Source organism: Centrocercus urophasianus, unplaced genomic scaffold, assembly GCF_019232065.1.
Source record: "Centrocercus urophasianus isolate 14NV4802_14NV808 unplaced genomic scaffold, USGS_Curo_1.0 seq_14, whole genome shotgun sequence".
In the NCBI taxonomy this organism is placed as follows: domain Eukaryota; kingdom Metazoa; phylum Chordata; class Aves; order Galliformes; family Phasianidae; genus Centrocercus; species Centrocercus urophasianus.
Window position 1 is genome coordinate 32,401,063 of NW_024884586.1, and position 67,002 is coordinate 32,468,064.

Consider the following 67,002-nt stretch of genomic DNA (forward strand, 5'->3'; position numbering starts at 1 on the left):
GAGGTCAGGGCTGACACAGCAGGCCAAGTTCAGGCAGGGCACTCAAGCTTGGCACTTCTTAATCTGCCTTCTCTAGGCAAGGTCCAGCCAACAGCTGTCCTTTTAATCTGGAGATTGTTTGCCTTCACAGAATTTGAGCATCCTGAACAAAATGGGGGAGAGAAAAATGGAATGGGCTCAGCATTGCATCACATCTGGATTCCAAGGTATATCCTGCATCCAAAATGCTCAGCACTTTCACTGCTCTTCAAAACTGTGAGCCAGCATGCTGCACCACTGGAGCCCTAGTTTCTCCTCAACCAGGCTGGGAGACACAGTGGTCTTCTTGCTCAGAGTCCCTTGTCCAGTACTACTAGCTCTTTAAGGTCTTGGAGGAAAAATGCTCTCCACAGTGTAGTTCCACTGCTGTGCATGGAAGAGGAAAATCCCAGGGCCATCCTCTATGATGCCACAGTTGATTCACCCTGAAGTATGAGGGCTGACACCACTTCTGCTTTCCACTCAGCTGCTCCTGAAGTAGTGCCTTTTGCTTTGAAATTCTATCAACCTATATATTGGTATTCTTTTGTCTAAAGAAATCTGATGGCAAACTCCCACAGAATTTGGCATGTAGCAGAGTCTTTCTTTACTTTTTGTTTCTTCCAAACTTTCCTCCATATTCTAGAATGGCTGGTGCATCTTCACTTCTGGATAGTGAACTTTTCTACTTTTTCTCTTCCTACTCTCACATATCTCCACATTGTGCTCCTAGGACCTCATCTGCATTGCCTGAAACAGCTGGGTCCCAGGAAGCTTAGGGAAAACTAAAGACTCATGTAACTATGTTACTGTAGGATTTATGTTCTTTCTAGATCCTGTCCTGTACTGCACCTTTTTCATCCTCTTCTCAGAGTTAAAATGTCCTTGTTCATAATTCACAGTTTAAAAAGTCTCTGAGGTTCCTTTCAAATGATCTTCCAATGCCTTACTCCAGTATACCACCTCTCTTGGCAGCACTAGAACAGATTCTGCAGCACACTGCTGGACGCTACTGTGTGGGAGATGAGGTAAGTACCAGAGTTACATATTGAGCAATGTGTCCCAGCATGTTCCATTAACTGGGAAAGGGAATTAGTTGTAGAGACACAGCACAACTATATCCTGTGCCTTGTACTACATGCAGTGTCTATACTATAAGAAAAATAGCTGTACCCTACTTAAGCCATTACTGACTTACAAATAGCTATTCAGATGTTTACTTATCCCTGCCTAGGAACTGCTGATAGCCAGATATTGCACTCCTGTCTAAAGTCTGTGAACTGGCTGCCACTAAACAATGTGGGAAAAGGCTAAGTACTTTTCTTGTCCACACATGTAGAGATAGGATGAGGAATGCCAAGGCATGGATGGAGCTGAACTTGGCGAGGGATGTGAAAAATAACAAGGGGTTCTATAGGCAGGAGGAGACAGATCAAGGAGAGTGTTTCCCCTCTAATAAATGAGAACAGAGAACTGGCTTCCTGAGACATGGAAAAAGCTGAGGTACTCAATAAGTGCTTTGCCTCAGTTTTCACTGGTGTCAGGCTCCCCATGTTTGCCAGGACCCTGAATCTCCAAGTGTGGGTGAGGGGGTGGATTCCATATCACTGTAACAATGGAACAAGTCTGAAACTTCCTCATGAAACTGAATGTATATAAGTCCATGGGGCCAGATGATATGCATCCCAGGGTGCTGAGATGGCTGATGAGGCTGCTGAGCCACTCTCTTCTTGGTGTCCTGGGGATATTGAGGCCTTCCAGTATTTGAAGGGAGCGTACAAACAGGAGGGGGAACAGCTGTTTACGAGAGTGAATAGTGATAGGACAAGGGGGAACTGTCTTAAACTGAGACAGGGGAGATTTAGGCTAGGTATTAGGAGGAAGTTTTTCACTCAGAGTGGTGATGCTCTGGAACAGGTTGCCCAGAGAGATTGTGGATGCCCCATTCCTGGAGGCCTTCAAGGTCAGGCTGGATGTGGCTCTGGCAGCCTGGCCTAGAGGTTGGTGACCCTGTCCACCGTGTGATGGATGAAACTCCTCAAAGATGATCTTTGAGGTCCTTTCTCAACCCAGGCCATTCTATGATGATTCTTTTCACTCTTAGTAGATTTAGTGTCCCATCTGAGGGGCAAAGCATGGCTCAAGAAATGCAAATTCTGCTCTTAACTCTGTCCTGTGTAAACTTTAACCAAGTTATGTCATTTTGCTGCTCTGTTTCTCCAATTTTAATATGGGCAGACTGCAGGAAGACATTGCATACAGGTTGTTCTGACCCTTTCCAAGCTAGAGGCAACTCAGACCTGTTCCATTTAGCAGTCCTGTTTGGCAAACAGTGAGATCCTGCCTATAAAAGGTGGGAAAATATTAGTAATGAGGTCTCATGCTGGAAAGTAACGTGTGCTCTGAAAGGTGCCTACAGTTTCGTGATCTGGGTAATAGGGTGGAAACAGTTGCCTTTTGTGCAGTTAAGCAGCTACCTGTATTATATATAAGGAGTGTTCTTTTCAGGTTGGAAGTCCTTGAGCCTGCATACAAAGGTCCTGTGTCCTGTCATTCAGCAGTTCCTGACCTTGGTGGAGCTCTGATGCTTCTGCAATGCAAACAAGCAAAATTTATACATCCTTTCCCAGCCAGGCAACACCTATACCCATCCCCCCAGCTTCTCCCTCTGCAACTTGCCAGCACTTGTTTACTTACTGGCAGTTGCTTTAGAAGCACTGCGGGTTTGAGGACACTATGATCAGCTGATAATTAGAAAGCTCCCTAGGGGCTGATAGCTTTTGTGCTATTGACTTCTGTAAGGATCCTTTCCTATCACTGTTGTGGCATTATTAGTGCTCACTTAAATAATGGGATTGTTGTGACAACTCTTTTGTTTGTCCTAATCCTATCTGTGAAATGATATCAGATACCACCAGCTGAAAAAGTAATACTCTGGCCTCTTTTCTGTGCTCCATTTGCAGGTATCCATGGCTGATCTGTGCTTGGTGCCTCAAGTTGGCAATGCTGAAAGGTAATTAAGGCTAAGCTTGAGGTGTTCTTCAAGAGCACCTACTCCTTATGCCAGACTGACAAAACTTAACTTCTGCTTCTCCTTTTGTTAGGGAAGATCCACATCCTGCCCTATCCATTTATACATGCTTCTCTGCATGAGTTTGTCATAAGTTCTTTGTCTCTTAGAGGCTTTTGGAAATGAGGAGCTAGTTTTTCTTCCCAGAGGCCCCTAGAGAAAGCTTGATCCGTGTCCTAATAGAAAAGCTAAGATTGCCTGCACCCTACATCCTCTCTCCCTCTTTGCCCCATATCTACATTGCACAAGGCAGAGAAAAGAGTAATCTGACTGTATTTGTAAACCTGCTCAAGTAGTGACTGCAAGATTCCCAAGAAAGCTGTACTGCCTTCTTACCATAAGCTAAAAGCTATATAAACACCTAATGAAAATGGAAGAACAAGGTAGCTTTTCCATTAGCACGTATTTTTAAACCTGAAAGAACTTCTCTTAGTGCAGATTTGAGATGTGCTGACACTGGGCAGGCACAGAACACTGCTCTGTCCTTCTGCTCACTGGCTGTCTGACTGTACCTCACAAATCCTTTTCTTTTTGCAGATATGGTGTGAACCTGGGTCCATATCCTACAATAACTAGAATAAACAAAGCTCTCCTGGAGTTAGAGGCATTCAAAGTAAGCCACCCATCCCGGCAGCCAGACACTCCTGCAGAGCTGCGATCTTGAGGCCCTTCTACCCATTAAATCAAGTAGCTGGAGTGGCAAGGACTTGAGTGCCAGCAGGAAGCCCTGTACTAACATCTCACTACGTGGGACAGCTGATTTGACTTCTTCCCTATGTCCAGCAGCAATCTTGCAGAATTAATAAAAATCTGTTCAGAGCAAAGCTATAATCAGAAATACATAACCAGCTCACTCCCATATGCTGAAAATTACGGCAATCTCTTCCTTCTCCCATTCACAGACAATGCCCTGTGCATTTTCCTAGTCCTCAGCTGCAAACTATTTGCTAAAGGAATAAATCTCACTTAACATGCCCTCCTTCTATGTCTGAATCATGTTGGTACTTTGACTTTGAGGAACTTTCAAGCTGCAGCAGCAAATCCCATTCTGCTCATCTGAAAAGAAACCAAACACCTGAGTCATGTTCAGAGCATCCCAGAAATTCCAGCTCTGTAGGTCAAAAAGGGAAATCTGTAGGTCAAGAAAGGAAACAAGAAGCCTGTAGTAACTGTGTTCTTGTGCAGATTTATCTCAGATCCCACTGAAAGTTCTGGCACCCAAGCCAGGGATACGATATGGGATTTCTCCCATTCTGATGCTGTGTATCAACTGCCCTAAAAGGGCAATACCCACAGCATACAGAAAGACACTGCAAGTCAGTGATGTCTTGTGCTAAGGTAGCATTCGCTTGCCACATTGCTGGGACTCATTTATTACTGGGACTCATTATTAACCCTCTTTAAGCTGGCAAAGAGGGGACAGACTCATTCTGGTTATCCTGCATTATCCTAGGTCCAGTTGGATCTTCTTTGTGCTGTTGTAAAAGGCCCCTGCACAGTTGGAGCCCCCAAAGACCAGCACCGTATGCAGGTTATGCTTATTCTTTTTCTCTTTGTCCACATCCATCATGGGAGTCAGATCAAGCAACGTGTGGCCAGCTCGTGGCACAGAGCAGAGGTCATGGTGGATCACTGTGCTCCATGAAAGAGTATCTAAAGTAGAAATGGGTTATAAATAATGGAGGGAAAAACAAACAAACAAACAAACAAACAAACCCACCTATGTTCCTAATGCAAGGAGTGAAACAAACACACAAGACTACACATTCAGAAACACCACTGCAGTTCACTGTCACCAAAAGCTATGGAAATAGGGAGGGAGATTCACTCACCTAGGTTAAAAACAAAGGCATCCTGCAGGGCTCCCTTGGCATTGCAGCCTCCACTGATCAGAACTTTCCAGTCCGACACAGCCAGAGCTGCATGAAAACTGAGACCAGAGCAAAGGTGGGGTTGCGTCAGCCAGCAATGGGCAGAGGTGAGCAGACTTTCAGGAGCAGACTGGGGGCTTAAGCTGGGGAATAGAAGTTAACTTCTCTTCTGCCCTGACCTGCTGAATGACCCTGGAAGAACTGTTAGTTTCTCTCTGCAGGTCATGTCATAAATCAAGCCTGAAAAGCACCTCATTACCTCAAGAGTTAGCAAAACTTCTGTGTTTTGCGATATGGAATAAGATAGCAAGGACTTAAGTCACCTCTCTAATGGGAGATAGCATCCATTTCAGATTTCCACTTAGTGATCTGTACTCCCCACAACTTATGAAGACCAGGCATGGGAATTTCTGGTCCCACAGCAGAGGGGCCACCCACAGTGTTTGGCTAGTGAGACAAAGGTATGCAACTGGGTCTGATCACGAGCACCTTTTAAACCTGACTTCACAGAGAATAATAGAGGAAGAAAATGCTTCTAGATCTGCAACAAGATCTTACCAACGTGCAGAAGGCTGTCCTGCACAGAGTGCAACTGGTGTATATTCCATGAAACCTGACAGGCAGGAGAAAGGTTGATTAAATGTCCAAAAAGCTCTGCTAACAGTATTTCTCTACTTTATAATCAGACAAAAACTTTGAAACACTGTCACATCGGCTACCCGTACTTTCTGTTGCCCAGCTTCTTCCAGAAAAAGGATGTCTTGTTTTTCCCATTACCCGCCCCCTTACACCCCCACTAAACCAGAGTTTTCCATTTCCATTGCTAGTCAGGATTTTTAGTGTTAATTCTGCCTTTCCATTCTGCAGGCCTTATTTCACAGTCCTTGCCTTAAAACAGACCTCCAAAGATGGTACGGACTTTCTCACCCAGATCCAAGATGTGCATGTCACTGAGGTAGAGACAAGACCTCTGACCCCCAAAGATCAGCAGCTTGTTCTTCAGTAGAGTAGCTGAATGCCTGAGAAGAGAAACAGCAAATGAGCAAAGCATCTTCAGCACTCTCCCCAGTGTGTTAGCCTTTGTTCAGCCTGCCTTGGCTTCTGTTAATGGGTTGCAATAGCTTCTGTCTGCACCCCTCTCTATCCTCAGCCACTGCAGCCCAAGGACAGAGCCCTGACAGAATATTACTCAAAACACAGCCTTATCTTAATGGAGGAAACTGTGGAGAAAGTCATCTAATATTTAGGAATCTCACTGAGGTGGGAGGGAAGGTGAGGTTTCCTGCTCTATTTTGGAGCTCCAGAGCAAGAGCCTCTCACCCAAGCCTAGGCAGAGGCTTTTCCCCTTCTGAGATGGGCTGGTACCAAATTTCATGTTCTGGATTGAAGATATAGAGCATGTTGCTGCAGGGTCCAACTGCCAGTGATGTTGTTTTAGGGAAAGCTCCTCCAAAAACAAAGAGCTCCTTGCGGTAGATAGTTGCACTGTGGTAGGTCAGCGATGGCATTCTTCCTTTAGCCTAGGAACACAATATCTGCTATAAGAAGTTTGTAATTTGCTGCATGACCCATAAGAAAGGGGTTCCACATCATGCCATGAGTTCATCAAGTCTCAATTTTCATTTTACTGGCTCCCCTATCAGATCTTTGCCATTCAAGCAGACAGTAAATCCTTTCCATACTCTGCACCACTAGAATGCTCTGATGAGAGTAGGAAGTTAACCTCCCACTCCAGCTGTCTCAAAAAAAGACAGGGAACAGAAAGATCTCATCCCAGTATTATTCTATAACAGCAATCTTCTGCTTTAGCCAGGAAAGAGACAGTCCTTAGCTGACAGGATCTGCTTCAAGAACAGGACGCGCAATCCAAAGAGCTAAGAGACCTGCCATGATCAGAGTAGCTCTCTGACTTCAAAAGACCAGTTCCTCAGCATCCAATGTAGCTCTCAATAGCACCATGCAGAATGAGATGCCATTTCCCTTTGCTACTTGCGCAGTACCTCCCACCCACCATCCTGATTAGACACAGCACTCTTGCAGCAGCTGTTTTTTCCACATTGTTTCATTCACTTTAGGCATGCCCTCTTTTCTGCCAAGCTTATGGCCCTTCAGCACAGTTGGGTTTGACAGATACAAGAAAGTTAAGCAGCTCAGGCAACCTGCAGCAACAACAGACCAAGACTTCTGGAGTACAGACATCAGTACATCAATTGCTACATTCAAGCAGGACCTAACACACTTTATGTGCTTTTATTTTAGAAGAGCTGCAGTACTTACAACCACAAGAAGCCATTTCCAGGTGACTGTGTCCAGAATGTAGGTGCCGCTGTAGTCTTTGTCCTCCCTAATACCCCCAAAAATGTAGATACGCTTGGTGTCTGGGTCATAGGTAGCTGTGTGACCACGTAAGCATGACGGCATAGCATTTTGTTGCTGGAGACTCACTGGAAACCAAAAATCGCTGTCTGTAGGAGCAACACCAGGCAGATGGTAGGTAAGTGAGTTTAAAATGGGGACATCATTATGCCATAAGCACAGATGTTAACACAGGTTCTTTGTTCCCTTTCTCCTGTCTGCTTTTCCAGAGCAACATAATCTCTTTAACAAAGTGCAAGTTTCCTGACAGGCAGAGCACAGCAGCAGGCAGCATGAAAATTCTGTTGTGCATCCTGCAGTTACCTTCCCAGCACACTGGGAAATTGCCTGGAGTGACATCACCATCAGCCACTACCTAGAACTCACAGTGACTGTGTTAGGAGTTGTGACCCCTGTGCTGTTCCCTCCCCAAGTGCAGACCCCAAAGGACACTCTCCCACCATTCATCCTTTATTCCCACCCACCCCATTGCCTTTGACAGCCTTAAACTCCTCACCAATTTCCAACTTCCAAAGAGCATCCTTGCAGGCCTGCTGATCAGCCCCTTCTCCACCAACCAGAACAACCGTTCCCTGATCGCTGAGGCACATGGCATGGCACCACCGCGGGCTGGGGCTGCCTGGGGAGGAGAGAGCAGAGTGCTGGGAGCAGTCAGAAGACACTCCTCAGTTCCCTTAACTGGAGAGAATAAGGCAACTGAGGGCTCAGAGGGAGGGAAATAGGAAAGCAAAGACTGCAGGTCTCTTATCATTGGAGTGGCAAAGAACACAGCTCCATGTGCATGATTTTCTGTTGGGTTTGGGGGAAAAGAATTGTACTAAGAGTGTCATCATGAGAAGGAGTCAGCAGAGAGGACTCTGGCTGGATGTAGGACGCATACAGCTGCCACTTCAGAGACAGGCAGGCAGAGGCAAGCTTGGATCCCACTGAGCACCTATTCCCAGAAAGAAATCCCACTTGTGTTCTCTGCTTGCATTACTTACTTGGGGAATGGCTACCAATAAGAGCTTATCGATGCTTAAGACATACCAACCCAAAACCTGGAGCTGCTTCCAGCGATATTCCTCCTACTGCTCTGTTCCTCCCCTTTTCCCATCCCAACCCCTGCATTTGGCTGAGCAAGCTAAAAAATCCTTTTTATCAAATCTTGTTCCACATCTTATTCTTTGCCTCAAATGGTTACACACCCAGAAGTGTCCCTGAGATTCGAAGGGGTTACAGAAGCACACTTAGAGAGCCTGACAGTACTAAAGCACCTACACAATTGCATGCAATATATACAGACAACAGTGCTTGCTATTCCTGATTGCTGGGGAGATAAAGGATCAAACACAAGCAGCCTGTGATGTCAAAGGGAATAGCATCGTCAGCTGGATGAAAAGACAAACCAGGGTCTAGAAACCAGATCTTCACCTTGCAACTCCTCCATTGCCAGATCTGCAGAAGAAACACAGAGATAGCTCCATAAAGAAAGCAGCCAGCAGACATACCCTGGGAAATGCTCAGCTCTGCGGTGTAAGAACCCCCTGGCCTTCTTTCCTCAGTCCCCCAGCCCAAAGCTACCTGATAGCAACCAGTTGCAAGACCAAGAATCATGAAGAAAGTCTCATCAGACGCGATGGAGAAGACAGATAAGAGCAAGGCACACCTCCTCTGATGGCTATCATGCTGTTGCATTTTACATTGCTGATGAAAACCTCATTCTCCCCCCCTAAATTTATCTTTGTGAGAAGCAAGTCCCAGTAAACGATTTCACACAGTGACCACTGAGCTACTGTCAAATATTTACACACGCTCTTGGTCACACCTGGGAGCTGACTTGAAATTCACACTCCAGAAGCTAAAGGTTTAATTCCTAAAACCCTTGGCAGCTACCTCCTCACTACCGAAAATTCAGTGTAATTATACTACTTATATATACTTCTTCTTTTATCCTCCATACTTTAAAAATAAACAATGTCTTTCTATGGACCAAGTGGTATGCTGATGGTAGGGGAACAGACAGCCTAATGGAGAGATTGCAGAACATAGTAGTAGGTTACTTTTTTCTGCCTCTGTTTACTCTTTCGTAAGACAAGGCTAATGGTACATGCCCTCATTTACAACACTTTTACTCATATGAAGTGATAAAGCATATAATGTTACAGTACAGAATATTGGCACTAAAGAATACATCGTGTTCTATATCCTTTTCCCAATGGACAAAAACTGCTCAAGCAGTTTATCCAGGTGGAAGGAGCAGTTCTCAGTACTTTGCCAGGCACAGACAAGCCCAACCCTATCTTGGAGGCACACCAAGAAACGAACTGAAATCTATTGCCATCAGCAGTGAGATACAGCGCAGATAAGACCCATAAATACACCCAGAAGCTGACAGTTACCTTCTACATCAAGCTCTCTCTCAGATGCTCTGGGTTCAAATAAAGTTTTCCTGGGCTCCTTGGGGCAGACAGGACTCTCCCTCCAGGCATCACTGGGTTCTATCCCATGAGGTGGTTGCTTCAGGGCGCAGGGTACCACTAGGCTCCTTAGTGATGTGTGGAAGTCCTTCCTAGCAGGCCAGGAAGCTCTTGCAGTCATCTTGGAGCTCTGACCCTTAACCTGTGACAAGAGCTCTAGTCAAAGCAGTTATGAAGAGAAAAACTTGAGGCTACTGCAAATTTATCTGTATCAGGGACAGAGACAAGTTTGATGCAGTGGCTGTTTTCAGGCTTTCCTATTTAATTTTCAGGGTCAGCATGCCAACAACATCAGCTGCCAAACGCATACCAAGCCACACAGACACCCACTGCCATGTGCCCAGCCAGTGGCCTGCTTTCAGCTACTGGCTGCCACAGGCAAGCTCGTACAGAGGCGACCAGAGAGGCAGAGGGGCATCGGTGCCAGTAACCACGTGGATTAGTGATCCCATCAGTGCTGTTAAATTCAACCCCTTTAGAGATATTATCCAACTTCTGCAGCACAAATGAACCTTTGACTCCAAAACCTGCTTAGTCAGGTACTTTCTATGAGAAAGGCAGCATGTGCTGCTGCTACATTCAAGCTGAGCAGTTTCAGTTGACAGAGCACATACCAAGGAGGAGTGAACTGATGAGAGGAAGGACCCAGTGCACACTTACAGCAGAAGGATCCTCCAGGTCCTGATCAAGGGGCCCATCATCAGCAGGAAGCACTGGGGACTGGGTGGTCTCTGGGACCAGAAATGAGTGTGCAGGTGTACTGCTGGAGACTCCATGGAGCAGCTGGGACAGGAGCAACAATGTATGGTGTTAGAACAAAAGTCCATGCAAACTATCAGCCACAGAAGATGAGCAAAAATATGTACTGCAAGGGACAGGTTCCCTTTCCCAGCAAGGAAATAGCCCAAATCTTTCTGGGATAATCCAACAAAATTTAAAAAAAAAAAAAAAAAAAAAAAAAAAAAGCCAGACAGTGAAAAATTCTAAATCCAAGGACATTAGCACACTGTAAAGCAGTCATTCGTCTACCACAAATCCAGGAAAGTAGGATTAGAAGTGAGCCATTCTCTGCTGCATATCTGCTGCAATACGTGAGGTGTTTTAGCAAAGTTGTGTTTAGTGAGTAGGACTGGATTACTGAGGAAGGCTGAGGTTCAGACCAGATATGTTAACAGATCTATGCAATGTGGCCCTGCCTTGAAGTAGCAAAGAGAAGAAACACAACAGAATGAGAAAGGAAGTTTAAAGTTCAGAGCTGGCAGAGATGATGTGGTTTGGAATCCAGGACAGGGAGAGGGGTTATTGTTTCTTTCACCTGTCCATGGACAGTCAGGACAAGCTTCACAGGGTTGCCATCATGCGTTTCTTTCAATGAGGCCATGAAAACATCCGTCCGCCAGTCTCCTTCCCACACCAGAGACCTGCACAGAGCATCATGGGTTTTCAGCCCACAGCTAGCACCAACCTTTGAGGAATTCTTGCTCCTAAACTTGCTGGAAGCACCTCAAAGCCAAAAAATAAGAACTATGAAAGCGGCAGAGACATCACAGGAAGCTCTAGGGATTAGCTTTTGTTTGGGTGTACAAATGTAACCTCATGAAACAGAGCAGGACAGGGGCTGACTCTGATTCTCTTTCACACTATGGCCAATGACATGCGAGACAGCTCTGGAGAACTAACACAATCTCTAAGAGGTAAAGGGGTATTCTTATCCAAATAACCATCATACTAGACAGTTAAGACTTCCTATTCTAAACAGATTCTTCCACAGGATCTGTGATAGTTTTAGTGCAAACAACGTGCCTGTGGCTTTTGGTTATGCCTCTGTTATATTCAGTCTTCCCAGAGCCATCCCGGAAGGCTCTGGTCTACTTCATATAAAGCCTTGAAAGAAAGGGAAAAGGAGGGCCAAGCACAGGGCAGCCCAGCAGCACCCAGCAGCGCCTTGTCACACCGCTACCTGCAGGCAGGCCCCAGCGTGCCGAGCCGCTGAACCCTGACGCCCGGTGCCACCAACACGTCCACTGTGATGCAGGTGTCTGGGGAGTAGCAGCTCCAGTCCCCCAGGCTGAACACTACCAGCTGCCTAGGCAGTGGCAGGGGCAGCCAGGCCTGGTAACCCATCTTGCTGGACTGGCTGGGAGGGAGAGCAAACAACAAAACATACAATCAGAGAAGAACCAGGAACGCTCAAAAATATACCAAGGAAGCATAGAAAGAGAGGGCTCCTTTTACTCAAGAGCGTTTTGCACGGGGATGCGACGAAGGAAAGCGCTGTCCTCAGAAGGCCACCCGCCTAAGGCCGCAGCACGTCCGGCCGGCCCGGCGCCGCCCCCCTCTCTCCGCCCGGGGCTGCCGCCGCCCGCGGAACGGCAGCGCCGGGCCGGGCCGCACCTGCTCAGCCGCCGCGGCGGCTCCCGCAGCGCCCATAGCACGTAGAAGGCGAGGTCGTTGTCCCAGGCGGCACCGCCCGCTCCCAGCTCGCCCCGGGCAGCGGGGCCGCGGCAGGCTGGCAGCATGGCTGGGGAGAGAGAAAAAAAAAGCGGCCGTGCCTGGCCACTAGAGAGGTGCCGGAGGGCGGCGCAGCTGTGGGCGGCCGCCGGGCATCAACCGCCCCTACCACATCCTCGCCGCGAGGAGCCGAGAGGATCGCGTGGCCCGTACGCGGAGGGAGCGGCCGAGGCGACCCCGCCGCCCCTACATGCGACACTGACGCCAGTGACAGCACTTCAGCGGCTAAGGGAATCGTGCTCCATAAGCGCAACTGGAAAGCGTCCTCCTGCGCGGGGCCAGCACAGCTCGCTGCCAAAGAGCTGGTCCATCCCTATGCAGCTCAACCAACCACTAAAGTTACAGAAAGACTGCGAAATAACGTTGTGAAATGTCACATCGCTTCCCTGCATCCCCGAAGTTGTTTAATTGTGCTCTTGGCCCCATGCCTGAGCCAGGACAGATGACAGAGATCATAGCGAGCTAATGGCAGTCAAATACTGAAGAGCTGCCTCTTTTCCATACTCCTAAAAAGAGACAGTATCTTTAACTTGGCAGAGTTATGGATCCCTTTGATCAACTTCTCTGTGTGATCACTGCTGCCCATCCATTATTTTGTACAAATGCTCCAGGCAAACACAAGATGAGAAGAGAGACATCTGAACTCATGCAGCATCTGCCCTACTGGGTTTTGAAACAATACATGAGAAAGTATCCACAGCTTCAGCCACCCTAGGTCTCATTTTGACCAATAACCACTCTCTGAAGATGCTTCCTCTAGGCCACACAAATTCAGACTTCATAGCGAGATGAAGTTGATGGTCAAGCAGCTATGAGGAAATTGCTAAAGACAAACACCTTGTTGTAGATAATTTCATCAGTAGCTGGTAGCTGAAAATATGTTTTTAATCTTTCAGATTGAAAGCTTTAGTAACAGAATACTTAGCTAAAAGTGATCTCTGTAAACTGAGCCAGTATGAAGCAAAGAATGATAGGCCATTCAAATTCTTTCTGAGTCAGTTCTACGAGACTGGCTACTTGCTTGTTCCTCTCCAGGTCTTCAAATACTCAGTACAAATGCAAACGCTGCAGATGATTTGAAGAGTTAAAATAAATAAATAAATAAATAAATAATCAATCACCACAAGTCATTTTAACATAGAATGTCCTAGCTGGAGCAGTGATCACTAGCTGACAGCACATTTTCCTATGCGTTTGCAACTGAAGTGTCCACTACAGTGCAAAGTACACTTGGAATAGTTGCTATTTTGTTGCTTATAAATCAGTTTCATTGTATTCATGTTTCTTTTGGTAAGTCTGTATTTCACTTTCTTTTGTTAATACATTCTCTTTAAACAGAAGACAAACATTGTGATTGCATAGTGAAAAGTTTATTTAAAGGGAATAACTTTCAATATAATATTACAAATCAGCCACAACACATTGAATATAAACAATACAAACCAAGCCTAGAAGGAAAGCAAACACACTATAAATATTCACATGTGCTCTTCAGCAAGAGATTTGGTGCCACATCTTGTTGAAGTAACCTCCCTTTAAAACTAATTTCTTCAGAGGAGATGAAAAGCAATGGGTTGGTACAGACAAATGAATTTCAACGTTCTGGGACAACAAATATATTCATGTCACATAAATAAAGACTTAGAGACAGCTGTCACAGTTTACAAGAATATATGTCTGGAAAAAAAAGATATGACCACCTACAAGATACTCTCCACTGAAAGACTATGCTAGCAGATTGGAGCAGGGACTTGAGAGCAGATTGCTCCACTCTGAGGAGAGCAGTTAGTCACTCAGGCATTCAGGAAGTTACAGGGAGATCGTCTCCAACTATTTAGTTTCCAAGAACAGCTTCTAAACTTAAAAGTCAAGTAAAGCCTCTTTAGCTCTAATGGTTAGCATTCAGCTTCATGCCTAAGAGACTTCACTCACCAGTCCAGATGGGCTTAAACCAGATAATCCTTACTGTCAAACCACAGATCCATCCATTCAGCCTGATGTTCTGTCTTCAGCTGCATTAGCACGAGTGTTTCAGAATAAAATGCCAGAGACTCTTTGGAGGCAAATGCGGAATAATTGCACAGGAAATTCTTGGCCTAGCAAGATGTGTTTGAACTCCAACATTTGATGTTCACTCTAAAACTTTAGTTAGTGTGCCAGGAAACTAACAATTTTACTACTCATCTTACAGCAACAAGGCAGACTAATGAACAACTTAAATCCCTAGGACAGCCAACCAGGACTCTCTTATTACATGATCTTAGTGCCTCAACCCTACTCAAATAGGCAGAGAAACAAGAAGAAAACCCCTGGATTAATGACATCTGTGGCTCATACTTCAGACATGCTCCTTGCTCCTAAGGCACCTTGTGATAAATCCTCTGCAAAGCATACTAGCAAGTAGTGAGACAAGAAGGAAGGGTACAAGCAGTGGGGACAAAGTGAACTCATTTAGAGATTAATTCTCTACCCCCAGTTTCCAGCTCACAAGAACAAGTACCTCTTTCAGCAATTAGACACGTGACAAGGGTCACCTCCAGTCTACCCTATCAAGTCCAGCAGCACAACTGGCCCCACTGCAGGCAATACACGACTATATGCACACAACTACAAGGAGACAGTTCACAGGATAGGAACAAAAAGAAAGGAATCTGGCAACCTTTCAGACTGTTGCATAGTAACTCAAATTTTGTCTTAGTACCTCAAATCAGTTAGTTAAGCTCCTTCTCTCCTTAAGCACACACTTTCATCTTACTGTTCATGTAAGTGGCTTAGTGGTAGTATTAATGTAGATAACTACTAAATGAGTCCCAAATATTACTTTGGGAATAGCCTATATCTGACACCAATACCTTTAATGTGGGCCTCCAGAGTTGGTTAGCAAATTAAAACAGTACAAGGGGTGCCTGACTTAAGCAATTTTAACTCTCAGTCCTCAGTGAAACACGTACACTTTCAACTCCTGCTGCTACACTAGTGCTAAGGGAGAAGAGTAAGATAAAACAATGGATAGCTTATTACCTGCTTTGACATTAAAAAATACCCAACAGATGGATTGTTACTATTATTATGGACAATTATACAACCCAATTTTTATGCAAATCCTACGCCACAGGATTGTTTTATGTCTCTAAGTCATATTCAAAACAAACTGGAAAACAATTCTGTGCTTTTACAAAAGCAAAAAAAAAAAAAAAAAACCAAAACAACTTCACAAAATGTAGAAGCAGCTTATTCCTTAATCAAGTTGTGAATCAATGAAGTGAAAATGCCTTCTAAATTCATTTTTCTTTCTAAACCCAACATTTAGCTCCACAAGTTCGCAATTAGAGCAAAAATGGCTTCCATCACTGCTTCAGCAGACAGCGGGATCAGATACAAGTCCAGGATACACAGATAACAGAAAAAAGGACACAAGAAATAAGGAGATTACTTCTTTGAACAACTATGAGTTCAATTCCGAATGCAAGTGGCCACTGTTGATCACTAGCCTTGCATCCAAGCTAGGAGATTTACCAGAGAACGAATAAAGACTACAGATCCTTCCTAAAAGGAGTCGTCACTTAGATAATGAATGATACTTTAAGACCTGAGAAACACTTAAGTGATGTAAAAGTTAAAGAATACACCAAGGGTAATTATCCTGTGCAACTGTAAAGCTTCTGTTTCCTGCATATGAAACATTCTATACCAAAAACTGTTTTGTGTTCATAAGAGATACCACATGCTTCTGGAAAGCATAAGCAGTGAAATAATACACACTACTAGATGTGTGATACTAGATACTTTTAGTTCCAAGTCTGTTTAAGGGCGTAATGTTTTTGCAGGACAGGCACATACAGATTGGGATAACATGCCTGATTCAATGCTTCTGTTAAGCTGAAGTCAATGAGACTAAGAGATGGGGACAGTTCCAAACAAATGACCTGAGCCTTATTAAAAGGTTGGTCCACATTTCAGAAAGCTAGAACTGAGCAATAGGATCATCACCTACAAGACACTCTGTCTTCACTAAAACCACTAACAAGTTACCTTGATACCTTGCACATACTATTTGCTTCAGTAAGCGACCAGAACTGGTAGTCAGGCAGGTCCTTTTCTCATCTTACAAGATTAAAATATGTATTTTGAATGAGGATATGATCAAAATACAGACAATGAGAGGGGAAGTGGCTGTGAATTAGCAATAGGAAGGCCACATTATAGGAGAAACATTTATATAGTGGCAATAACAGTATCCCACAGAACGCTGTGAAACTGAGGATCAGGATAAATTTTCTACAATTGCTGTGCATAGGTCAAAATTCCCTTTATCATAAATAAATCCTAATTAGAAATTGGATCAGGTGCCACAGTGTCTCATACATTAGCCAACAAGTGCACGTAGGGCCCTGCAGGTTACATCAGAAAGGACCAAAGGCAGTAATTGCATTGGGCAGCACTGACATTTTTGGTCAATTAAAGGTTACCTTCTTATTGTCAAAGAACTTCAAGGGCAAAGGGTTAAAAAAAAAAAAAAAAAAAAAAAAAAAAGGGGGAGGGAGTGGGGGAAGCCCTATGCAAGTGGCTCAGGCCTGATTCAAACGCTGTACATACACCACAAGATGGTTCTGCATCTCCCCAGGAGGGGGAAAAAGGAAGAAACAACATTCCCCAAGATGCTAAACTAAAAATCACTTTACTATGACAGATACCAAGTCTTACTGTTCTACCTCCCCCTAAGGCTGCCCTTTCCCTCTGCTTGAGGGACAGCTTTGCAGTTCTCCTGTGGCCAGGTCCTCTCTCTCCTTTGAGAAAGGCTTCCAACTCAAGGCCCAGAATAGCACCAGCTTGCTCCTTACCCTGGCCAGCTCTGGTTCCTGTCTGCTCACCCATGGAGCAACCAGTTTTCTGGTTTTCCTTCTTCCTGCTCCAAGCTTGGGCTGCTCCATTATAAACATCTCTCTCTCACACACATCTTTTTGACCTATTAAGTGCTCTGGGGCAGCGAATAAGTAATCACAGCTAGAAGAAGAGCTTGAACATAAAGAAAGTTCCACAGCATTACAATATAGCCATAAGAGGAAATATACAGCCTTCCTAGTACAGTGAAATCTTTGGTCTTAACTACCCCAAAATCATTTTCTTCATCAATCCCCCTCAATAAAGGGAATGGACCAAATAGAGGTGCCTTACCTGGAGGATTTAAAAATTAAAACTCAGAATTCTACTAGCATCACCATGCAAAAAGCCATTCTGTGTCTGCAAAGAGGTAACAAAGCGTAAACACATTACTATTCTTAAAAAGAGCATGATTTTAAGTATTAAAATAAACAACAGTTGCTGATAAATGTGATTTAAAACTCATCTCTGAAGGATTAACATAATCCTTGTTCAACTCTGCCAATACTCAAGCAGGAAGTGCTATCATAGCCACTAAAACATGTCAAGGAACTCTATCCTTCACCACATGATCAGGGCTAGCACTGGACTTGCTCATTCTGGTTTACAGAAAGGACTGGGAAAATCCCACCCCTTTTGAGTTTCTGCTCTTTTGCAACAACACCTCTGTAACAGCAATAGCAGCTGAGAAACTATGCTTCCCTGGGGAGCATCTTCCTTCCTATATATGCTATTATTCAGCTGGCAGCAATGCCAGTGAATCAACATGCTGCTACAAAGAAACACTTCTTATATATTTCTTGGTCGTATCCCGACCTTTTCATATTTATTCAATACAGCAGTAAACCATTTCTTCTGTTTTTACATCTGGATTACAGGAAAAAAAAAAAAGCAAAAAAACTTTGTGGTCACTGGAGATTTAATCATAATTTTTATATCTCTATAATCTACAGATGCAATATCTAATTCTTGATCCACAGGAAAATCTTCCTATGAACTTCTATTTGTGCACTCCCCTCCCCAGCCCCACACACTTTGCTCTAACACATGGGTACCATAGGTTGGAGCTGGCTATTGTAGCATGGCCACGCTGCATCCCCACATATAGGAACAAAGGAAGTGCTGGCAGCTGGTGACACATAGTGGCAGTAAGTGATAAGTTTATCAGTGGTTTGGTGACAAGCCAGACATGTTTTTGCCTCTCTGCAGCTGATAGCTGCCCTCTAGTGATCCAGATACAGCAGAAGAGCCTGAAGATTTACAGAACAGCAACAGATGAAGAACACTTTGACTTCATTTTGTACCACTGCAACGGAAAGAAACCAAGACCAGCTGCACCTGGCCTCTGGGCATTTACTGGCTATGATGAAGGCCCAACACTATACCTACAGAGAGCAGGACTCCCAAAGTTTCATACAAATAACAGCTGCCTGTGAACAACCAGTCACAACCACTCTTCTCCACCAGGATAGCTGGAAAGGAGGGCGTGGGGAGAAACCAAGTTGTGTCTGAAGAGTCGCTAGCAGAGTTGTGCCTTTGCTCTGTCACACAGAAGTGCTCATCATGGAGTATCAGGGCTGGGTGGCAGCCTGCTATGCTCACCACCTCCTGTCTGCCATCCCTGCCCCTTCCCACCCCTTCAGCTAGTGTAAAAGACATGAAAGAACAGAGTCTTATTGCGGAGGAGAGAGTACGAGTTATCAAATTTCAGCAGGTAGATGCCCTCGCCCGGGTAGTCATGGCTGCCTGCCTGCACCTCCCGATGGCTGTCCCTTCGATACACAGGCATGATTTCTCCATAGCGGTTCCGCAGAGAGCTTTTGGAGCCCCTTTCCACATCACCAACAGGGGCAAGTCCTAAATGGGAAAGAGGAGGAAAGCATGATAGCATCAGTTAAGCTACTAGATGGCTCATAAAAAGCTAAATAAGACCAGAATACAGAGGAATGTAAACATTTTCATCTCGAGGGCTACCTATGATAGCATTACATTAGTGTCTGCCCTGACCTCTGCTAATACTACCCACAAAGCTCAACTTTTCTTACTGCAAGAAAAAGGACACATTGAGGATCAGTTCTCTTCGCAATACTAATGAAACAGTACATACTTGTCTGCCAGCCTGGCCTATTCTCCCTGGACTTAACTTCACTTAAGACAGTTCACTCCTCTTATATATGCCACAACCAGGTCTCCTTAAGGAGGCCCAGTGCTACTGACATGGAGCAAGGAAAAGGTGGAAAAGGTCTTCACTATAGCTTCACTGTGTTTGTACATCCTCAATTCACTCCAAGAATAAATTTCTCAAATATGAACCTATACATTTTGGAGAACTTGCAAGATTGATTTCAGACACCAAAACCCCCAGATGCACTGGTCATAAAGATACTGAAACCACAGAATAGGTAATATGAGTTTCACAGGTACAGAGACAGTCAGCACAAGTTAATGATACACCGGGACAACATGAAAACAAAAAAGAACCTTTTGGTTATCACCTACTACCAAAAACTTCTCTGCTAGAAAAGCTTGTTATCAGCTGGAAGAGTGATTTCTCCTTAATTTTTCAGTGTATTAGGTTTCAAAAAATGCTCTTGGAGGAGGACAGACGTTGATAAGTGCTGAAGCAGGAAGGGCTAACCACTCTGCCATTTTAGCCTAACCAAACCCCAATGGGCTGTAGAGATAATAAGTGGACTGGGTAAGCAAAGTAGATGGAAATTACAGCATCTGACAAACATTCTTAGCAGCATGGCAACAAGCACCACAAAATAACTCTTAAAGTGTGCACCAACCTTCAATTTCCTCTTCCTCCTCTTCATCCTCCTCATCACTGGATTCGCTGACCTGAACAGTAATGGCAGTGCTAGTAACAGTGGTCCAGTCAAAATAGACTCCAAATCCAATGTCATAATCATCTGTCGCAAACTCCCAGCAGACACGTTTCCCATCAGGATGGGTTGGCACACGGACTGTCACCACTTCGCCTCGTTTCACCACCATCCTAGCACTCTTCTCTTTTTCCATCTTGGCTTTGAATTCCTTCACCTTCCCTGTGGTCCATGTAGTAGGTGGAGCCAGAGGGGGAGGCTGAGCTGAAGCAAGAGGAAAAGATCATCAGCTCATATTACTACTGGCCAAATTACTGTAAATAGCTTCACTGTTTTCAGTAAGGCTCTTGTATTCTAGAGTCAGATATGAAGTTTTCTCACAACACTAGCAAGGAGCCCACAGGCCAGTGGGAACCAGCAGTGAACAGGAACCAGCAGTGCCTCTAAGACAGTTCTCTGGCCAAGGCAGGCACTGGCACTTAAAAAAATGGCCACAGAGTAATTAGCAAGTTAGGTCCTTTCATGCCTCACCTTTTCTCTGCTCTCCAAGGAGGTCTGCAGTTTCCAGCTCAGCTGAAAGGATATCCACAGCACCAGTGTGATCTGACTGAATCATGACTATATCCCCTGCTCCTTGATGTATGTGGTACTTGGTCATTCGAACAAGAGCTTCCTGCACAAAGTGCATACATCCAGTCACAAAGATTATAATGTAATAAAGTCCTCAGATGGATTTACAACAACTCAGTAGTAATTAACGCTGAAGTCAAGTCAGATCCTGCAGAAGCTTTTGTTAGAACTAGAAAGAAGCATCTTGGTCTGAGGCACCTCGCTGCATTACTTTCCCCACTGCACCACACACTCTGCAGTCACACACTGCATTCATGTCACAAATCACACATGCCTTAGCCTCCCCAGGAGTCTCTGGGCAGGCACGTTTGCATCTTTCTGAGATTTAACTGCCATCCTTCAGCAAAGAAATAGCCTCGCAGATGCAGCTGACTGCTCCCAGGAAGCACTCCCAAAGTGCTGCTTCTCTAGGGAGAGCCTTTCAGCTCTGTCTGCATCAGTACTGCAGCACAATCATACTGACATCAACTGCATCCTGGGTAAAGGTCCATCTGGCTCACTGGGGCCAGCCCTCTTTCCATATATGAAAATACACAGCTCCTGAGCTGTGTGACACTTGCACAAGTTTTCCCAGCTGTATTTGTAATACAAGCAAATTGGCTGCTCAAAAAAAGAGACAAAAGATGGCAGATTGCCTTCCACTTCTATTCCATAAACATGCATGAAGGGAATCCCTAGAAGACCCAGAGAAGAGGCAGAAGGTGAGAACCCTGAAACCCTGGCACACCAGAAACTGCAAGGAAGTAAGGACTACAGTAGTACACAAGAGAGATTTTGCAAAGTCAGTCAGAACTTCTACCTCTAACATATAGAGGACTATAAGGGTTTTGTTAAGATGAAAGTTGATTCACTTAAAGCCTGTCCCACAGTCATTAAGCACAGCAGTAGGGTGGAAGAAATGCTGCTGCACCTCCTTCCTTTCTTGTAGATGTCAGAAACAACCACCTACCTCTTTAGTGGACTGGATTTGGTCAGGCAGCTTCTCTTCTGCTTCAGCCACTTTCTGGTCCTCCAAAGTGCAACTGTCTTCCTTTGAATCTTCTATCACGTCTGCACTCACAGATGACCCTATCTGCAACCTCTCAGAGGAAGAAAGTACCACAATTCAGTACTTATACTCAGGTCACAAGCAGCAGAGCTCAGCTGTGAGAAGGATCACTCCAAGGCAGCCAGAATTCAGAGGGACAGAGACACTGAGCATCCTGCCCAACGCCTTTGCAGAGAGCCCTTTGCACCCGAGTTCTGCCCTTGTCTTCTCATGAAAATCTTCCACACCAGACAGAAGGAGTAACTTCAAAGACACATTCCATATTTAACGTCCTTTAGACAGCAGCTAATTCACTGCATAAGCTCAGTGCAGTGTTTGTGAGCATAGAAATTAGCAGCAACTTTCTGCTCAAAATACCTTCTGTTATACCAACTACTACATGACATCAGAGGCCAACTAGCACAGTGAAAGGATTCAGAACAGTTTTGAGAGCCAGCCTGAAAACGCCCTACCACAACCTTCCCCATCAGAAATCCCAAGAAATACAGAGAACACACAGGTCTCTCTGCCATATTCAGACATGCTGCACAGACAAGAGAGCTGTACACCACACAACAGCAGGACAGCAACAGTAAAGAGGTCCAAGATCTGCACTGCGACGAGTGGGACATTCCAGAACAAAAAGAAAGGTTCAAACAAGGAAAAGAATGAGCAAGAAAGGAAACATTCCTGGCATTCTATCTCTGCTGAAGATTTTTTTTCTAAATTACTGTCAACAACAACAAAAAAAATCCTTTCACATGGGAGAAATAGTCTCATTAGCAACGGATCAGACTATTAATCTAGTGTGGAATAGCTTAAAAAAGATTGCAGCTCCACTCAGAACATATTCCATACTGAGTGTATACAGAAGACTAGAACAGGGCAAACACGGCTCATGCCACCATGAGCAAGCTTTTCAAGCAGATCTACAGCATTCAGCAATTCCTCATCAAGCAGCCTTCTTGGATCATCCTTTTTGGACCCCTTCCCTTCAAAGGAGATTCCACATACACAAATTCATCAGGTAACACCCATGAATACCCAGCAACTACTTTGGCCATTCCGCTCACAGCCTATATTCATTCCTTGAATAAGACCGGATAGAATAATAAAGAGTGATATAAAAAACGCTTGGACTCAAGAAGGCTGATATCAGTGTGATCCACATCAAACTATGATGACATCAAACAGCTGTTTTACTGAGTCGCTTGCTGTTGTCTTTTCTTTTTTAAATGAGACTGATGTTTAACAAATAGTGTGATCTACTTTTTGACAAACTGAGCTTGCAGATTTCTGAAACTGTGTCCCAAGCAACACACGTACTCTAACAAAGTAAAACTCCACACACCCAGCTGCAACGACAGGCCTATCAGCATCTGATAAAGTGGCCAGGCAGCAGCATTAGGGGAAGGCTGATGCAGAAGACAAAAGTTGAAGAACAAAAACGTTGTCAAGAAAACAGCGTAAGGAATATGTTTGCTCAGCCTCCACACAGTGCAAGTGCTTAAGTACTGAACCGCCCTGAACATCTCCCGAAAGCTCATTAGTTCTTACCACAAACTACAAAACCTTCTGGAGTTGACTGCAACCTGATCGATTCTGCAGCATGAACAGGTGAGCCATGAGCTACACTGTGTCATTTCATAGGCTTTAAAACGTAAGCCCACAGGGACAGCTGCTCCTATACCGAATCCAGCACACACTGCCCGAAAGCAGACAGCTCGGTCCGTAGCCCCTTCTCTCCATCAGCACAGGGGCCGCTCCCGCACAGGTCAAAGCAGACCCGCTTACGCCCGCGGGGCACAGAACACACGAACGCTTTCCTACCCGCACGGCGAGGCGCTGCGCTCCGAGCCATCACCCCGTTGCTCTTCGGGCTCCGTCCTCTGGGCTGCGGCTTCATTTTCTAACAATCAGAAGGCAGGGAAAGAAGTCACTTTCCATCGGGAAAGCACGCGGACAGGAGGCGCGCAGGCAGCGCTCAAACGAGGACCCCCGCGCTCCCCGCCTGCCGCCCGCCCCGCGGAGCCCGACGGCAGCCCAAGCCGCATCTCCACGCCGCCCCCCGCCCGCCGCAGTCCGGCACGTACCCGAGGAGAGTTCGGCGCCGCCGAAGCCGCCCGGCGCCCCGGCAGTCGGGGGCTCGAACCGGGAGCCGGCAGCGACGGCCAGCACGTCCGACATGGGCAGGGCAGGGCAGGGCCGGCGGGCGCGGGGCCCGGGGCGGCAGCCCGCCTCGGCGGAAACACCCGAGCGAAGCCGAAGCTCTGCGCCCGCCGCCGGCGGAAACACCCGAGCGGAGAGAGAGGCGGAAAGAGCCGAGCGGCGTGCGTGCGGGAAGGGGGCGGTGCGGGGTACCGCGGCTTTTGTGTCCCTCCCCAACAACGGAGCCAATCGAGAACGGGTTCCGCAGAGCCGCCGGCGCGCTGCCAGCGGGGGGCGGGGGGCCGGCGGAAGGGAAAGCGGGGTGCGCTGCAGGAAGTGGCGGTTACCGAGGCAATAGGGAGTGGGGGGACGCGCATCCGCCGATGGGGCCGAGCCCGAGGTTGGGGCTCGCCCGCCCAGTCCTGGCCTGGGGAACCGCCGAGGTGGCGGAGTGGGTGTCGGGGCTCGGCTTCCCTCAGTACCAGGTGCGGGGCTGCCGCTTCCTGGGTCGGAGGCCCTGGACACCGTGATGGAACAAAGGGGAATGGGTTTAACGGAACAGAGGGGAGTCTTTGGTTAGATGTTGGGGAAATTCTTTACTCAGAGGGAGGTGAGGCGCTGGTGCTGCCACCCAGAGAAGCTGTGGTGCCCCATCCCTAGAGACACTGAAGGCCAGGCTGGATGGGGCCCTGGGCAGCCTTGCACATGGCAGGGGCTGGGTGGGCTTTGAGGTCCCTTCCAACCCAAGCCTTTCTGTGATTTTATGATTCTACAACACTGGCAGGGGATGGCCGAGGGCTATGGACCTGCCGTCACCTTCCCTTCTGCTTCTCTGCCCAGGAGTGCTTCAGAGCCAATGGCATCACTGGCCGCCGCCTCATCCTGGTGAACTGCTCCAACCTGCCAGCCCTGGGCATCACAGACTTCGGACACATGCAGGTGCACGTGTGCTGCGGTGCTGCGGCTGCCTCGGTCTGTCAGAGTCCAGCTCCAGCCTCTCCTGCTCACCAGGGTGCAGGGCTGTCACTCATCTGTCCAGACAGATTTTGTGTGAGCAGTGAGCCTGAAAACAGGCAACTGGTTTTGCTCAACCCAATGACTGTGTTATTCAGGTCTTCAGATGTAACTCTGTAGCTGACTGGGAGCTGCAGGCTGCCATTCCAGGACAACATCATCCCATCAGAAATGCCTTGTCTTTCTTTTAGCCTGTGTTACTCCTCTGACCCTAGAAAATTGCTTTGTAAGATGCAAATGTCTTTCATAGGCACTCCCTCAGAATTTCCTTTCAGTAATTTTCCACTTACTGATCTCTTTGATTTAATTTGTAGAACATCTGCAAATCTGGGCAGCTTTAACCTGCAACAGTCAAACCACAGTTCTCAAGCAGCAGGAGGGCAACTCATTATTACTTCCTTGTTTATACTCTGCTGAACACAAATGTCTCTGCTTCTTCCCCATTTTGTGAACATGTAATTTTCTGGTTATTTTCCTCTCAAGACCTTGTTTCTTTAAAACCACCAACAGATAAGCTAAGGTTAAGGCTGTGGCTTGCCCTTCCAAAGATTCCTGAAGGTGCAGAGATGCAGCATTTCATACTTACACTATATGTAGGTAATTTTTGTATCCTTTTAAATTCATTTAGTTTTCACTAGGACCATGATGAAAAAGAGCGTCTTGATCTTTCGTTTACTCCTCATTTTATTTTCTTATCCCTCGTTTAGGGATGGCAATAGGAAACACAAGAAACCTCACCTAAACATGTTGCATAAGTAGGTCAGTATTTGAAACACACTCAGGTTTACTCTTCATTAAATCACACTTCTTTTCTATATACTGTAGTTCTATTGAAACCAGCAGCTGTATAGTGGTGTGAGATACCAGAGACACTGGCTGTAAATTTTGGATTAACATCAAAATAGTAAAGGATCCACTAATCCTTACTGCTTTTTGGTTTACTTTCCAATATATCACTAACACTCAGCCAACGCAGGGTTTAGCCAAAGGAAATCTGGATTTTTAAAAGAGATTTTACACATCACTCTGTACATACACTGCGGAAGCAGCACAGATGTTCCCAATGTTTTATAAAGTGTAAAGTAGAGGAATTCATAGTGATTTAGCTTTATCTTGCCTGGGACGTGTGGTTTGACTGCTGCGGCTTACAGTTACCCGTCACCTTAAAATCAGCATCAAAAAGAAAACTACTGAATATAAGTGCTGAGATACCCAACAGTATGTACCCAGTGCAACAGTAGTCATAGCTAGAGAAGCATGAGCTTAGATTTGTTTGAATAGTTCCAAGAGATATTTCAATCAGGAATGGATCTGCTGTCTGAATCACGGTCATCCACTACTGACTGTGATTTCAGTTGTAATCACGTGCTTTCCCCTAAACGCATCCTCCCTTTTGACAATCAAATCCGGTCTCTTGCAAAGTCAAACTTTTGTATCTTGAATACAAACAAAAGGTAATAAAGACCTTTGCCATAGAAGAAACATATTTATGTACTAAAAAGAGCCTTAAAATAACACGTAGGAGGAAACCTAGATAAAACTGCTTTCCACTGATATAAGCTACTGCTGTAAGAAACCACATCAGAGACACAGCTAATGCAGAAGGAACAGAAGGAGGTCTGATTTGGGATCAAAAGGTACTAGGTTTTTACACAACCCGCAGTTCAAAGCAGGTACATGTATACCTAGTGATCAGAGCCTTCTGAGCCTACAAAGCATAGATGTGCAGAGACCTGGCACAAGAAGCCAGAGGACAGCAGAGTTCAGACTGGAACAACAGAGTTGAGTGTCAGCGTCCCTATGAGGTCCTTGTAGCAGTATGAAAGGAGCAGAGAGGAAAACACCAGCTCAAAGTCAGGTAGTGGATCTAAGACAAGCCTAGGAACAAAACAGGTTTTGATTTAGTTGTGAACTACCTTTAGTTCAGTTCAGTTCAGTTTAGTTTAGTTCAGGCTTTAGTTACTGGCCTGCTTTTTCTTCCTATTTTCATTATGTGGCTAAGAAATTGAGACCGACCACACAAATAATCCTTAAAGGGAAATGTAACAGAAAATTGAACTGATAAAACACATCCAAAATGCTTGCAGCTCTTTCTTAGGAGAGCAAAGCTCTTCAGGGAATAAGGACAAGACTCTTTTGGATCACAGATGGGAAAAGTCATCTGGTTTTAAAGGAAGGTGATACCTAGTTGCAGTTATTCTCAGAAGTTAGATGGGATAATTTACCCAGTTGTAGTACTGCTAGAATTGATTCATTGATTCTTTTTGTTATCAGAGCAAGTTGACTTAAATTTCATTTCCTCTTTCCTCTCCATAATGGAAACAGGGATTTGAGGCTGCACTTACTGAGCCAAGCCAATTGCTTCACGTTTGATTTACAGTCGCTTTCCGAGGGCACAAAGTGGAAGTTCAAATAACCAGGGAGAGAGAAAATCTTTGTGCTCCAGTGAATAGCATATGAACACTGCTTTTTTACTCTAGAGTACCAAAAAGCAATTTCACCTCTAAGCTTCCCTCTGGCTGAGCAATCTTAACTGTTTGTTTGAAATTGAATATGCCGCCAAAAATATTTATTAGTACCATGAGTTTTAATGTTGATTCCAGAGGGGAAGGCTTCACATTGCAGTGCTGGCTTTGTTCATACAGAAACCTCTCAAGAGTATGTCTAGTTGAAGAAGAGACAGCCTCTGCAGTCAGTCATCTGCACTTACCAAAGTTCTTATATGATTTTACCAAGTTCTTTATATGATTTTTAATCCCCAGCTCCTCATTGGGATATAGGGATTTTATATGGTAGTTGTTTAACAGCTAGGGAAAAGCTAAGCCACAGGCTAGAGAAATCAACTGCAAGACCTGCTTTTTCTCTTGTAGAAACTGAAGGAGAAACTAACCAGGCCAGGGTAAGTGTTAGCTGACATACTCCAGCAAGCTTACAAATTAGACCATCTTTTTCCAAAGCTGGTGAGTGAAGATAATCTCAGAGTTCAGCAGAACCTAGATGTTCTTCAAAATCATGCTCCATCCTGCTGCTTGTTTGTGTCTTCTACCTCTACCCTACTTGGGTGGGATTCAGGTTCACAGAGGTCCAAGCTGACTGTGGCCCATCTAGGGACCTCAGTAAGAGTGTACTGGAGCAGGTGCAAAGGTAACACTGTAATGCTGCACACAGGGGCATTCAAGCTTCCCAGCCAGAAATATCAGGAAAAAACTGATAGCAGCCAAAGCCTGATAGTTACTGTAGAAATGAGCATGATAGTATCAGTTCAATGACACAGAAACGTTTTGCAATATAGGAGAAATAGCAGTTTGATAAAGTACTACACATTAAATTTTATGAGAGCTTCTCAGCACGATCAAGTGAAGTTACTGCTGATTTTAATTCCACTGTACTGGTATTTTAAAGTATATCAAAGCCACTGAAAATACCACTCCAGTGTTATTTTGATCACAGATAAAGCAGTGTGCTGCTCTTGAGGCTCAAAGCAAGGCTGGGAGAAGGTTCTGAGGAAATGCTGTGTAAGACCAATAAAACCTTGTGAACTGCGTTTCAGTGCTTCAGTCAAATCAGAAGGTTACATCCTTGCAAGTGACTTCAAGAATAATGGCAAGCCTCTTCACTGACAGTCCCAGCAAGCAGGCTCAGCCAGCCAGTCACCTCTGATTTTCTTAATGAGCAATGTGGCTTACTAGCTTCATTAGTTTTTCCAGCTCTTCTATGTATAGACCTAGTTACTAACAGTATAACTTTGCAAACAGCAATGTTTTTGCATTAGGCAGACTCCAGCTCATTGACCTGTAACTTGTTTGTTCTGCCAGTCCAATCAGGAAAGCCAGGCTGTTTGTGCCACTAAAGAAAGCTGCTGTGAGGCTGTCACCCCCAGTAACTCTGGAAAACATGAAGTCTCCACTCCTTTTACAATATCATACCAGGATCACGCTTTCAGATCCTTCCTGAGTTGCAACTTTAAGTGCGAAAATGTTCCAAAATCCAGAAACTCAGTTTCTTTTTTTGCTACCTTGGTACCAAATGGTATAAGCTGATGTCATGTGAAGTGAGAATTTCTGATATTTTGGTCTGATATATTTGCATTTCAGGAGATTTCACGACATGTGCGGGAGTTGCTGGGGATTGAGGAGCCTGTCTTCAGCAGATCCATTGCCCTCCCATACAGAGACAACATGGGTCTGTTCCTGGAACAAAAGTCTCGATCTGGACAGAAAGCAGATGCCCTCACTTTCTCACAGTTTGTCCAGGAAGCAGGCTTAGAGCCCCGTTCTACATTTCCTCCTTTGCCACAGGGGCAGACTGGGGTAGAAATAGATGCTCTCCTTTTATCACAGAGCACACAGACTCAGGGTTAGAGTCACACTGCAGTTCCATCTGTGTAAGAAGCCCACCTGGGAGAGCAGTATACACCCGTATTAGCTTGCTATTTGTCCAGGGTGGTATAGTTTCACATTTTTCACGTTATATAAAAGGCTCTTGGCATTTTGATGACAGCAAACACGTCCCTGCATTGGCTCTTTTCTGTAAGAATTTTTTGCAATTCATGTGCTTCCAGGAACCAAATGAAGCAAAACATATAAATCAGATGTGACTTTACCACTGACGGTCTGTCTTTCATTTCTGCTTCACAGTTGATTAAGAAGACAAAAAATCAATCCTAGACACATTTTAATTTCCAGTGATTGGCAATAATTTCCCTGCTGCTCAAGTGAGTAAGTTTCTCCCAGGTGTTAGTGTCTGCAGACCGGGAACACTGCTAACCACAAACTTAAGACAAATGGCACACACAGTGTCTGGTGCACATTTGTGTTGCCTGCTGCTATCAGCAGTCTGGAGGTGCCAAGTTACAATGTAAACAACCAGTCCCTGCCCTGATCACAGAACTGATTTTGTGCGAAACAGAACCAAGAAGTGGTTTATCACAACAAACAGTACGGCAACACAAGGCAGGAAGTGTGAAAGAATACTATAAGCTAAAGTTGGGTCCTGAGTGGATTTGGACAAAATACATAGTTAGTTAAATTTTCTTTTTCCCTGAGCGAGGTATCACAGAACCTGTAAGAGCCATGGGACTTGAATTGTACAACCTCGCTGGAACACAAACTGTCACCAGCAAGGAATTGTGAGTTAAGTGTTGGTTAAAGCCTGGTTCAACTGAAAGAGTGCTCCTGACTAAATCTTCATGATTTTGTTTGGTGACAGACTTCCCTGAGATCCTACATGGGAAAGAAAAATGGGCCCCAGGTCTGTTCAGTTCTTTGGGTTAGAGCTGTACCACCACAAGTGAACTGTAATTCAGTTTTCTGTTGGAACTGCAATAGGAACCTGGTGAAGCTGAGTCAGATCACAGGCCAAGATGTCTGTGTGACCAAAGACCAAAACCAGGCAAGATTCCAGCAGGTTTAGAAAGAAACTGGTTTATGAAGAAAGTTTCAAAAGGGGCATGAAACTTGTAAAAGCAAGTATGCACATTCTTGTCTCAAAATGTGAAAAATCAAGAGATCTCCATGCTGATACATTAGAAAGGGGACTGCTTTTATGTTTGGCAAGACTGCGGATGGATGCAAAATGGAGATCCTCAAAGGTGGAAACAGAGTGGAAAGAAAGACAATGTAATTCTATTGTATAATCTTTTACCTACTTCCATCAGTGTTTTGCATTATGACTGAGAAATTGATAAGTAAAGGTTTATTTGCTTTTTGGCATTATTTTTGCAATACAAAGTCCTTACAGTGTGTTCTTCCACTAGACGCTACTGAGATCAGCAATGGAAATGGATGGAAAAGAGTTGTCAACATCTCTGGGTATTCATCCCTTTGGGACGAGATCTCAGCATATCATAGAGTTCATTTCAGTTTATGAGGATGTAGAAACATAGTCAGTAGTTTCCTCTGGAATTCCTGAAAAAACTTTCGAAGAAGTTGTGGACAGTGAGGAGTCTTGAATCAACACCATGTCAGGTTCTGGTATGGCTAATGTAGGAGAAGTCTTGGCGCTGGTCAGCACACACTGCTTTGTGGGCCAGTCTCCAAAAGATGACTGATACAGCAGAGCAAGGTGGTTCTGGACAGACTCACTCTTTTCTAGCAGCTGGCTAAAAGGAGACTCTCTCAGTTGTGCAGTTGTCAGGTCAAACCATGGGAAGGTTCTGAGGAGAGAAAACAATCTTCTGTAGGCAATAACAGTCTTACTAATAATTTAACAAATATCAGTTTTCTTTAGAATCTGAATGCTAGCTTCTTTCTTTGGTTTTGGGAAACAATTATACTCCAAGACCTGAATCTAAAGTTCCAGTCATTATTGCACCATTCAAAGCAAAGCTGAACATAATGATTGCAGGGAGCTCCTGAACCAATAGGGGCATTTTCCCACAAGCAGAATGCCCTAACTTAACATCCTCAATAATCTTGTCTGTGAGCTAAAGTAAGTTAATTACCCATAAAAAATCTTCTCCAAATATTCCCAGGGGATTTTGTTTTCTGCATCTGATAGCCCAGTCCTGACCTGTGGCTTCAGACAATCCTGACCAGTAGACAGACAGGAACTGGGGACCAGGACAAAACAACCCAGTGATGACAGTCCAGGTCTTTTATTTCTAGAACATCTAAAGCAATCTTTCCTGGCAGGTATATTGTCCCTAAGAGCAAAACACATTTCAGCACCTTCCAACCCAGCAAGACAACTCTATGCTCCAGCTGTGGGATATGGCAAGTTCTAGAGTACAGAGAAAGCCTGGGAAAACAGTACCTCAGCATCCAACCCTTTACTTACTCCTCTTGAGTCATTGAAGAGGCAAAACTTTTGCTGACAAAACTCTCGCATGTAAACTGTGGGCAGGAAGCTTTCTGCTCTGCGCAGATATGGCAGTGTCCAGGGAAACAGAGGTCATTGAGCAATGCCAGTGCCTCCTGGTGAGGCAGGCTCTGCCACATGCTGCTGTTCAGGGCTGCATAGAAAATGCCCACCAGCCATTTGCCATTGACTTTTATTTTCGCTGCACAACAAAGAAAATCAAATGTCAGTAACCACTGTGCACACAGGTGTGAAGAGAGATTCTCAGCCCACTCCTGTAAGCAATTGCATTAGCAATGAGAGCAAGCTTATCTGAAATCTGTTCTGGGATCATTTTAGGTGAGGGTGCTAAAATTAATATTCACTATCAAGTTTAACCAAAATGAGAGGTTGTACCTTGGGAGCTGAGGGGGCATGTTGCCTGCACAACAGCAAGGTCTTGCAGTGCTTCTGTGACCGACCCCTTTGTCCCCCACTCCTTTGTAGGCTCCTTGCCAGGGCACTGGTACTGTGGCCTCACGATGGCATTGTAGCAAAGGAGTTGCTTCAACCTGAAAGCAAAGGCAGCCCAAGGAGAGGACGAGGGTGTCTATGCTCACCTTGCTTCAGAGCCCCGTCCCAGTCCTCCAGTGACCAACAGATGGGGAGTGGCTGAGTACGCTGACTAGGTTTGAAGCAACGTTGCAAGAAAATCATGAGATGCTGTAAGAGCTGTGCTCCCATGCCAGCACTATGCTGCATTTGCCCCATGAGCTTCGGGATGAATGGTAGCACGACCAAGTGCGTTTTACCTGGGCAGAGGAACGGCAGTGACGAGGCTGTACACAATGCAGGGCTTCTGGATGGCTGGCTGAACTGCAGAGCAGATGGACAGCATGTGCGATGGCAGGCAGCAGAGGAACAGGACGTCTGCCCAGGCTGCCAGCTGCGCATTGTCGTAGAAGCAGGTGAGCCCTAGTTTCTGCAAGTCTGCTGCAGCAAGGCACACAGGGCTCAGAGCCCGTGGACCCAGCACTGGCAAAAGGCACCCCAGGGCCTAGCAAAGGGCTTGCCCTGCAGTGGTGGGACAAGTAGAGGGACGCTTCTGGTGAGCTGCCTTTGGATGGCCATGTAACAGCCTGGGGTCACAGTCACCCACCCAGCCCCTGACAAATGGTAAGGAGAGCTTCAAAAAGAGCAGTCAAATGAGTGTCTGTGTCTCTGGGGGGAGGAAGGGGGGGGGGGAGGGAAGGCTAAACTAAAGTGGGCCCGAAACTGGCTAGTTTTGAAAGGAACAGGGTGGATGGTCTCCACCACGCTCAGCTGGCACTGCTGAAGAAAAGCAGAAAATTGAACTCATGTTTGTACAGAGGGCTTCCAGCCAAATGAGGATCTTTTCCACAACAGCATGTTCTTCCTCCAAATAAAATTTGAAGTTTCTATACCTCCAATATGTATGGCAGGAAAACTTTCTCTACTGAATTCTTCCTGAAGGGCCATCAGAAGCACAGCAGAAGCCCAACCTGCTGCCTGGTCCAGCTGGGGAGCACTTACACAGGCTCTCAGGGCGCCGGGTAGAAATGCGGACACTGGAGCAAGGAGCCCGACCCACTGCCACCAGTGCTCGGGCCAGGTGATTCCCAAGACGGCCTCCACCAATAATGCCAACCTTCAGGCTGTGGCTGTCTGCTAGAGAAGTCAGCAAGGTCTTCCCAGTGCTGCTCACCCTGGAGAAGCAGAGAAATTTTGTCAGCCCCTTGGAAGCCATGACTTCCCTGTGCCACATGCAGTCCTGCCCTTTCAGGACTTCCCCAGGCCATATATCTACATAGAGCATCCCAGCCCCACCCCCTGCAGCCCACCCTGGTCTCCCACAGTCTCCAGAATGACAGAGGTGATGGCTGCAGCCTGGAGTGTGCAGCAGCCATGGGGCTTGGGGCTGGACGCCAAGGGGCATGGCATCCACACTGCTCATGCTGGGGCTAACTGGCCCTCTGCTGGCCCAACACATCAGGCAACCAAACCCCATGTGCCAGGAGGGAACCCACAAAGTATGTCTGCCTAGGGGAAAGCCACCACTACACTCCCAGGAGGAGGGGGATGAAAAGGGGCCCTGAGGTCAAGGACCAGGCAAGCTGTTGTGATGCCCACGGCACTGATATGAGCTGCTGCAAAGCAGCTCAGCAAATTAAGAGCTGATACCCAGCATATCAAGCCCCATGATGACACCAAGCTCAGGGAGAAGTCAGCATGGGGAGCATGGCCTAGTGTCACAGGACTGCTGTTGAGAAGGGACATGGGACACCATGTGCTAACATAGGACTATTTGCTCATTATAAATCACATATACTGGTGGTGGAAACAAGTCACAAGCATGGAGAACCACCAAATTTCTGGGATGAAAACCCCTTTGGTAGTAGAGGCAATCTTCTTTCCTTGGTTTTCTCAGAGGGAAAACAGCCTAACTAAGGGGAAAATCCCTGAGTATTAAGACTGACTGCGATTTCAGACAAAGCTGGGTGTTGAGTAGCTGACAAGTGTGGGTGTAAATACTGGGTGACTTTTTACCCATCCAGAACCAGATAAAAAGCAATCAAACTATATCATTGCATACACATACCTATATAATCCTTAACTTCACAGAGAGCTGGCATGAGCCTTGCAAGAAGCTCCCTACAGAGCCACTTCCCCAGCCACTTCCCCAGCTCTTCCAGTGACACACTATCCACTATCTGGTGCTATCTGGAACTACCCCAAGATGGGTGGTGGTGTACCTGTGCCACGTCTTAGCTCAGTATTGTGGTTTTATGATTTTTTGTTGCTGGTATTCCACATCACAACATTGTTCGGTGCACTGGGATTTAAAAGAGTTAATGCTCCAGTTCCATTCATTGTCAATATTTCTGGATACCTGGTTCTCAAAAGAGAAGAAGTATATCTCCCAGAAGACTTCCACTGTTCTGTTTTCCATTTAGAGGCAAAGATAAAACTGCACACAAGTCATCACAAGATTGCCCCTTTCTTTTACTGCTCGTCTGCAACTTGTGTTCCCTTCAGTTTTTGTGTGCTGTCTCTCATTTATTTGGATTATTAGCTTCAATCCCAATTAACATGTATTTCTGCTATTATAACTTGTAAATTAACTTTCCTCCTCAGATTGTTGCCTTTTTTTTTTTTTTTTTTTTTTTTGTGTGTGTGTGTGTGTGTGCGTGTGTGTGTGCGTGTGTGTTTTTAATACCCTTCCCTCTTTGCTTCCTTTCAATTCCCCCCCTCCCCTTTTTGGGAGCTGTTGGGCCTGCTGTCCCCGTCATGGACACAGATAGATCTAGAGATAATAACTCCACGACACTCAGTAACAATGCAACAGTTTAGAATGAGCTGGGTGCTGTGAGACCCCCTGATGACCACACCAGCCAGCCCGCATAAGGAGCTCACCTCCACCTTACCTGAAGGCCTGCAGAAGTCTGCAGAAGAAGACAGCATGGGCACACGCACTCACTGCCAGCCCCTTGCAGCGCCTTGTAAGATACAGCAGGGCCTCCTCTCCTTCTACTGCTTCAGCAGCCAAGAAGGACGCAAAAACCTCTTTAATATCCCCCATCTAAGCTCAGGACAGGCAGCAGCAGTGAGGATCTAGGAGGGAAGCATGGCATCCATTTGTGCAGCACTGCAGTGCAACTCAGCACCTGCTGGTTAGGAAAGGGAGACAGAGCACGAACTCCAGCTGCTCTCAGGACTCCTTGCAGACAAGGGACCTGTAAAATTGGTTGGTTCCCAAATGCAGTGCAGCAATTGGGAACAAGTTGTTCCAGTAGGTGTCTGAGCCCACACATGCAGCATCCCATAGAGCCTGCAGCACTGTTCAGTGTACCACAGATCTGCACAGAGATAAAGAACAGACTAAAACCCAAAAACCTTCAGCCAGGGATGAGGATAACACATGCCTATTGTATCACACGTGATTAGAGTCCTGACCTGCACCATCCACCACCCACACCCAGCCACCATTCCACCTCTGCGGGGGATCTGTCCCTCTTTGTGCTCCTGCTGCCATGGTGAGCACCTGGTTACCACTGCCCCATGGGACTCTCAGCCCTTCCTGGGAGCTGGCAGCATTCCTATAGCAGGGCTTGGGCTAGCAGGAGCTGCAGCAGGCTCTGCTTTTTCTGCAGGGTCTGGCTGTGCCCTTAGGGCTAGCAGCTGGGCGAGCATGAAAAAACAAACCACAAGGGAAGGGGCTGAGCACCTTTGCATAGGCTCCTGCCTGTGGGAGGTCATGGGAAAGGGGTGCACCTCAGTTGGTGAGAGCAGATAAGTTGTATTTCCTTATTCTTTTTGCTTCCTTCCATTAAAATCTATCAATTATTTACTTTCATCATCTGGACTCGGCTGCCTAATAATAGATAAGTGCCAAAAGCACATAGGGTTTAAGACAGGTATTAAAGAAACATGCATCCCACTGAGGCTGTCCCCGAATCATCCACACCAGTGGGGCAGTACCTGCTACACTGTTAATACAGATGCAAGCTCTAGAATGAGCTGTAGCCACTTAGACTTAACTGCTTGCATAGAACTCACCCCAAGCCAAAGGATGCATTTACTTGGAAATCCAATATGCGCAGGTCAGAAGCACTGCATTCTGTGCACCAAGCTCAGGGATCAGTAGGCACAGCCTGCTGTACTTTGCTCCTAACCTCCCACAGATGAGGTATCCAGGACACAAGCTTGGGGAACACAGGTGAGATTTATTCTTGGGCTTAACCATATTCCTGCAAGGGCCTGCTCAGCTTCACCTGCTGCTCCCTGACATTAACTCCAACTAGCAACAGCCCAGCAATTCCTGGGCTGGGGCACATGGATAAGCCTGGCAGAAAGCATTACCCTAACCAGCAGCATCCTGGCTGCATTAGAAAGAAAGGCACCAACAGGTCAAAGACAGTCCATTCTCTGCACCCAGAGTTCTGTGTCCCATTCTGGACACTTCAATGCAGAAGCATGAATATATTAGAGTCTAGCAAAGGGACTAAGGGGCTGTAGCATCTTCCATACGAGAGGCTGAGAGCTAGGACTGCTCAGCTTGAAAAGGGGAGCACGGGGGAAGACTCATCAATGCATGTAGTTGATGGGAGAAAATGAATTAAGAGACTGAGATGCTCATTAATGGTGATAGAACGAGACACAGTGGGCTCAAACTGAAATGTGTGAGATTCTATACAAGCACAAAACTTTTTAATTTATTGTTTTAACAGTGAGGATGGTCAAATACAGGAACAGAATTAATTAGGCTGAGGAGCCAGTATCTCCAAATGTGAGACACTGAAAACCTATCTGGACAGTCCTGGTCCACCTGCTTCAGCTGACCATACCTGAGCAGGGGAAAGGGACAAGATGATCATGAAATCCCTTCCAACCTAAACATGCTTATGATTCTGCGGGGAAAACAAAACAAAACAAACAAACCAAAACCAACAATAACAAAACAGGAAAAAAAAACTAACAAGAGTGATCACAGAAACTGAGACTGCACAGTGCACAGTGCAGCAGGGATGCTGGAGCCCAAATTTGCCCTCAGACTTGTACATGGCTGTACGCAGCCTTCAGCTCTGTACGAGAACCTTCAAGGCAGCAAATGGTCTTGAAACACAGAAATGAGTTAATCTGTACTGACAGCATGGAAAGTATGAAATGAAGTACTGCTGCAAGCAAGGCTTCTTCACAGTGATATTTCAGGATATGAGAAAACACCCTGCATACTCACTTTGAGGGAGGTGTGATAAATTGCTAAGGATCAGCACAGAGCAGCAAAGTGCATAATGTGGAAAGGAAATAAACAGCCTGAGGAGAAAGAGACAGCTTTATTTAAGGAACTGAAGAGAGGTCTGGAAGGATGAAACCAGCAGTTGCCTGAGGAATTGTGTTTCTGAGAAAGTGCAATTCAATCCTTCCTGGGATCATCAGGTTCGTGCTAAGTGAGTGGTCCCCTTCTTGCTCTCCATCCAATGTAGCACAGCTCTGACCAGCTCCACACATCGTGCCCACTCTTTTCCTGATGAAGGGACCTGCCGAGAGCTGCCAAGTGCCAGCATAGGGATACAGGCAGAGGCTGCTGCCCTGGCTCTCTGCAGGAGTTCATAAAACCTCTTTCCTGGTGTGAGCCACAACAAACCAAGAAAGACTTCAAAGTGCAGCTGACCCTTTCCCCCTTCACACTCTGATGTGGGAAGAACACAGTCCAGTAGGCCTTGTTCTCCACAGCCATGACTGGTGATGCCCAAGCCAGCCTGAATGTTACAGGGACTGGTCGGTCAGCATTGTCTACTGGAGACCCACGAATGACTGACCTGTTCCTCTTGCTAGAAAGAGCCCAGACACCACAATAAGCAAACACAATTTTGCCTGGTCCAGCAACTTCCCTCTGTAAACAAAAGCCATGACTGTCCTACACCAAGTCAAAGAGAATCAGATTCCAAAAAGAATCAACACTTGTGGATCAGTACCATGGTTTCACTGGCTGCATCAGAGCAGTTGTCTTCGACCTGCTTGAATGCCTCTGTCCCACGAGCACCCAGTGTCACTGACAAACACTGATCATGCAATGATTAGTAACAGAGCTGCTCTGTTGGTGCTGGACCAGCTTTTACAGTTTCCTTTTGTACTGGCAAGGCAACGTCCAAGCAGGTTACTTCGCTGGTGCTCAGTTCTTCCACCGGATTTGCTAAAAGAGAGAACAAAGCATGACTAACATCAGGCTGACCACAGTTCCCCTGGGCCAAGTTAGCAAGACCCAGACCATGAAAAGGGCAACCGCGGCAAAAACCTGCTACTTTTATCAGCATCACCCTTAATTCTTACTCTGAATGTAACCCCAAACATAACATTAACTTCCCATCAGAGAGAAAAGAATGTAGGTGTCATGCCCTTACTGCACACCTAGCCTATGGCTGTCTTCAAAAAGTTTGTAGAAAAAGCAGGTGCTTCTTACCATGTTACTGAGTAGGCTGTTTATCTTCTCTTCTTCTGCAGAGCCCCGCTCCACCTTGCATTTATATGCCATCAGCTGGATGCGATCCTTTAGATCCCTGTACGTCTAGACAAACAACAAAACCAGCACCTACCTGAGTGATGAGGACACTTCATCAGTTAGATGGTGCCCTGCGGATGAGTAGGTGCCAACCCCTCAACCTCCCCTCAAGTTTCAATCAATAACTTGGGTCTGCACAGTCCATTTGCACAAGCAGAGAGGCTTGGGCACAGCACATACTCTAGGAGTTGTGCTCCTGGCTCACTTGGCTTTCACTAAGAACAATATGCTGTTCCCAAGCCACCGGAATAAGAAAACTTCAAAAGGTGCATGACAGTAGAGCGACATGGGAAAGTTAGGGAGAAAAAGCAGGCTTTTGTCCCCTATCTTCATACAAACAGCAAAGACTTACATCAATCACAACATCATGGCACTTGTATTTGGTGGCAAGGTTCAACCGTGTTTCCACATCCTCTACTAAGCGCACATATTCCTGGAGCACCTGCAAGGGAAAGAAGACAGTTCCCTTTTGCAGGTATTTCCTGCCTCATTCTTTCACACCCATCGCAAAATCTTTCAAAGGCACTGGTTACACAGACTTGGCCCTTTCCATCCTAGGGCAACAAGTGGCCAGGACAAGTCTGCTAAGAACCCCAAAAAAGTAAGGCCATCCTCAGAAAGTCCCAAGCCCTGCACTGTCTCATCCCTATGGATCAGTTTAGCATCCTGATAGATGAAACATAAGGAAATTTAATGCAGCAAAAGCAGCTGGAAATACACTGTGGAAAGCGTGCTCTGCAGGCAGGTGACCTGGGAAATCGGTCATGGTCCAAACCTCAGTGAAGAGAAGGAGCACACAAGCAGCAGCTCTTTGTTCACCTGGACAGGTGCACTGTTCCTCTGCAAGATCTCTACCACCCGGTGGAAGCCAATAGGTGCCTTCTTCTTGGTGTAGCCCAGCCAGTTCTGAAATGACAGCCAAACCCTGTGTTAATCCTAAAGGTCAATCTTTCCAGCCATTGCCAGAGGAGGCTGAAGTCAAAGAACATGGCTGCCATAGATTGAATCTGAAAGCAAGAACAGTTTTTCCCCAGTGAAGGAAATAACATCTCTCCTCGTGCCAGCCACCATATGTACTACTGGCAGAGCCCTTTATTCAGTGCCTAAGCTAAAGCTGGCTGCAAACCAACTGGTAACAGTGCATGAGAGCAGCCCCCTTCTCTGGCTCAATAGCTGCAGCCAATTCAGGCCCAGCAGAGCTCAGGGAAAAGAGGAACATGTAACACCCTGTACCAGAAATGCTGGGTCCTGCTGAAATAAACGAGTCTGTTTGGTAACCCAGAACAAGCCAGCTATTAGTAGATACCAGTACTTAGAACTGAGTCCCCAGTAAGGCTTTCCCCACCTTACCTTGGTAGTTAAGAGTGCATCCACATCCTCCCAGGCTCGTAGCTTGGCACGGGCAGCCAGGGCAGTCAGCACATACTGCTTATCAGGAATCTGCAAGGCAGAGAGCTGCACTCAGAGCACTAGCACAGCTTACTAGGACTGTGTGGCACAGAGGAGAATGGTATCTGCCTCTATCTTGTCAAAACTCACAACAGCCAGGCAAGGAGGTGAGATACTGCCTGAGGTCATGGCCACTGAGCTGGAGGTGGGGATTTACAGGTGATGTTGCAGCTAGTTGGCCCCTGTTTTCAGTGTACCTTTCTGAGCTTCTGAAATGGCTCTAGTCAAGAAGAATGCAGTGTTCCCTACATTGCCCCAGCACAGACACCCTCAAGCTCCAAGCCAGTCCCCTTGCTAAACACAGTTTGGCTGCCTACATTTTCAGCTGGTGCTGCCACACCAGCCAGAAGCGCACATACCTTAAATGTCTTCTTCAGATTGCTTGGGCTGCTGAACGTTCCCTAGAGAGAGCAAACAGTGATTGCAAACTAAGCAGAGGACACCAAGGAAGAGGCTCAGACGCTTTCAATTGCTGTGCTTTGCACATGATGAATGTCCCTGCTATTGAAGTCTTCAAGCTTTTTGCTGATGAAAGTGACAAAGGAGCAAAGAACTGACAGAAGAGAGCAATTAACCCACCCCATTAGCTCTCTGAAGCTGGTGCACTTTCAGCACTCCAGAGACCAATAGCCTTATATAATTGAGGGCTAATTCTGTCTGCTTGGAAGCTGCAACACAAGCCAGTGATTTCCTTCAGGAGGCAACTCCCTGACATGCCACTCCAGGTTGAATGTCCTGTCTTAAGGAAGAAATCTCCAAACTGGCCCTGGAAGGCCAAGGAGAGATAAATTCCTCTCAGTCTCTCTTACAGATGAAATCTGACCTCCCTCTCATTCTTTCCTTAACATGCCCAACTTAACCACTCCAAACATTGAGGGCTACAGGGATGAGACATAACCCTTGCCTTCTACGTTATCCTCACCTCAGCCTCTGTGTAGTGGTAAAAGCAGGAATAGAAGAGAGTGGTCACTAGTGGCATGTTGAGAATTGAGGCCTTGCGAGGGTATTTCCGAAATATCTCTGACTGCCCAGCCATTGCCAAGTGTTGATCATTGGCCTGAGGAAACAAAAAGATGTGAACATGAGTCAGGGCAGCTGCCTGATCTAGTTCTGAGTATACACCTGAGTAGAGTGTCATGAAAGGACAGCACCAGCACAGCCTCAATGCGCTCTCAAGTCTAAGGTCTGGTACTTCCCACATGGGCCTGGATCAGCAGCGTGGTTAGCAGTCAGACTACACTAGCCAGGCTGTTTAGATCCAGCATGGTATGAGCTAGGGACAGATAGGGTTCTCATAGCTAGTCACCTTCTGACCAGCAAATCAAAGGTTTCATACCTCAATGATTATCTGTCTCTCCAGCAGGGTATAATGGTCTTGGATGTGGGACATATCCTCAGCTGAAAATGGCAGCCTGGCCATACATGCAGGAAGAAAACACTGTCAGCAGCTCTTAATCCAGTATACTTGGGAAGAATAACAGAATGGCTTGGGTTGGAAGGGACCTCAAGGATCATGAATCTCCAACTCCCCCTGCCACATGCAGGGCCACCAACCTCCCCATTTAATGCTACACCAGGCTGCCCAGGGCCCCATCCAACCTGGCCTTGAACGCCTCCAGGGACGGGGCCCACAACCTCTCTGGGCAGCTGCTCCAGCACCTCACCACTCTCTCTGTAAAGAATTTCCCCCTGACATCCAACCTAAATCTTCCCTCCCTCAACTTTGAACCATTTCCCCTTGTCCTGCTGTTATCCTTTTGAAGAGTTAATTCCCCTCCTGTTTGTAGGCTCCCTTTAGGTACTCAAAGGCTGCAGTGAGGTCACCTTGCAGCATTCTTTTCTCCAGGCTGAACAAGCCCAGCTCCCTCAGCCTGTCTTCATAGTGGAGGTGCTCCAGTCCCCTGATCATCTTTGTGGCTCTCCTCTGGACCCTCCCCAACAGCTCCCTGTCTTTCTTGTACTGGGAACTGCAGACCTGGACACAGTACTCCAGATGGGGCCTCACAAGAGCAAGGGGAGAATCACCTCCCTGTCCCTGCTGGCCACCCCTATCATGCCCCTACCAATTTCCTTAAGTGCTCAGGCACCCAAGCTTTGCGCCCTTCAGAATGTCTCTGAAGCATTTCTGGCCCCAAGTAAGCAGCAAAAGATGCTAGACTAGTGATCACTAATTCTTCCTCTCTGGTCTACATTATGTCCACAATACTGCACTGCCACTGAGGTAAAACCAGTATCAGTTCTGGGACTACATAAGTGCAGTGCTAGGACAAGGATCTAATTGTCCTTATTACCAGCTTTTGTGAAGCATCCACATCTAAGTCCATCCTCCTGCATCTTTTCTTACCCAATGCAGCCCTTCAGAAATTCTCTCTTCTTTTCTACATCCTGGATGTTCAAATGCTCCCGGTACTGTGAGAGCTGGAGAGAGACGGAAAAAAAGCAGCCTGTTCTTATGGATTTGGGACATACAGGACCTCAGGGGGCAGAACAGGAATGCAAAGCTGTCATCTAAACAACCAGATACTACAGCCAGCCTCTTCCTGCCCTTCCCATGCTCTGCACTCCTTTGCCAAGGAGATGGAGCTTCTGCTCCAGGGAATACTCACAGCAACTTCCTCAGTCCTGTCTAGGAACCTGCAAAACAGAACAAGCAAGCATTAACTTGGAGGCAGGTTCCGAGCAGGGTGCTCAGCCCTGCCACATGGCTGGGCAAGCCCTCACCTGAGCAGATCCAGAAGCAGCTTCTGCTCACCCGTTTCTTTGAGGAAATGGATGAGATGACACAAGGCCACCTGCCGCACCTCCAGCTCTCGAAACAAGACCTCTGCAGGAAAAAGGAATACACATATGGGGGTAAAGCAAGTTAACATAACCAAGACTGATGGGGCTAAACGTAGTGCATGGAACTGCAAGTCTTTTGTATGATTCAGCAGTATTAACCCAACTCAAAGCACATGCCTGGAGGCTTGAGCACAAGAGAAAACTGTTCTCTAGGCTGCAAAGAGGATTCATAGTAGAGAGTTACCCCTACAAATTAATTTTCATTTACCCTATCACCATCACTACTGACCAGTGCTCGAAGTTCCTCTTTGGGACTCCTCATATGCATCACCAACCCCCTCCCACATGACACTTACCACAAAAACATTTCATGTTCAGCAAAGCTGTGATACTTCAGCTGCTGGCTCTATGACTTGCACCCAGTAGAAGAACTGTCCCCTTCATCCTTAACAGAAACATGCAATAGAAACCCTGACCCCAGTCACACTTACCTCTCCTTAGTGTCCGTTTCAGAAATATCAGGACCTGTGAGCACAGAGAGGCAGCTCTCAGCTGAACATAAGTGTCTTCACCAGAATTAAGACAGACAACAAACTGTCAAGCTTGGCCAAGACGCAGGGAAGCTTACGCAAAGGGTCTCTGAAGGCACAGCTCTTACAGCACTCAAGTGAATTCTGCTACCCATAAACACAGGAGAAGCAGTGAGTCAGGGCCACAGTTGCCAATTTCTCTGGAGCTTAGCTAAGTGAGATAGAGATTTACGAAGAAAAACCATTCCCTGAAGGAGCCAAGGGTTTAGAAGACCTGGATCAGGGAAGCTCTGACACCGCAACTGCTGCCTGATGCTTTGGAAACTAGAAAAAACGGAGAGGCCCCTCAAATCTTCTATGCTGCAGTAAGCAGATTAAACCTTGGCCTTCGAGAAATTGCTGCAAAGAACAATTTCTCGCTGACTCAGTTGTTAGTGGTCAACATACATTCTGCAGACTGGCAGGAAAGCCAGCAGCAATACAGAACTTCTCAGCCATAGGCTTTGACAATTTTCAGTAACTTCTTGTTTTGAATTAAAGAACAACCCCAACCTAGCAAGATTAGGTTGCCAAGTGACTGTATTCACACAAACACCCTCTGTGTGGTCATCCAGAAAGTTTCAGAAGAGGACTCACAGCTGTGATGACATTTCCATCATGTCCCGCCACAGCTTCATCCAAGAGCACCAGCTTGTCCTGCAGGGAGCGAAACCTCTCTAGAGAACAGACCTGAAGATAAAAAGAGATTTAAGTAGCTATACAGACACCAGCAAGTCTCCAGGCTGAACTAAGTCCAAAGGTGTTACCTATTCTTCCCACATGAGCCCTTCAGCAACACAGATAACTGCTCCACCAACCACCAGAGAACTATTCATTTTGCTGAAACCATGTGCTGTGTGATCCCTGACAATCTGTCAGCTGGGAGCACACAGTTGGCTCTTATTACTGCCTGGATTAGAACAGCAGATGCTGTGCATTCAGCACAAGCACACTTGCAACAGCACACTTGAAACAAGCAAAACTTCTCTGCATGCTATAAGCCACCACTTCTGTCAGGAGGAGGAAATTCTGAAGGAACCTTTCCATTGAAGAAAACAGAAGAATAGAGTTGCACAACTCTTCCTTCTTATTCTGTAACTGTGGCCTCTGTCAGCCTTTCGTCCATCTGTCCCCTTTGAGGAGACATATGCAAAACAAAACCACATTAAGAACAGGTAACTTCAAAAGCACTTTAAAGACAATCCCTGCACGCAGTTCCTGTGGACTCACTGCAAACTGAGGCAGTCGAGACCAACATTCCAGCTCTGGTGTAACCAACATTGCTCCTATTTTCTTTATTTCTAATCCTATTTTCATTATCTCTAATCTTTTCCAAAAACCCAGCCCCAGGGAATGGAAAGGGTAGAGGAAGGCATAGAAGTACAGACACTTTCTGTCAGAGACTACTGAAGGGATGATTCAAGTAACAACCCAACAAAACCCTGCAGGTCTCCTGAAGTGATCTCTGCATTGCCACTTGGCAAAGCAACAGACAGGCACAGCACACCATTCTGGACAGATGCTGTAAGCAACATGGATTCCCTTCCTGCTCCTGGAACAGCCAGATGCACAGGGGAGCATAAAGCAGTTTGGGAGCAGTTACTCTCCCTAGCAAGCAGATGAAAGAGGAATGCCCTTACCTTGCCCCTCTGCATTCGCCGGACTGTATCTCTGGGGCTCCAGTCATTGCTGTAATCCTGCCATAAGAGAAACAAAGAGCTCAGGAGGCCACTTTAGACAAGCATTCCCAAGTCAGTTTCCTTTTGTACTGTATTAGTGGTGGCCCCGGTGTAACTTCTCAGTCATTCGGATGCTCCAGGATGGTTAGCAGTACAGGTCCTCAGTCTTCTGGTGTAGGTGCTGGGCATTCAGAGTCTATATGCTGACTAGGGAGAAAGACAGAGGCTCAGAAGTTAACAGAAAATCTTTCTATTGGTTTGGTAAAAGGGCCATCATCACATCCTTTACAAGAAGTGCATTTCAAAAGATTGTCTTGCCTGCAAATAAAAGCTCCAGTGTTACTTACAGAAGGACAAACAAAATACATGCAAAACTAAGAAATCCAGAACTGAGGCTAAAGGAATCACTTCCTTACTACAATTCAGACTTCTGGAGGGCCTTCCACAGCAGACTGGAAAACCCAACAGCTTTGGGCAAGTGCCTGGAGATTCCCACAGGACTAGTTAAGTGCAGTTACACTATCTTCAGGTAATATGCTACAGGTTCTGCAGTGCCCAAAACTCCTCCCCTTGAGCTTACAGACACTACAATCTGGAAGCATCATATAAAAGGTGGTATGAGCCCCTCCTCAGAACTCAAAATTCTAAGAATGCATTTACAATTTTGTGAGCCAGTGACGGTAATGCAGTCTTCTGCCTCAAAAGAGACAGAGAAAGGAAGCAACCAGAACAAACAATGAATTTGAATTAATCAAAAGCTTACTGAAATACCAGATAGACAGTCTGTTATGTAGATGCAGTCCCTTCCCATATTAGGGGACCACTGCACATGAGTCTGAGAAGTTCCGAGCATAAAGGGCTCAGAACAGCTATTGGAAACATCCACAGAGTACTTCTATGTTCCACTAGTGAAATTCAATCCTGCTTGGGGTCTGTGTTAACATGTGTGGCCAGCTGTGCTACTAGCATGCTTGCCTGTATCTGTTGGGAACTTGTACTCAGCTTTGTTACTGATTGAACCTGGGGACATGGAATTACAATTTCACATCTAGTAGGTTGGGACAGGAGGAATTCACCCTGTCCCCAAATCCCTTAAGATTCTGCAACACCTAACACTGCCTCTCTGGGAGAAGAACATTCCTAACAACTGGTACCTCACCTCTCTGCCCCTTGATCAGGGTGGGGCATTACAGTGATTCATAACCTTTAGGTTTCATTTAAAAAGCCTAAGTGATGCCAATTCATCAGATCCAGAATTAAAGAGGTAATCGTTTCACAGAGACTGCTGGGCAAGAAGGAATAACTAATATCCCCTAACAAAATTCCTTATTTCTGGAAAGAAACAGAAAACACCTAAGTCACTATGAGGTTGACTCCACATTTCACAGCTCCCTTTTCTAGTCCCTCCATTGTCTTCTGCTGTCTGAAACAGTAATCAATCACTTTTTATGGAACCTTTAGAGCACTGTCACTTGAACTGCTCACCTTGTACTCAGCTTTTGGTCTGCGCAGTTCTGGGGCATAGTTTTTAACTCCTGTGTCTGTGAAGGCTGAAAAACAACAACAACAACAAAAAAAAAAAAAACAAAAAAACAAAACAGGACAAAACTGAGTAACACAACAAAATCCTGATTCACACCCACTTCCAAAACTGCCTTTTGTGGTAGAAGATGCAAAGTCAAGCATCAAATGGCAGTATAAAATTGCTCTAAACCCAAAGGCCGTCAGTATATAATCAGATTCCTTCAGACCATCATGCCAACACTTCCTCTGGTTTGCTGAACAACTTTCAGACAACTGATTTCTGCAGTGCTATGAAAATGACACTGCTCTTTGTTGGAGATACTTTGGTTTATGTAAACCTCCCAAAGAGAGACAGGCATTCAAAACTTACCGTCTGAAAGGGACGGCAAACTTGGAAGTCTGTTTCGTCCTGCAATCAAAACAAATGTCATGAAAGACTCTTCACTGGCACATCTCTTGCAAAGGGAACACAAGTTCAGGCTGCAACCTGGTGAGCTGTCACTATGCCAGTGTAGCACGAGCCATTCTCATAAAGTGATTCATGCTGCTGGCATAGCTGGGGCTCACCTGCTTTGTAGTCTAAATCTTTGAAATAGTCTGTGGCATCACAAACTATACTGCGTCTCAGCCCCATCTGTCTCCTCTTTGCCACAGCTAGGAGAGGTTAGAGAGCCTTAATTTGCTCATCTACCTGCAAAGCAGAGGCTCCAGCATGCACTACTGCTTAGGCCACCGCAACACTGGCACTTTAGTTCACTAGGGCTGCAATTTTGATGCCTTTAGTTTTTCACAGTATTATCAAATACGTTAGTAGAAAAACACCAGAAAGTGACAAAGTAAAAGCTGGCTCGCTGTCCTGTGAGGTAACAGAGCTGAACTCTTGCAAGCTGCTTAATTCCCCTCAGTGACCTGCTGCACAATCCCCGACCAGCAGCTATGCTACCACTGCTGCTACCAGGTGCCTTTTGAACCAACCAACAGCAGCCAGCTGAGCTCCAAGTAAAGGATAATCAAGCCGTCTTCTCTATACTGCTGAAGGTCAAATGAGGCCTACAAGGATCAAGCAAGTCCTTTTGTAGGCTGTTCTTGTCCATTATGAAAACAGACTGCAGTAATCAGGCAAGCTCTACCTTCCTATTCTTGTTAAGCTTGGTTCCACAGAAGCCAAAATCTTCAAATCCATGTCCCTTAATGAAAGAGCTGGGTACCTCTGCACAAGACAGGCATAGTCACCAATTTCTGACCAATGACAGATAACACTACCATAGAGAAAAATAATTAGAGCTTCCTTGTTTTGTAACACACTGAAATGATTTACGTAAGGTAACATAATTTCTCTTTGATACTCCTAAGGGAAAACCCATATGCGGCACCTTACCTTTAAACAAGCTGCTCAGGGAATAGGAGGAAACCTGCTTAGGAAGAGCAGCATAGGAGGAAGAGCCCTTCTGTAGACCAGTGTCTCGGCCCTCCAGGGAGCTGCTGGAGGCTGTCTCTTTGATTGACCAGGAGATGCCTATGCACAGACAGAGGTAATTTAGAACAGAGAATGAGAAAACCACGCTGTAAATACAGATCTTGGGGCAGGGTATGAATATTACCAAGCGTGTCCTGGTCAGTTCTGCACTAGCACGTCACCAAAGCTAGACTCCCAGCAAAGAATTTCAATCCCATATCATATTACTTACTACAGAGTTGCCTATTGCCCTCCAGCCAGAAATGGTTGCATTCAGCAGTGTTGTGCAGCTTATTATGGCTTATATTGGAGAGGGAGGGAAAAAACAAACAAAAAAAAAGCATACCCCACCAAACATTTGTGTGTAATTGTACAGGGGTAAAGCACAATACAAAGGAACAAAGCAAGACAAAGAATCCCTGTCTTATCTTGAATTACAGAAGCATTACAGCACACCTTCCTGGGCACTAGAAAGCTAAGATAAAGTTCCTCCCTACACAGACAAAACAGCTGTCAATGCACACATGCTGCTGACAGTGCATTTGTCTTCTTTCTGCTTGCAACACAGCTGTCACCTTTTTTTGCACAGCTACAGAACAATCAACTTTGGGGATGTGGTAGTGCAACTAAACAGATGATAGGTAAAGACTTCAGGTGAGAAAAGGGAAAAGGTCAGAACTGGTGGGAAGAGTTGCAACACAGGAGGAGAATAGGTTCCTTGAAGGCACTGTGGGTGACCCACATCTTAAGATCTCACTCTCTGAGAGCGGCTCATTGGCTGCCATTACCTGCAGGTCATGAACTCCCAAAACCAGCAAAGTGCATCAGGTGTGGCTTGTGAACTCACATCCGTCACCCCTAGAAATACACTTACAGTGCTCTTTCAGACTTTAACCACAGGAGACAGCTTACCAACACACACTGAACCATGAAATGTCTTCTTAAAGCACTGCAGGGACAAAGCAGGGTGAACTTTAAATGGTGACAGACAGCGGTGTGAAAGAGAACTCTGCAGGTCAGCGGAGCCTGGTGCACGTGAGGCCATAACATCCAAAATATTTGCTCTAAGCTCTAAGATATACACGGGGGAACCAAAATGAACTCCATCCACTTGTCCCCACTCTATCTGCTTATACTATTTGGGCCTCGGCAGACCCACCCCCTGGGGACACCAGGAGCACACAGCTCAGCCTCGGGGGCTGACAGGGAGAGGTGACGTGGGACAGCTTCAGTACGTGACGGGAGAAGCCGGCTGGCCAGACCCAGGGCCAGCCCGCGGCACCCCGCACTTACTTCCCACGGGCTCCCCGCTCCAGCTGACCTTCTCCAGATCGTCATCGTCATCATCAACGATGTCCCGAAGGCTGTTCACCGCCCGCTTAGATTCCTTCAGCTGCGGGAAGAAGACAGTTTGCTCACACACCAACTTGGGGACGCAGCCCCACAGAGCGGGGCGGGGCGGGGCGGGGCGGGGCGGGGGCTCGGCTCCCACCTGGGACAGCTCGTCATCCTCATCGTCGAAGGTGAAGGCCCGGAACTTGGAGCTGTGCCAGTACTCCTCCTCGTCCGCCCGCGCCCTGCTCATCTGCAACGGCGCCACGCGGCCTCAGCGCCGCTCCCGTCCCGTCCCGTCCCGTCCCGTCCCGTCCCGTCGAGCGCAGCCCCCCGCCGCCGCCACTCACCTCCCCGCGCTCCCCTCCCACCCCAGGCAGCGGCACAGCAGCGGCACAGCACCGGAGGAAGGGCGGCCGCCGCGCGGGGCACGCCGGGACGGGCAGTCTGCACGCCGCCTTCCGCCCGTTCCCGCGCTGCAGTGGGACTGCAAGTCCCGGCGTGCACTGCGCGGCTTCGGGCGCCGGGCTGCGACTCCCGGCTCTCAACGCGTGGCGGCGCGGGGTAGGGGCCTTTGCTGGCGGCCGCCCCGTGACGGCTGGGCTCGGTGCGACCGCGGGGGCGGCTTCGGGAGCCGCGGGTCCGGGCCGGAGCGCCCGGCGGAACGGAGAAACTTGGGCGGGGGGACGGGGGAAGCGCCGGAAGGGACCGTGCCGGTGCCGGAAGCCGGGAGGTGGCGCGGGGCCGGCGGTTCTAGCAGTTTCCACGGGCGGTCGGAGCGGCGGCGGCGGTGGTCCCGATGGCCAAGTGGGGGGAGGGCGACCCGCGCTGGATCGTGGAGCAGCGGGCGGACGCCACCAACGTCAACAACTGGCACTGGTGAGCGGCCGCGCCGGGACGGCCGAGGGGCTGGGAGGGCCGGGGGGGCGGTCGGGGCCCGGCACAGGGCGTCACGGCGGCCGCTGTTCTCTTAGGACGGAGCGGGACGCGTCCAACTGGTCCACGGAGCGGCTGAAGGCCCTCCTCCTGCCCGTCAGGGTGGAGGGCGAGGAGGGGGCTTGCGAGGTAACCGAAGTGAGCAAGCTGGACGGGGAGGCCTCCATCAACAACCGCAAGGGAAAGCTCATCTTCTTCTACGAGTGGGCCATCAAGCTGGCCTGGACGGGTGAGTGGCGGCAGCTGCTGTTATTTCGAGGCCGGTTCGAGTGTGAGATGACGGATGCTTCCAAAGTGCTGCGCTGTGATGCCGTACTTGGCTGTGTGTAGAACGGGTGGAGTAGGAAGTGTTAATCTGAAGAAAACCATTATCGTTGCAGGCACCTCGACCACAGGAGTGAAATACAAAGGTTACGTGGAGATTCCTAATCTCTCAGATGAGAATGACGTTGATGAAGTGGAGGTAAGCCCAGCAGCGGGCCGGTACTACTGGGTGTCCCTCTGGTTTAGGGGGAATCCAGAGAACACGAGTATCTCTTTTCCATAGAAACTCTGAACATCAAAGATACAACATAACTTCAGCAGCCTCTGTCTGATGAATTTCAGTCTTCTAGTTGTACGGGATCCTTAGGATATGAAAGTTCTTAGGTAGATGTGCATGTGAACGTAGGCTGACGTAGGTGAAGTGAAAGACTTCAAAGCTGTGCTGCTGCATGTGAAGGCATGGCTAAAGTCCCTCTGTGATGTTGTATCAAGCACTAAAAGAATTGTGTGGGCATCAGTTTGTTAACTAGCACTTACCCTTCCTGTTTAGATCCTTGTCAGCCTTGCTAAAGATGAGCCTGACACTAACTTGAAGACCCTGATGAAGCAAGAAGGTGCAAAAAAAATCAGAGATGCAATAAAAACTTACATTAGCACTCTCAAAACAGGTATGTCAGAAGAAGAGGTGTTATAAGACCTGTGCGGGTTAGTGTTGAATGTGAAGAGAGGAGGGAGTACGGGTTCCTCACCCTGTCTACTCAGGAAGTTGTCTGTGCAACAACAGTTATCTTTCTGTCTCTTGGAAGTAGTTAGCAGTTGCCAAGTACTGCTGCTATCTCTGGGCACTGTAGCACAATCCAGAAATGCTGTCTTCAGTGGTAATCCAACAACAGTGTGTCATGGCTTTCCTTTGTGTACTGAAGCTCAGTGATAGAGGAAAACAAAGTCAGGAAGATGTGTTTGTTACCCCACTAGTGTAGAATATCACCTACTACATGTGGTAGAATCTGGCCTTCATCTTGCTCTCTCCCTTCAAGATGGCCTTTTCTCTTTTGTTACACTGCTAAAGACAGCTAATGCTATTTGGGTGCGAGAGCAACTGACAACCTGAAAATGCTCTGTAGATTTTGCTGTTGTCAGTGAGCGAGCTGTCTCAGCATCTGGAACAAAACCTTTTTTTAGAATATAAGCTGATTCCAGAAGTGTGCTTTGGTTGAGTTCAGCTGTGCACTCTAGTATGGGGTGGAAATGTTAAGAGTTCCTGTGATATCTGTTTTACTGTATTATGCCACAGGCATTTGTCATTCAAGGTCTGTTCAAACCACTGCTGGTTGCTGTTCTTGGCTCACGTTTCAGTATCCTTGGGTATTAAGTTCGTGTGCACGTTGGAAGGTGGGGTCACATAGAAGAAGATGAGAATGCAATTCAAAAAGATTCATATGATCTTGTGGGCTGGAATAAAGAATAGTTGGTGGGAAATAAAACTGCAGCGTGCAAGATTATACAATTTCTAATAACGTTCTGATATATGATGGAATTTTGCCAATGTGAACAGATGAACAGGAAGGAGTGAGCCAACTGTTCTATAATTGGTAAAGGCAGAAGTGATAGAGCTACATAAAAAGCAAATATGATGACAAAAGAGGCTTGCAACTTCTAGTGGAGCTGCGCAAGTACTGCTGGGCAGGGCACTGGTAGGACCTACCCTGGATCCAAGGGCATGTTACCTTGTTGCATAAGACAATAAATTGAAGATGGAGTTGGAAGTAACTTGATTCTGTACTACAGTGATCTGAGAAAGGGACAGACAGTCTGGTCTGTAAAGGAATGGAAAAGTATGATTGATTTAGATCAAGATAGAAGTATTTGAAATCTGGTTGCTATTTGTATTGAAGACAGAGAGAAAAAAATGTGAGTGCATGGCAAACCATGATGTGAAAGTAACAAGTGTAAGATGGTGTATGTTTGGGCTAGATATAGGAAGGAAGCTCCTAACTGTTACTGTGGACAGGTTTTGTTATACCCTTTGGTAAGGAGTAGTGGGTGCGACGTGAGACCTGTTTCCTTCTTATTTATTTTTACTTCTTTTATCTGGTTTCAAGATGTGGGTGCTAGCAAAAGCAGGGCAGAAACCAGGAAGGCCTTTTCAGCTGTGTGTTTCAGAGAACAGATAAAAGGCTTGCTTGATCTTTTATTAGTTTCATGAGCACATTTCTGTCTTTCCAGAATTCACCCAGGGCATGATATTGCCTACAGTGAATGGTGAACATATGGAAGCAGCACCTCAAGTGGCACCTAAAGCAAAAGACAGCAAGGTAAATAAAACTGCAAGTGTGCATTTGGAACTCTGACAGCATGGATGGTGTATTGGATACCGGGGCTTACAAGAGCAGCTTCTGCTCATGGGATGTGTACTTACTGACTAGCAGTCTCTAGTGCAGGCCTTTTGCTATTTGTGGCACATGATATTTCTTATTCAAGCAGATTAATGAATCTGCCTTTTGTACTCAAAGTATTGCATCTTTTCCCAAGGCCTTTGTTTTTTCCTTGGATACATGACTGCTTGTTGAGGTTTTGGAGAAAAAAAATGCGGGTGTGTTCCAGTTTTGTTTGTTGTTTTGCTAGACGACTGCTAGCACCAGTACTGCCACAGCACAGTCCAAGTCCATAGGAGTCAAGATCCCTACGTGTAAGATCAGCTTGAAGGACACATTCTTAACATCTCCTGAGGAGCTCTACCGAGTGTTCGTTACTCAAGAGGTAACTCCAGGCTTGTTCTGAGAACTGCTCTTTGCTGCACATAGGAGGTTGTTCCTAAGAAGCTTTTTAAGGCGTTCTGTTGGACACTCATAAACCATGAGAATGGAATAAGAAAGCTGGTCTGCAGGACAGTTGCTTGAAGCTCGTGTGTGCATTTCTTCACACAGTTGACAAGAGTGGATTAATGCCATCCAGAAGCCAGTTCCAGACAGCTGTCAGCACCTGTCTGTAGGTGTATCCCTTACTGCATGTGACCAGATCTCTTGGGATTTACATTTGCGTGCTTTTGGATTATTTTTTTTTTTGTTTGCTTTTTACTTTCAAGTTTAGGTATTATCAAACCCTAATTATGGAACAGATTCCTCTCCTTTACATACTGTTATGTAAAATACATAGTAGCTTTGTATCGTTATTCAGAATCTTAGTTTTCAGTTCCCCTGCTTTTAAGAATAAAGTAAAGGTTTGTCTAAGGAACTCAACAAAGTTAATCAAATTGTAGTTTAGAGAACAAGTGCATAGAACTCTCAGTGAAAGCTAGGGGTTCTTTTCCCTTGGTAAGTAAAATGCTGCTTTATCAGCTGTAGCCTTGCTTTTCTGGCCAGGGCAATGTTTTTGTCTTTCCTTGGTGAAGAACTTATTCTTGCCTCCTCTTCCAGAAGTTTTGTAGCTAGATGGGAGGTATTAGGCAATAATTTTGCAAGCAGATAATGTCAAGTAACCCACGTCTCTTCCTGAATTCTTTTCAGATGGTCCAAGCTTTCACCCACGCACACGCAGCCCTGGAGGCTGATAAAGGAGGCAAGTTTCAGTTGCTGGATGGCAGTGTCACAGGAGAGTTTGTTGACCTAGTAAGTACTCATTAATGCAGCTGCGTCTTGCTTTGGGGCAGCTTTTGTTTTTGAAAAAGCAATTTTTCAATAGTCCTTCAATCTGCTAATCACAAATCCCTACCTGTTACCCAGTAGTTAATTGCTGTGCCTACTGAAGGGCTTCTTATAGCATGGGTCTGCCTACAGGACTTGGGTCTGGGGAAAAAAGCTGTTATCTAGTCCTGCATCTGTCCTGTGTTTGTGCGATTTTAATTATTTGTTGAGGGTGGGAAAGGTGTTAATTGTAGTAAGTTTTCATCTTTACCCCTCCTATCATTTTATTCTTGTGGGGCTAAATTCCTTATCTGCTTCAGCCTGGCCTACCTTCCTGGAAGATGAGTGGAAAGAAAAGGCCACTTAAAATCAGGCTGTGGTGTTTTCATGGGACTCTTAAAGACTTCACATCAAGCACAGTTATAGTTGTTTTAAATTAGACTGCAGAATTTGGGGGGGGGAGAAAGGGGGGAAATTATTCTCAGTCTCTCTTTGTTTTTAAGGTCCCTGAGAAGCAACTTGTTATGAAATGGAGATTTAAGTCTTGGCCAGCTGGTAAGTTGTCCAAATTGGTTTATGGTATTACAGCTCTAGCTTGTGTTTGAAGAATTCCAGCCTTGCTTGCCACACTTCACTCTGGGGAATCACCAGGGTGTCTTAGCCAGGCTCATGTCCTACGCAGTCAAGTCACAGTCATGAGCTACCCCAAGGCAGCAGCTAGGGATTAGGAATGATGAAGTAGCAGTTTCAGCTTGGTTGGCTGTGGCTGCTTTGAACCCCATGAAAACAGAACTGTCTCCAACCTGTCTTTGTAAGGAGGGCCTGCAGCAATCATAAATAGATCCTTCTTGGAAGGATCCTGAGAAGTCTTTTTAAGTGGTGCTCTGTGAGAGAAGGAGCTCCTCAGGATATTCCTATTGTACTGCACTTGCTGACAGGTTTGTTTTGTTTCCTCTAGGGCACTTTGCAACAATTACCTTGAATTTCACTGACAAAGGTGGTGAGACAGAGGTGTGCTTGGAAGGCAAGGGAATTCCTGCCAGTGAGGAGGAGAGAACAAAGCAAGGCTGGCAGCGCTACTACTTTGAGGGCATTAAACAGACATTTGGCTATGGTGCCCGCTTGTTTTAATAATGGTTGTTGGAAAGACGATGCGGACTGATACATTTCTCACCTCTCCTTTTCTAATCTTGGCCCTGCTGCTGGGTAGAGTGGGATGATAGGTGATGAGGAAAGCCATTGAGCAGCACCACTTTCAGTCCCTCACTGCTTCATGCATGTCTCGTGCTGCAGGGGATTCTCTTACATGTACATACTTCTATTGCTAAATAAACCTAACTTAAAAAAAAAACACCGCGTACTTGTGTCCTCAGATGGGCTTAAGTTCAAAGGTTTAGTGGCCAGACTGAGGGAGGGATCCGTCTGGAAATACACTGATCAATGAGGATTGTTGATCCCAATGTGATTTACTTCTCATTTCTGGATGCACAGAGGGCATGAGCTTGGTGCAGTTTTTAGTTTGAGCAGCTGCTTGTTTTCTTTCTGCTTTTGATCTGCTAATAAATGTTTCAAACCCTTGCCATTTTTGAAGGGATCTAAGATCCTGTTAAAGCCATGCCTCTCCTCCCTTGCATATCCCTCTCTTTACATAATCCTTTCATGTACTTACACCAGCCTCTACTATGGGAATGCCAATCATTAGTCACCCAGTGTCCAAGAAAATCAGCAGACCACTGCTGGGGAAACTCCCACCTAAAAGATGGTTCCAGCAAGGGTCAGCTACTTCCAAGAGCTTCAGGCCAAAACAAACTTAGTGTCTCAGTGGGGGTGGATTTATTCCCCTAAAATAAACAAGGTGCAATTCTTTTGGCTGACCCCACTTCAGCTGTTGCTTCTGTGGGGGGGAAGAAGAGAAAACTTCTGGCTTGTTCTCTTCTGCTGGTAGTGTCTTCTGAAGTGCATAACCAGGTCTTGGGAAAAGGGAGATGAATTCTGCTTGGAAGTGTCAATGTAAAATCAGTAGGGTGACTTTTTCTCGCATTATCCTGAGTATCAAGAGTGTGGTAGGAATTTTATATGACTGAAAAGGAAGTTGTAGGAAGGACCAATCACTTGTACATAGGGTAAGACTTCCCTGCATCCATGTTCCCTCACTGTACCCTTCAAGGCCATCTGGCTGAGAAAGGTACTGGAAGTATTTTCCTGGGATTCATGTACATGGGTGAGCTACTGTAAGTGTCTTGCAGGATGCAGGAGGCTGACATTGTATGCATGCACTGATGTTACTGCACAGCATGTGTTTGTTTTTAGACAATCCTGGGCTGAAACATGGGAAATGTGAAACCTCTGTGAACATACTAGCCCAGATAAGATGAGAGCTTTGATAAGAGAAGAGCCAAAATTTTTGAAAATGGAAGATAAGCTCCTTCTGAGTTAACTTGAACCAACCCAACACCTGAACTGTGCTGTACTGGCAGTGCTTGGCCTGCTGACCACGCTGTGGCAGCAGTGCTGCTGTCTGTGTAGCCTCACTGGCACAGCTGAGCAAGGGCCGCAGAAGACAGGCTGAGCTAATCACCTGCTGCTGGAAAACTAGGAAGTGGAACAGGAAGGCAGCTGAACTGGAATTTTAATTGCCTTCCTTTCATCACAAACTTTGGGCATCCTGCTGCTACTCTTAATAGGACACGCTTTGGCCTCAGCCAGCAGCCTGTGAGCAAGAGGCTCTCAGGCTCTGGGTTTCGCTCAAAGGCTGCCTGAGGGCATGTCATACAGCCGTAAGTTATGCCAGTGCTGCCCCAGCTGGCTCCATGCCCCTTGTGCTGGCAACCCCCACGGGACAGGTAGCCAGGCTGGGGCTGCTCTTCACAATATAGTGCATGAAATTCATCCACTCCTGAAGGAAAGTTGGTGCTAAAATGCCAGGCTCGGAGCTAGCTCTTAGGCCAAGAGACAAAAGGTATCAGGATATACTTACTGTGATGGGGCATAGTAGTGGCAGTGTCTTACAGTACTGTTGTGGAGCCTCACTTCATGCTGGTCAAAGTCTGCCTGCTCTCAGCAAAGCATCCACCTGTCCATCTAAAGGTGACATCTGGTGCAGCCATACAGATGCTAATGAGGTGCCCCAGACCTTTGCTTTGCTTGGAAGCATTAGGAGATCTGGACACAGTTTGCAGACCCTCAGCTATTTGGGGAGGGAGAGGTATGTAAGATGAGAAAGAAAAGCAACTTCATATTCCTGTGCCAAGACGGTCTTCAAGAATCTCAAATGACACAAGCTAAGAGGGAAAGGCTTGTGAATGAAAAAAAAAATCCAACAACAAAAAACAATAGTGAAACAACCAGAAAACGTAACTAAGCAGTGAATTTTTCACAGCAATGAGACATCAGAGATAGATGTTAAAGTTTAGAGTTTAAAATATTCTTGACAAAATTGAAAAGCGATTCAGGAGAAAACACATGCGCATTTGACCTTATTGAATTGCAAAGCTTTGCACTGGGGCAGGAACAACCAGTAACACGCATACACAGGGAAATGACAGGCTTGGAACACATTTGTGAAAGACATTTAAGATAGGTGGGTTATAGTGAATTCTCAAATGAAAATAAATTTCAATAATGACAAAAGAGGAAAAAAAGCTGCCCAAGCAGGTCTGTGGGCTCTGTGAAGAAATCTTTCCATAGAGCATTAAGATAGCTCCAGCTCCACAGCTTTGTTCTGAACCTGCACATATCAAGACAGACGTAGCTTACATGGAGAAAGTCCAGCGGTGGGCAACAAGAATGAGTGCAGCTTCTGAGGAAAACCTGACAGACAGCATTTGTTTAGTCTGGAGATGAGAAGATAGAGGAGCGAGGCAGGGAAAGAGGGATTGCAGTGATAAAAGTCTGCAAATATGTGAGAAGTAGGAACAAATAAGGAAATAATATGCTCTCTGTGACCACTGCAGATAAGATGCACCAGGCTTAAAACCTAAAGGATTTAGGTTGGCTGCTAGGAAAATGTGAGAACAGTAAATCTGAGGAATACAGCGACCTCTCCATCTCTGGAGAGTTTTAAGACCAGGAGAGAGGGCCCATTGGTGAGAGATGATTTACCCACATCCCCATGGCAGAACTATGTGATTTTAGGAGGTCCCATAATAATCCTTTATCTGTGATCCACCACTCCAGGTGCAAAGGCCTTTCTCCTGCCACATCAGAGGCCCTATGGTGGTCCCACAAATGCTGCTCAGCTCCCAGAGCCAGTGCCTGCAGGACAGCCCAGCAGGGTCTGCTGGAGTAGGGTGTGCTGCTGGGGATCAGACCACCTGGGGGACCTTGTGTGGGGCCTGGCAAGGCAGGGCTGTGGTCCCTACTGCGAGGCCCCATGCTGGGTTAGGAGAATAGCTGACATACCTTCAACAAAGCAGGGGCCAGGCCCTGCCAGCTGGGCTCATCTCCGGCATTTCTGAGGGGCAGCTGGATGCTGCCTGGCAGGGGAAGAAGGGCAAGAAATTCCTTTCCCGATTGTGAACATGGGGGCCCATCCACTGTGGCATGATGTGTTGCTACACTGACGTCCCATTGCAGGCTAGAATGCTTGATTTCTGCCTGGAAGGGTGTTCTTTCCATCTCCAAAGGCTCAGGTTTAAGTCAAGGCCCAAGGATTATCATCACAACCAACTTTGCTGTGTTCCAGGCAAAGGCCAGACCTTGTGCCCCAGACTGCTCCACTCCACTGCACATAGGGTGTCAGGGAAGTGGTGTGGCTGAGCCACACACAAAGCTGCCAAACTGGGTTGGGACAACTCACCAGGCTGAGAAGCGGTATGTGTAGAGCAGCAGGCAAAAACACAACTTGAAACTGCTGCAGACTGTGGTCTCAGACAGCATCTCCAGTTCTGGTGCTCCCTTTCCTCTCCTGCAAAGCTAGGGCAGTAATTCATCCTGTTTCACCTCCTGTTCCTGTAAGATTTCTATAAGAGAGTTTTGGAGCAAGGCCCAGTAACACAGGGACCTCACCTGATGAATAAATGCATGTTGTATGAGCAGTAACTTCTGATTCCAGGAGCAGAGTGACTTTTTGCTGTTTTCCTGAGAGCCAAGTTCACCCTGCTACCCCAAGTCAGGCTGCAGGCAGTGGTGGTTTTGATGCAAAGGAGACCAATGGGAGCTTGGTGTGTTGGAGCATCCTTTGCCTGGTGGAACAGCCTGCAGCCCCCAGGCAGGGGCCAACAATGGCGCCAGGCAGCTGCAGAGCAGAGCCACCTACTGCTGTCCCAGATAGACTTTGACAGGTGCACAGCCAGCACAAGGCAAAAGTGGTAAGAGAGGGGGAGGGTAAACAGCTGGAAATAACAGGAGCTTGCTTAGAAGTGGTCACAATTTATGCAGCAAATTAACAGCCACAAAAAGCTGTGATCCTTAGAAAGCTTTGCTAATCCTTCTGCTATCATTAGCTTTTGGCTGTGGAGCTTGTTTACCAAATCAGTTTTCCAGCTGGGAAGATGCTGTGTTTTTCTCATCTGCTCTCATGCACACACCTGTGATTAGCAGGGTGCTCCTGTAAGGTCTGAGTATGTAATAAAACTTGGCATCAGGGCTGAAGCACAGGCAGTGCACCTCTAAACAGCCCCCAATGATCTTGTAGGAGATTTCCATCATTTTGTGCAGAATTTAATTCCTGTAGCCCTCCCCTGCCATCCCTTGGCTTCCCATTCCATGTTCTTGTCCTTCTTTGTTATTGCTGTTAGTTGAACCTCATCAATATCTTACAGCTCTTTTGTACTCGAGGCATGACAGAGAAAGGCCATGTCCCACCAAGCTCTGCCATTAGCCAAGCCAGGAGATGGGGAAGGAGAGGTAAACACAGATACATGCAAAAGTGACAGAAGTGGGGGACACACATGGACAATGTCTCTCTCTACAGTCAGTTTACACCCATACACATACACAGCCCCTGTCTACCAGCATCACCCACCCCTGCTTTTCAGCTACCACAACCGTCACTCACAATCCATACGAAGGAACCATGTACATGTTGGGGATGGACAAAGCTTGGAAAGAACATGAGACCTGAGCCTTCTGCACCATTACAATTGCACAGTTCAAGCTGCCAGGATTTGAATCACAATTATAAGAGAAATCCAAAGTACCCTGGTTTGCATCCTTCTGCCTTGTCACCTGATTGGAAATGGCGTCAGGAAAATCAGACTCCTTTGAGCATTTGTGATCAACTGGAAACTGCTGCTCACAACATTCAGAAGCATCTGCATGCACTTCTGCTACTGAAATGTGCTCGACATCACCACATGCATATGATAAGAAAGCAAAGCCAGGCTCCTGCAGCACGGCAGTAAAGGGACCTGAGGCACTCAGCACTCAGTGCAGCATCATCCTGCACAGACAGAACAAAAGGTTCCAACAGTGTATGCTTCAGTCCCAACTGAATGACATCAGCAACACACACATACATAAAGTGCTTTATTGCAGTGTCAGAATAAAGAATTCTCTATGAAATTTTGTAGAAATAAATCTCATATATATTATATATTAAAAAAAAAAACAACACAATAAACTTATAGAGTGGAGGGTAAGAGATTCGTCACTTAAATAGCAGTGGGATGGACAGAATCTTTGATGGCACGTAAAAATAAATGCTTGCTCAATGTCTACTTTTCTTATGGTGCACTGCAAAGCCTCCTGGTGTGCAAGGTGCGAGGGACGAACATCACTGTTGCATTTTTCCTGCTCCAGTTCATGCCTGTAACCTTCCAATCCACAGGGGCAGCCAGGCAGAACAGCCACTTGGCTTTCAATCAGATTTTTGTAGGGGCCTAATGCAATAAGTGTTTCTACTTGCCCTTGGATGGTAACTGCATTTACTGCAGAAATTACAGTTTCTTTTTGGGGGGGTTAGACTGGTTGATATCCCCAGTATAACCATGGGAGTGGGCAATACCTGGGTAACAGCCCTCACTAGGGCTGCTGCCTTGGAGACCAGTGAAATAAACTGGCTGAGTTACCAAAAGTCTCTTTCTAGATAACTATTTGCAGAGGTCTCCCTTCCATGCACAGGTCCAATACTGTCCGTGAGGAACATGTGGTTGTTTGTATTAGTTAAAGATGTCTTATGGGAATTAAATTGCTCTGAAACAGAAGGCACAAAGCTCATTCTTCCACAGCTCAGCACTCAATTTATTTGCTTCCAGTACTAATGCTTCCATATCTGTCAGTGCACACATCTCAGGTTCCCAGAACCAAAATGCCAGATCACTGTCATCCCCTCTGGACCATCTCCTTATGAATTACCTCTTCATAGAAAGCTAGGGAGCAAACAACCACTTCAGCTAGGGAGCATGCAGTAGTGATTTACCATGGTCTGTATTTCCATCCATGCTTGTTGGTTGCATTTTTCTCCTTACTCTTTATGTAATGCCTGACATCTTAATGTCTATGGATGCAATATTCCACTAGTAACTGAAGCAAGAGGATCAACAGATACTCAGCTTATAATCCTAGATAGTCCTAGAAAGACTGTCCAAAGAGCTATCTGACTATGGATGTTCACTCATCCTGGAGAAGGCTCTTGGGATTAGGACAGAACTAGCACAGGATGGCCAATTCAAGGCCAGCAGAACCTAGACAGACATCTTTTGGTCTGACAGTGTTCTGCAAAAGAACAAGGAGTAACCAACTACCCTAGTTGAAATCTCTAGTTCAGAAATTACTCCAGTCTTCTTCCTGTTTGCTTGAATTGCTCTTTTATTTCCTCTGATGCAAAAGATTTGCTAAATGAAAGTTGAGAACAGTTTCAGCCAGTTTCAACTACTGAATGCAAAGAAATCAAGGTGCTCAGCCTAACTTTCCTGTGTGAAGTTCAGGAGCTCTGGAATTCCCAAAAACAGGATGGGAGACACTGACAAGAATCTGTGTAAGACTATAAAAAAAAACAACAAAACAACAGGCAAGATCAAAGTGGCCATGGGGAGTGTCATGATTTGCAGACACCATGTATTGACACTACTAGCATGTTTCTTCCTCAACTGGAACAATGTCTGCTTGTTCAGCAAAGCAGCAAGCCCCAAAAGTAGCAGGGTGCAACCAGGACATGCTTCTCTTGGTTGCCTCTTGGTGAGGGTCTACGCAAACACCACACAGAGAATGCATTCAGAAGGACAAGAGATGAGCAGCAAACTCAAGAAAGGGCAAAGTCACATGCTCCCAGTGGTGATTTGTCCTCATCACCACAGGGAACTCGGCTCAGAACTTTTTGCTCCTCTTCCAGTAACAGCACCAAGTGGTGGCTTGGCTGCTGTGAGTAGGAAATGTAGGACTTTCTATGCCAGGCCATATTGAACTGGCTTCCAAGCACTGAAGCCTGCTGGGGAGCCACCAGGAATCTGACAGAGCAGGGCTGGTGATAGAACTTGCACAGGGGCAGACAGCTTACTCTCCTAAGCACTGAGGTAGAGAGGCTGCAACGCAGACCTGTATGGTTCTCCTGTGAAGAACTATTTCAAAGGTCCACCTCTCTTACACTTTGGCACTGAGTGCTCCCTTTAGCAGCTAAAACCAGATAAGATGATCTTGCTTCAGAAGCCTATGTGGCCATTCATTGCCCTGCCCCACATACGCTCACTAATCCACAAAACCTTGTTAAGCCTCCATATTTTCCTTCCCAATTGTGAATGCAAATAGCCAAGAAGACAGGAGGCTCCATTCCACATACAGTGCTGGGACAGCCCTGTCCCTTTACGAAGCACGATCCCCTCTTGTAGAAGAGGCCAGCACATGCCAGGGCAGGCACACCAACAGAACCAGGCAGCCCTGCCTGCATCCAGCCAGCTCTTCAGATGCAGCATGACACCAATGGGAACTGAGGCCACTCCACACTGCAGATGCTCACTCATAGCTTGCATTGCAAGACCATGGAGGAGACCCTAGAAAAAGTACAAGGGAGCAGACCCTTTTCCCCTGACACTAGCCCCTGCCTCTCATCCCCTGCACCCCAGCTCTGCAGTGCCCAAAAATGAGCAGGGCTGGGGGCCTGCCCCAAGTGGCACAGCTGGGGTGACACAGTGACAAACTCCTGCACCCTCACAAACCTGCTGGGAGCTGAGATGCCCCACTGAGGTGCATCCACTTGGCTGCTTGGATGCTCCACCCTCCTGCTCCACTTGGCCCCACGAGAAGCCCATCAAGAGGGCTGGAGCTCAGCTGCGCCTTAAGGGAGGGTAACATGAGGGATGGCTCCAGCCCTTGCAGCATGGGTCAGGGCAGGATCTGTCAGCGGCCAGATGCGTGGTGGCCCCATGTCTCCTCTCAGCATGGCTGTGGCTAGTATTCCTTGGCCTCCTGCAGCTGGGAGAGGTACTCCTCCTCAGCTGGGTTGTCTGCACACTGCTGCCCATTGTTGGGTGGTCGCACAGCATGGTAACGGCTCCAGTCGCCCTTGCAGAGGATCCAGGGCAACATGTCCACCTTGTAGTGCAGCTCTGGGGAGAACTCAGTGCTGATGAGGTTGGGGACGCCAGCACCCTTCCCCCGGGTGATGAGGCGAGTGTGCTCATCGTAGCAGCAGTGCTGGGCCGCCAGCGTCGTGCTGTCAAGGGAGAGCATGGAGCGCAGGCAGAAGCGTGCTGTAGGCTTGTAGATGTCCAGGCGCTCTTTGGGGCCACTGGCATCCCGCCAGCGGAAGCTCTTGCCCTGTCGCTCATCCCGCAGGTTGACAGCACTGTAAACAGCCTCCAGGGGATAGGAGCAGGGACAGCTGGGCAGGTCCGTCAGCACCTTGCTGAGGTACTTGGTGAGGAAGTCACTCTTGCAGTTCAGCCACTTCTCACAGCTGTCCACATCTAGGAGAGAGGCAGAAAAAGGGTGAGGGCACAAGCACCCCTCCTTGCCCTGCCACTGCTCATCCGCAGCCTTGCCAGCTCCACCAGGAGACTCCACAAAACTTGGCAGAAGCCACCAGGCTTCTTGGAGGGGAAGGACAGCAGCATCCCACCATGGCGGAGCTGCAGGAGGGTAGGCTGCAGGCTGGCTTCAACCACTGCAAGCCATGGAGTAGGACCGCTTTCATCGTATCCTTTGTGGCTGTGGGAGTCACTGGATGTCCCAGCACTGCTGGCAATAAAACATAGCTAAGCCTGCACATGGCAATGAAAGGAGCAAGGTTTGGATACAGACCAGGGAGCCTCTAGGACAGCCCTCCCCGCCAGCTGCATCTTCCCACAGGGTTTTGTATGAAAGCACCTAGGCCCCCAGCACAAGGACGAGGCAGAAGCTGACCTGAGTTGAACAGCTCTGTGGTGTTGTCACTTCTGAAAGGAGTCTCCTCTGTAGGGAAGACTATTTCTCCCTCTGCTCCTTGAGAAGGGAAAAAAAAAACAACCAACAAAGAATCACAGAATGGCTTAGACTGGTAGGGACGTTAAAGATCATCTAGTTCTAACTCCCTGCTGTGGGCAAGGTTGCCATCCACTAGATCAGGCTGCCCTCGATCCCATCCAACCTTGCCTTGAACACTTCCAGAGATGAAGCATCCAGAAAAGGAAGGCAGGCTTTTTTTCCTCCCTAAGGGCACCTCTCCCTCCACTGCTTTGGTGACAGGGCCCTGTGCCTGTAGGAGGCAGACATGCAAGACTAACTGGCCATAAGGGCATAGACACAGGGATTATGCAAATCTCAGTGCATGGAGATGGCTCTCTGTAAACCCTGGGACTGGATTTCAGGCTCCCTGAGAGACAGGTGTGAGGCATTACACAAGGAGCTGGGGTTTCAATCCACCATCCCTGCACTTTACACAACTGCCTGTGGCACCATGAAGCCGCACCAGAGCTTCTTCATGGAAATAAGCACCCACATTCATTAATCCAGATCATATCCAACTTAGCTAGCTCTTGAACCACGAGCAGTCCTTTGGATAAGAGGGATTTGGCATTTCAAACTCAAGAGGGCAGCCAAAACTGGGGCCTGCACATGGATTTGAGGAACAAGGGTCCCCTTGCTGACCTGCTAGCTAGGAGTGTCCCTGCCTTGAGAGCAGACTGCTCCCTGTGCCCTTTTCCCTCCCTCCCCATGTTGGCAGCAGGTCCAGCCTGCTGAGCAATAGCAGTGGGGGGATCAGCCTCTGCTGGGGCGGAACAGTGTCCCAGCAGTGCTTGAACACCAGGATGGCCAAAAACTCACCAGGGCAGCGTGGCAGGTCACAGGTTCTTGACTCTGTTGCTGTGCAGGCATAGCCACAGGACCGCGTCCTCTTCTGGCTGCCACTGCCACAAGTGATGCTGCAAGGAGACCAAGGGCTCCATTCCTCCTCATCTTCATAGTCTGCATGTGGCACAGGATAGGCAGAGAGGGATGAATCTTGCAGAAAGCCTCAGCAGGAAGGAACCAGCAGCCACCCCAGATATTTCTTAGCTCTGCCCTGTTCCTCAGACGCCATTTACAGGACACAGGGCCACCTGCGGTGCCTAGACACATGATGCTCAGAGCCAACCCCGCCCTCACTGGCAGCCCTCAAGCAAAGACTCTCATTCTCACAGTGCTCATGGTCTCTGAGACCCAGCCGTCACTGCCCATTCCCAACCTCCCTGGTGCTCAAAGTCCCCTGGGCATGGGTGCTCACACTACAGTGAGACAGGGCTGTGGGTGGGTTGAGCAGGGGAGGACAGTTCTGGTTTGCAGGACAGCTGCTGTTGACCATGCTCAAGAGGACTCACCATAATTATATTTTTCTTTAAAGATCCAGTTCTTCTGATTGGGCCACCGCTGCTCCCAGTCATCACCTACTCCACTGAGCATGGACTCCTCCTCCTCATACTCCGCAGTGTAATCTTCTTCCTCTTCTTCATCCTCATCCTCCTCATCTTCCTCCTCATCCCTGTCCCCTACACCCATATTGTCATCCTCATCCTCCTCCTCTTCCTCCTCACTGGGGTCAGTATATTCCCAAAAAAGAGGCCAGAAGAGGTCCTTGTGGGACAACCACTCAGAGGACGTCAAGGACCAGTCATTGCTTGTTTCCTTCAACAGGTCCATCTCCATCTCAGCCTGAGGATCATCCACCACTTCAATGGTTACCTGGAAGCCAGATACAAGGCAGAGTGGAGAGTCAAGGCACGGCTGATGGCATGGCTGTGGCGTGTCCTCAGGCATAAGGACTGCTCCATAGCTGCTTTGGTATACAGGACTATGAGCACAAGAGATCTCATCATTCGGAGGGACTAAGCAGGGTCAGAATGAAAGGCACTGTTTGTGGCAACGCTGCAGGTTGGCCAGTGGAGCCCCTCAGAAGCTGAGCTGCTATTTGCACCTGCGACAGTTGCCAAGATACCAAGACACAACCACATAAAGCCATAGAAAGCTGCTCTTGAAAATTTTTCTGTTAGGGAATCACTCAACCTGTACCCCACCCAGCCCCGCTTCTCACCTGAATGTTGGGGTTCTGGGCGCTCAGGTCAACGTTGGCCAGCCCTGGCAAGCTCTGCAAGTCCAGCATGAAGGGCAGGCTTTCCTCCTGGCCAGCACCACTGGGCTGGGGCTGCACCAGGCTCCTCACCGTTTGCTGAGCGGCTCCACGGCGCCGATGCCGCCGTGGGCCTGCCTGCCCGCTGCGCCGCAGGCCTCGTGCCCTGCCCGACGGTGGCAGCTCCTCGTCCCCGGCTGCACGGGGGTCTGATGAGGCAGAGACCTGAAGGGGGAAGAGG

The 67,002-nt window shown here is 46.9% G+C and overlaps 8 protein-coding genes across 15 annotated transcripts in view; 3 read left to right on the top strand and 5 right to left on the bottom strand.

The window, feature by feature from the left end:
• Positions 1–4,063, top strand: part of GSTZ1 (glutathione S-transferase zeta 1) — an 8,413-nt gene extending 4,350 nt beyond the window's left edge. For both annotated transcript variants that reach the window (XM_042814135.1, XM_042814136.1), the window contains exons 6-9: positions 131–206; positions 994–1,046; positions 2,982–3,031; positions 3,626–4,063. In XM_042814135.1, coding sequence (XP_042670069.1) covers positions 131–206; positions 994–1,046; positions 2,982–3,031; positions 3,626–3,752 — 306 coding nt within the window. In that variant the 3' untranslated portion in view covers positions 3,753–4,063. The remainder of the gene's footprint in view (positions 1–130; positions 207–993; positions 1,047–2,981; positions 3,032–3,625) is intronic.
• Positions 4,064–4,258: 195 nt separating this feature from the next.
• Positions 4,259–12,459, bottom strand: LOC122157914 (rab9 effector protein with kelch motifs-like). The gene is made up of 14 exons (XM_042814134.1): positions 12,415–12,459; positions 12,189–12,315; positions 11,755–11,931; positions 11,110–11,215; positions 10,455–10,577; positions 9,717–9,936; positions 8,749–8,772; positions 7,832–7,954; positions 7,237–7,424; positions 6,280–6,479; positions 5,860–5,978; positions 5,518–5,572; positions 4,921–5,018; positions 4,259–4,741 (listed from the first exon to the last, which is right to left on the bottom strand). Exons 2-14 carry the CDS (start codon positions 12,311–12,313, stop codon positions 4,533–4,535), a joined length of 1,767 nt encoding a protein of 588 aa, XP_042670068.1. The 5' UTR covers positions 12,314–12,315; positions 12,415–12,459; the 3' UTR covers positions 4,259–4,532.
• A 1,194-nt stretch (positions 12,460–13,653) lies between these two features.
• TMED8 (transmembrane p24 trafficking protein family member 8) lies at positions 13,654–23,858 on the bottom strand. Its single transcript, XM_042814776.1, has 6 exons — positions 23,765–23,858; positions 23,502–23,580; positions 21,594–21,723; positions 20,546–20,687; positions 19,979–20,278; positions 13,654–19,043 (listed from the first exon to the last, which is right to left on the bottom strand). Exons 1-6 carry the CDS (start codon positions 23,856–23,858, stop codon positions 18,826–18,828), a joined length of 963 nt encoding a protein of 320 aa, XP_042670710.1. The 3' UTR covers positions 13,654–18,825.
• Positions 23,859–24,202: 344 nt separating this feature from the next.
• Positions 24,203–30,442, top strand: SAMD15 (sterile alpha motif domain containing 15). The gene is made up of 3 exons (XM_042813607.1): positions 24,203–24,304; positions 24,660–24,758; positions 28,928–30,442. The coding sequence occupies exons 1-3, from the start codon at positions 24,203–24,205 to the stop codon at positions 29,192–29,194; spliced, it is 468 nt and encodes a 155-aa protein (XP_042669541.1). The 3' UTR covers positions 29,195–30,442.
• Positions 30,443–30,512: 70 nt separating this feature from the next.
• NOXRED1 (NADP dependent oxidoreductase domain containing 1) lies at positions 30,513–38,196 on the bottom strand. 7 transcript variants are annotated; one of them, XM_042813665.1, is made up of 7 exons: positions 38,108–38,196; positions 35,057–35,243; positions 33,165–33,337; positions 32,423–32,603; positions 32,028–32,182; positions 31,611–31,833; positions 30,513–30,987 (listed from the first exon to the last, which is right to left on the bottom strand). In XM_042813665.1, the coding sequence occupies exons 2-7, from the start codon at positions 35,209–35,211 to the stop codon at positions 30,696–30,698; spliced, it is 1,179 nt and encodes a 392-aa protein (XP_042669599.1). In that variant the 5' UTR covers positions 35,212–35,243; positions 38,108–38,196; the 3' UTR covers positions 30,513–30,695. The 7 variants fall into 7 exon arrangements, with proteins under 7 accessions (XP_042669599.1, XP_042669596.1, XP_042669594.1 ...); XM_042813662.1 differs by lacking the exon at positions 38,108–38,196 and having other exon boundaries at positions 33,165–34,464; positions 35,057–35,109; XM_042813660.1 differs by lacking the exon at positions 38,108–38,196 and having other exon boundaries at positions 33,165–34,527; positions 35,057–35,107.
• Positions 36,823–49,734, bottom strand: VIPAS39 (VPS33B interacting protein, apical-basolateral polarity regulator, spe-39 homolog). Its single transcript, XM_042813658.1, has 19 exons — positions 49,642–49,734; positions 49,443–49,542; positions 48,072–48,209; positions 47,064–47,102; positions 46,655–46,719; positions 45,131–45,187; positions 44,088–44,180; positions 43,413–43,446; positions 42,862–42,964; positions 42,747–42,774; positions 42,485–42,558; positions 41,477–41,552; positions 41,063–41,197; positions 40,500–40,541; positions 40,042–40,131; positions 39,511–39,597; positions 39,044–39,133; positions 38,593–38,697; positions 36,823–38,325 (listed from the first exon to the last, which is right to left on the bottom strand). Exons 1-19 carry the CDS (start codon positions 49,732–49,734, stop codon positions 38,305–38,307), a joined length of 1,470 nt encoding a protein of 489 aa, XP_042669592.1. The 3' UTR covers positions 36,823–38,304.
• A 518-nt stretch (positions 49,735–50,252) lies between these two features.
• AHSA1 (activator of HSP90 ATPase activity 1) lies at positions 50,253–55,655 on the top strand. Its single transcript, XM_042813735.1, has 9 exons — positions 50,253–50,360; positions 50,456–50,646; positions 50,798–50,880; positions 51,232–51,349; positions 52,908–52,996; positions 53,307–53,441; positions 54,188–54,289; positions 54,808–54,859; positions 55,263–55,655. The coding sequence occupies exons 1-9, from the start codon at positions 50,281–50,283 to the stop codon at positions 55,433–55,435; spliced, it is 1,023 nt and encodes a 340-aa protein (XP_042669669.1). The 5' UTR covers positions 50,253–50,280; the 3' UTR covers positions 55,436–55,655.
• A 4,803-nt stretch (positions 55,656–60,458) lies between these two features.
• Positions 60,459–67,002, bottom strand: part of ISM2 (isthmin 2) — a 15,799-nt gene continuing 9,255 nt past the window's right edge. Inside the window, exons 2-6 of the mRNA XM_042813734.1 lie at positions 66,726–66,986; positions 66,016–66,376; positions 65,483–65,623; positions 64,583–64,660; positions 60,459–64,146 (exon numbers count right to left, since the gene is read on the bottom strand). Of these exons, the coding sequence (XP_042669668.1) occupies positions 63,629–64,146; positions 64,583–64,660; positions 65,483–65,623; positions 66,016–66,376; positions 66,726–66,986 (1,359 nt within the window). The 3' untranslated portion in view covers positions 60,459–63,628. The remainder of the gene's footprint in view (positions 64,147–64,582; positions 64,661–65,482; positions 65,624–66,015; positions 66,377–66,725; positions 66,987–67,002) is intronic.

What these genes read in the sequence shown, in the direction of transcription:
- AHSA1 (XM_042813735.1), top strand. Translation starts at nt 50,281, where the DNA reads ATGGCCAAGTGGGGGGAGGGCGACCCGCGCTGGATCGTGGAGCAGCGG. An exon ending in ATGACGTTGATGAAGTGGAG is followed by an intron (nt 50,881 to 51,231) that starts GTAAGCCCAGCA and finishes CTTCCTGTTTAG; the next exon opens with ATCCTTGTCAGCCTTGCTAA. An exon ending in GAGTGTTCGTTACTCAAGAG is followed by an intron (nt 53,442 to 54,187) that starts GTAACTCCAGGC and finishes AATTCTTTTCAG; the next exon opens with ATGGTCCAAGCTTTCACCCA.
- SAMD15 (XM_042813607.1), top strand. Translation starts at nt 24,203, where the DNA reads ATGGGGCCGAGCCCGAGGTTGGGGCTCGCCCGCCCAGTCCTGGCCTGG. An exon ending in TCGGCTTCCCTCAGTACCAG is followed by an intron (nt 24,305 to 24,659) that starts GTGCGGGGCTGC and finishes TTCTCTGCCCAG; the next exon opens with GAGTGCTTCAGAGCCAATGG. An exon ending in CAGACTTCGGACACATGCAG is followed by an intron (nt 24,759 to 28,927) that starts GTGCACGTGTGC and finishes TTTGCATTTCAG; the next exon opens with GAGATTTCACGACATGTGCG.
- NOXRED1 (XM_042813662.1), bottom strand. Translation starts at nt 33,639, where the DNA reads ATGGGGTTTGGTTGCCTGATGTGTTGGGCCAGCAGAGGGCCAGTTAGC. An exon ending in CCGGCGCCCTGAGAGCCTGT is followed by an intron (nt 32,604 to 33,164) that starts GTAAGTGCTCCC and finishes GCCTTGCTGCAG; the next exon opens with CAGACTTGCAGAAACTAGGG. An exon ending in ATGCCCCCTCAGCTCCCAAG is followed by an intron (nt 31,834 to 32,027) that starts GTACAACCTCTC and finishes TTTGTTGTGCAG; the next exon opens with CGAAAATAAAAGTCAATGGC.
- TMED8 (XM_042814776.1), bottom strand. Translation starts at nt 23,858, where the DNA reads ATGTCGGACGTGCTGGCCGTCGCTGCCGGCTCCCGGTTCGAGCCCCCG. An exon ending in CGGCGCCGAACTCTCCTCGG is followed by an intron (nt 23,581 to 23,764) that starts GTACGTGCCGGA and finishes TCTGATTGTTAG; the next exon opens with AAAATGAAGCCGCAGCCCAG. An exon ending in CCTTGGAGAGCAGAGAAAAG is followed by an intron (nt 20,279 to 20,545) that starts GTGAGGCATGAA and finishes CTCTTGCTTCAG; the next exon opens with CTCAGCCTCCCCCTCTGGCT.
- LOC122157914 (XM_042814134.1), bottom strand. Translation starts at nt 12,313, where the DNA reads ATGCTGCCAGCCTGCCGCGGCCCCGCTGCCCGGGGCGAGCTGGGAGCG. An exon ending in GGAAATGGCTTCTTGTGGTT is followed by an intron (nt 6,480 to 7,236) that starts GTAAGTACTGCA and finishes TTGTGTTCCTAG; the next exon opens with GCTAAAGGAAGAATGCCATC. An exon ending in TGCCTTTGTTTTTAACCTAG is followed by an intron (nt 4,742 to 4,920) that starts GTGAGTGAATCT and finishes TTTCTACTTTAG; the next exon opens with ATACTCTTTCATGGAGCACA.
- VIPAS39 (XM_042813658.1), bottom strand. Translation starts at nt 49,734, where the DNA reads ATGAGCAGGGCGCGGGCGGACGAGGAGGAGTACTGGCACAGCTCCAAG. An exon ending in TTTGCCGTCCCTTTCAGACG is followed by an intron (nt 46,720 to 47,063) that starts GTAAGTTTTGAA and finishes GTTGTTTTTCAG; the next exon opens with CCTTCACAGACACAGGAGTT. An exon ending in ACAGCCTACTCAGTAACATG is followed by an intron (nt 38,326 to 38,592) that starts GTAAGAAGCACC and finishes TCTCTCTTTTAG; the next exon opens with CAAATCCGGTGGAAGAACTG.